General features: G+C 50.2%; 2 protein-coding genes across 2 annotated transcripts in view; both read right to left on the bottom strand.

Moving 5' to 3' along the window:
• Window positions 1–17555: 17555 nt before the first annotated feature.
• On the bottom strand, window positions 17556–30261 carry Fgfrl1 (fibroblast growth factor receptor like 1). Its single transcript, XM_045130319.1, has 6 exons — window positions 29938–30261; window positions 20903–21175; window positions 19754–19834; window positions 19361–19645; window positions 18932–19285; window positions 17556–18707 (listed from the first exon to the last, which is right to left on the bottom strand). Exons 1-6 carry the CDS (start codon window positions 30002–30004, stop codon window positions 18283–18285), a joined length of 1485 nt encoding a protein of 494 aa, XP_044986254.1. The 5' UTR covers window positions 30005–30261; the 3' UTR covers window positions 17556–18282.
• Window positions 30262–54543: 24282 nt separating this feature from the next.
• The window catches only part of Idua (alpha-L-iduronidase), a 16064-nt gene continuing 9659 nt past the window's right edge, over window positions 54544–60948 (bottom strand). The window contains exons 3-14 of the mRNA XM_004656052.2: window positions 59094–59179; window positions 58855–58962; window positions 58469–58564; window positions 58170–58372; window positions 57909–58088; window positions 57602–57818; window positions 57086–57295; window positions 56886–57007; window positions 56675–56800; window positions 56520–56596; window positions 56056–56156; window positions 54544–55939 (exon numbers count right to left, since the gene is read on the bottom strand). Of these exons, the coding sequence (XP_004656109.1) occupies window positions 55833–55939; window positions 56056–56156; window positions 56520–56596; window positions 56675–56800; window positions 56886–57007; window positions 57086–57295; window positions 57602–57818; window positions 57909–58088; window positions 58170–58372; window positions 58469–58564; window positions 58855–58962; window positions 59094–59179 (1633 nt within the window). The 3' untranslated portion in view covers window positions 54544–55832. The remainder of the gene's footprint in view (window positions 55940–56055; window positions 56157–56519; window positions 56597–56674; window positions 56801–56885; window positions 57008–57085; window positions 57296–57601; window positions 57819–57908; window positions 58089–58169; window positions 58373–58468; window positions 58565–58854; window positions 58963–59093; window positions 59180–60948) is intronic.

Below are 60948 nucleotides of genomic sequence, written 5' to 3'. Positions count from 1 at the left end.
GAAGAAAAGTCAGGTCTGCAAGGGGGTCAGAAATTTGAAAGATAAAAACAAGAATTCCCCATTTGGCTGGATGTGGTGGCTCATGCCTATAATCCTACCATTCAGGATGCTTAGGTAAGAGGATCCCCGTGAGTTCAAAGCCAACCTGGGCTACAGACTGAATATTAAGTTCATTCGGGCAAGAGAGATACCCCACCTCCAAAAAAAAGAATTCCCTGTTTGTTGTGCTCACTCATGTGGTTCTTTTCAGTGGGCACATGTGGTTCCCTCTCTTTGGTGCTCAAGTGGTTTCCCTCATAGGTATTCATATGGTTTTCCTTAGTTGGCACACATGATTCCCCACCTGTGGGTGCTTATGTAGATACAGAGGAGTCACCTGGGAAGCCCTTGCTGAACTTGAAACATACATGTCTTCAGGAAGAAATTCCAACCCTGATGACCAGTGGGCACAGAAAACAAAGCTCTGGTTTGGCTGGTCCACTCATTGCCCACCATTGCCCAAGTTCAAGGCCAGGGAAAAGACAGGTGCACCACACTTGTGGTTTGGGAAGGAGGGAGCTGTGGGAAGCTGTGGTCATATGGGCTTCTGGAGGAGGATGTCCTGCTCATAAAAGGGCCAGTATAGTACCCACTGGGTGCTCTTGAGCCTCTCATGAGGTGTTGCATTATTTTAACCCAAGTGCTGACACTGTGATGTGTGAGTTCAACTCTCACCAAATGCTACCAGTGACAGGGGGAATATTTCTGTCAGGCAACTTTTGAGAACAACTGGATGTGCTATCTGATGTGTCAGGGGACACTGCTGGCCCCTTCCAGGTGTTTTTACATAGTTTTTCTGTCTTTCTTTTTTATGAAAGAGAGCGAGAGCAAAAGTGAGAGAGAATTGGCATACCAGGGCCTCCAGCCACTACAGTCAAACTCCAGAGGTGTGCGCCACCTTGTGCACATGCATAACCTTGCACATGTGTCACCTTGTGCATCTGGCTTATGTGGGACCTGGAGGATCAAACATGAAGCCTGAGCTCAGAACACACATAAATGCTGGTCAGTGTGTGCCTATAGTCCCAGCACTCATGTAGTAGAGATTTCCTAATCCTTAGGTCTCACTGTCTAGCTGGACTGATTGAATTGGTGACTCTAGGTTCAGTGAAAGATACGGTAACAACAAATAATGTAAAGAGTGATATAAGGAGCTGGAGGGGTGGCTTAGCGATTAAGGCATTTGCCTGCAAAGCCAAAGGACCCAGGTTCAGTTCTCCAGGACCCACATTAGCCAGATGTACAAGGGGACGCATGCATCTGGAGTTTGCAGTGACTGGAGGCCTTGGCACACCCATTCTCTCTCTCTCTCCCCCCCCCTTCTCTATCAAATAAATTTAAAAAAATAAAAAACTTTTTAAAAAGAGTGATATAAGGAGACACTGAACTCTACCTCTGGCCTACACACACACACACACACACACAAACACACTTTTGCCCTTATACATATGAACATGCATACACACATGCATGTACAACATATACACATACACACATACACAAAAACTCTAATCAATCAGGGCTGGAGTGTGGCTTGTGGTTAAGCATGTGTATTGTATTACATGCCCATACACACACAAAAAAATGATTTTTTTAATTGTAAAAAAAAACCTTATATATTACCGAATTAATTTCAACGGAAACATCAGGAAGCAACTTTGGGCACTGTTGTAGGGCACTTTCCCAAGATCTGCTCTGCTCCTGGCTTGTTTATTAGTGCGTTGGCTCACCTTGATCCTGCCATGATAATCAACCCTAGGCTTTCTTCTCACCTAGTGTCAGCTGGAGCTTGAGGCTTGAGCCACCACCAGGGACAGTGACGGCAGCTCCAGCAGTGCTCAAGGTGGGCATGAGTCAATGAACATCCATGGATGGAGTTAGATCAATCCACAGATTCCATGAGAAGCTGCTGGCAAGACAAGGCCCTCACTTCAGGGTAATAGTGCTTCATTTTCTAAAAGCAATTCACCAACCACCATAATCTTTTTAGAAAAGTTGTTTTCAGAAGGGCCTGTGAGACCACAGGGACACCATACATGGTGATAGAATCATCCTTCAAAGTACAGTTCTGGCACCTGCTGAGCAGAGCACACCAGCTCCACCATAGCACCTGGCCAGAATCACATCAGCCTGCAGAGCGCACTGGGCATACCGTGTCCTCACATGTCCAGCCAGGAGCCAGAATCCCAGAAACCTTCAGGACACTTGGAAGGGGTTCTGGCAGCCTGGGGTTGGGGCAAGAGGCCTATCACGCTGCCCTGTGTCTGCTGGCAGAGGAGTGTTCTCCCTGAAAAGGGGGAAGGGAAGTGTGCAGTGCTCAGAGGAGGTAGAAGGAATTTGGTAATTGGAGTTAGGGACCTTTAGAAACCTCAGGAATCCATTTTCAGGAAATGTCTTTTCTCTCATCTTAGAAACACTAAGAAATGTGGCCTTGAGCTTCAATAAGCCTTTTACAGGTTGGGCTGAGCTGGGTTTGGAGAGGATTTGAGCTTCAGGACTGACTTTGTGTCAGGGAGAAACTTGGGGGTACATCTAGGGTGCTAGAAGCATCAAGGGATATTCACAAGGACTTTCAGACACCAGGGAGGAAGGGATCAGGCTTGGTTAAGCTAGATAGCCACTGTGATAAACAGCACAGGATAGGGCCAGGAAAGCCCACAGAGGACACAGGGATAAGATGAGGGCACCCAGAGGGGCTGCCCACTCTTAGACTACATTTCTGACCCTCCCATGCCCCCATCTCCTCTGACTCAGCTGACTTGCCTAGCTGTGGCCCAGACCTGGGACTGAAAGGAGCCCTGGGCTGGGTGGGGGTGGAGGTGAGTCAGAGAACTGCCCACACATGGGTTGCATCACCTCTATGACTCTCACTGTAGGGTCCAGCATGTCCAGGAACCTCCACCACAGCTGAGTGGGGTGGGGGAGGGGAACAAGTGGGAAGTGTGAGTCATCCTTAGGTCCAAAGCTCACTGGAAGAACCCCAAACCCAGGCTCTAGGGTATAAGAGCTGGTAGCCTAAAGTTATAGGTGTGCCTATGTTGGGGCCACAGAAGAGGACACTGTGGCTCTGCTCACATACAGCCTTCAGACCACATACCACCTATCCCACGGAGGGCTTTCTTGACTCCCTTTTCTGTCCCTGTGTAGACCCCACAGGATGTGGGCTTACCCCTCCGGACACGCCACATCAGTACCTTGACCTGTGGCCACCTAGGAAACAGCCTGCTCTGTCCTGGCGTCCATTGTCCAGAGACCAGTGGTGTATACATGGAGAGGGGCCCAGGCTGAGGGAGGCTGGAAGGCGATAGAAAGAGCACCTGGCCCTGGGCCAGGAGGCTATGGCCTTTGTTGGTGGCTTGCTTAGTTCTTCCTGGCCTCCTGGCCCCAGGGAACTTCATCCTGATGCCTGGCCTAGGCTGCAGGAAGTGAGCACAAAAGATGCTTTTCTCCAGGGACTCTATGGATGCACACCCAGTGAGGTGCATGTGTGGGAAGGCTGGTGCTGGGCTGGCCTCAGCCATGGCTGCATCACAGACCTGCTTCCTGCTGAGATGACCCTCCCACCCTGCCTACTTTTAATGCTTCTGGTTTCTCTGTTTTTACATCTCAGACTGACATTTGGCAGAAAAGCGATTCGCCGCAGGACTTTTCCCAGCCAAGACCTCTGTGAGGACAGACTGGCTGATGATTTGAGAGCCCGGTGTGGAGCACTGGAGAAGGCCCCTCTGTTGAAGTTTGTTTTCACTGCAAAACTGAGCTGTGGAATTCCGCCTGGGCCCTTCTTGTTGGCTGTGGTTGGGGCAGAGGGAGTGAGGTAGCCCTGGTGTGCGTCTGCACACACTCACTGCAGGAAACACGAGAAGGGGCATCAAGTTCTCCTGTTGTGAAGAGGCACAAAGCCATGCCTCCTGGAGGGAGGCCCTGTTCACACGACCCCTAGGGCGGGTTACCTAGGAGGCCCCTCCATGCCCTTCCTCCACCCTGGGAAGAGGGCAAGAAACACAGTAACTTCTAAAATTCTCAGCGTCACTGCTCTCAGAGGAGTCTGCCCTGAGTTGCCAGAGCCCAAGCTATGAACAGCTTGTTGGCCTCCTGTCTGACCACCACGCAGCAGGCAGGCATCTCCACACCCTGGGTCTGAGCTGCTCAAGAAACCTTTATTGGGGCTGAGGAGACGGCCCAGTGAGTTGAAGGTTACTGCACAAGCCTGGTGAACAAAGTTCAGATCCCCAGAACCCACATAAAGCTGTATGCAAGGGGCACTCACACATCTGGAATCCCAAGCCCATGGTGATGGGAAATGGACTCCCAAAGAATCCCAAAGTTCTCAGGCCAACTAGAGTGACCATGTCTCAAACAAGATGGAAGATAAGGCCTGCCACAGATTGTCCTCTGACCTCCTCACATGTACCATGGCACATGTATAATGTGTATATGTACACTCTTGCCCATACACAAAGAAAAAAACTCTTGTCACCTCAGTCCTAGGAACCATCAATATGCCATCTTCTATGGGTAGCAGGACATGCCTCTGGGAAAAGTTGGAGTCTGGTCCTTGGGAGTGCTTCTAGGTGTTTGGAGTGTGCACAGGAGCCTTCTGTGCACCTGGGGGTCTGGAAATTCCAGTTTAGCCATTGGGCACTTAAGTTACTAGGTGTACCCATGCTGCACCAAAGAATGCTCTCTGCCTTCCAGAGAAAACAAGGCATCTTTGGCAGACCCTGTGCTGGTAGGCATGGGCCCTGAGCTCCAGTGGGGGAGGGCCTTAGCTTAACAGGTACATACTTGAAGATCCCAGAAGCCCCAATCCAGCAGGAAGCTGTATGGCACATCCTTGAGACCCTTCTTCCCAGGGATACCAAGAAAATCAAGCCTGCCCACCATTGCCTAGTGTAGCTTACCCTGTCTGGATCCCCATGGTTACAGCAGTGCTAGGGCGTCCTGAGCTCTCCTGTGGTTGATGAAGAATACACAGCCTCATACTGGGCCCGCTCATCCATGCCTGGACATACACAGCAGTATGCTGGCGCACACACACCTGTGCACAGGCTCACTTGTTTCTAGACTCATGTACACAGACACATGACTACCTGGGTGTACACTGTTACCAATACACATGCATGTGTATACACACACACGCCACACCCTGCCCCCAACAACAGCAGCATCAAGTGACAGTCTTACACAAAAACAGTATGGAGCTCTAAAACTGAAGCCTGGGTCTACACCTGGCTTTTTGGCCTATGACTGGCTGGGAACATCCTGAGGTCATGGATGAGGAGGGTACACTATGTGTACTAGACACAGAGTGGCACTTTGGAAATGTGGACCTGGTGAGGCTCACTCAGAGGGTGAGTTCCTGATCTGGTCATGGCACTGCTGCCATACCTGAGTTGCTCTAGAGCACATGGGTGACCTCCCAGCACAGACGACTCTCTCTCAGTGACCGCCTGGCCATACCCTTCCAGCTGAGCCAGGCATCCACCCTGGGCAGGTCCGGCAAGGGAGGCCACGTCTGCCTGGTGAGCACGTACTGGGAAGTTGATCCTGTGGCAACTGTTACATAGCTCAGAGCCAGCACTCCAGGGAGCTGTTTCCAGTGGAAACTGTAGCACAAGCCCAGAACTGTTCATGCTGCTTCACCCACAGACGCCCCCACATCTGAGGCTGGCGCCCCGACAGGAGCCAGGTGGGGCCAGCTTTCTCCAGCCAGGCAGGGAGTCCCTGGTGACTATTCCCTACACACGCAGGAGCCTCACAGATCCAGCTGCAAGAGGGGGAGGCAGAGAGGGAGGTCAAGGTCCAAGGCAGGAGGGGTACCCTCCCAGGAGGTGACCTGAAGGTCCTTCCAGGCTCACACCAGGGGCAGTGTAGCCCCCAGTCAAGCTTCTGGGCAAGCTGATGGAAACCCTGGTGTGCAGTGGGAGTAGTGTCTCCTGGCTCTGGCAATGGTTGCCACATCAGTGATGCCCAGTCTCTCAGCAAGGTCAAGAACTGCTGCTGCTGCCAGGAGTCATCTCCGTGGAAGCTGCACACCCTTCTCTGGCTGCTGAGATCTTCTGTGGGGGTAGAGGCCTGTCCTACTAGGCTGGCAGACCTGTGGCTACTTGTCCTCCTGAGAGCAGCCGCTCCACCCTGCTGCTACTGGAGAAGCAAAGCTCAGGACAAAAGCCGTTGACTTCAGCCCTCCATCAGCCAAGCTTCTGGAAGGCAAAAGGCCTCCGGCGTTTGCTGTGTTTGTGGTGAAAATCGAGTACATGGTGGTCCTTTGAAGCCCCAGCTGCTGGCACTGGGCAGAATATCACAGGAGGCCCTTGGAGAATGCAGGGTGGGGTTGGCTTGCCCGGCCCCAAGCTTCCCCAGCTAAGCTCTGTCCTGACCCAAGGCCCCTCACCTGAGCAACCTTCAGAAACTTATGCCCTGAAGGAAGGAGGGGTCTCATCACAGTTCATCTCCCTGCACACTAGGGTGAGTCTGTTCTCATGCCCCAACATGGGTCCAATAACCTGCGATGCCATTTTCTGATAATTAAAAAAAGCACTATGTCCTTCAGGACCATTGTACCCACTAGCTACTTGAGACATGAGGTCTCAAAGTACCTAAGGACACACATTATGCTTAGGTGCTGTGAGTAGAGAGCGTTCTGTCAAATAATGCAGGGCCTCAACCATCTAGTCATCACACTAGCTACTAGGTGACCACTGGTGACAGCTCTTGGAGTTGCTATGCATGTGAGGCCTCCTACAGGGGTTGGCAGGTGGCCCTGTGGGGAAAGAAGTGTAAGCTGCCAAGCAGAGTCTTTCCAGAAGTTTTAAATTCTGTTTTTGGAGGGAAAGCTGAGCATTCCCTGCCACACCAGGGCCTCCAGGAGACCTGGCCACTATTCATAGCCCTGTTCAGGCCAAGGGATGATGCCTTCCTTAAAGGTCTGAAATGAGACATGCCCCTTTATACTGAGTGTGGCACCCTGGCCCATCCTGCCAGGCAGTGATGGGGGACATCAGCATCAGCTGCTGAGCCTGTACCCTGGCCAGCTCAGTTTTGTTCTGATAGCTTTCCTAAGTAAATCGTGGTGCCTGGGCAGAGGGCCTCGCTTGGGAGCACCAACAATCTGCCCTTGGCAAGTTGGTGCTCATTTGCAAAGCTCAAGTTTGGGGTGTGTGTGCATATTGCAGAGACACTGGTTGACCAGTCTTTGGTCCTAGGGCACATCCAGGTGCTCCTCCACATGCTAGCTACACTCCAGGTGGGGCTAGGGTGGAGACTAGCCAGGAAGATGGCAGCCCATGGAACCCAGCCATTTCAGGAACCAGGGAGGGACCAGGTGGACTGGAGCTACCACTCAAAATAGAGATGGACCCTTTCTTCCCAGGTGGCGATGGGGCTATTGCCCTGTCCTGCCCACAGACTGGACGACTGCCTTCTCAGCAGCTGCTGGCACCACAGCCCAAGGCCACAGAACTGTGGGCAAGTCTGTGCAGCCCCTTGGTGAGTAATGGTTGGCAGGATAGGTACATGTGCACTCATATGCACATACGTGTCTGGAGGGCTCAAGGTATTCAGGCCTTGGTGCACTTGCTCTCTATTGTGGTTGGAGATACAGGGTCAAAGACCTTAGGGAGCCCATGCCCTTCCCCTGGTCCAGGGAACATGTGGGTTCACAGCACCTGTGACCCCTGTCCCAGCTACCCTGATGGCCAAAGTTGAGATCCCCTGACTGGGCTCCCCAAGCCACTGACAACCCCTTTGTTCCCTGGGAGGAGGACCTAGGGCCCAGGAGTCCCACTCTGATCTATGTGACACACTTCTGGATGCCAGCCCCCATACACACACCTGAGACCAAACCTACCAAAAATGATAGTCCTTCTGGCCCTTTCCAGGGTCTTCCCATTTCCACATGGGCTTCAGGACCCAGGACTTCTCAGAGACCAGCACAAATGGTAAGGTCTAAGTCCTCAGGGTGGGTGACCTGAGAGCTTTTTTGCTGCAGGTGAGGCAGATCCTCTTGGGTTTCCAGGCCTCAGTAGGAATCCGTAGCTGCCCGGATCAAAGCTAGCTGAAGGCAGTGTCAAGCAAGCATGAAGTCCAAGCCCAGGTGATAAACATGAAGCCAGGACACGACTTGCAGTTCAGCTGTGTCCCAAGACAAGAAATAGCAAGTGGCATCTTGGCTGCCTGGCTGTTGCCATAGACCTGCTCCCCAGGAAGCTCTGATTAGTAACCTTGGGGGTTTGGGTCCAGAGCACCATTACATGGGCCTGGTCTAAAAAAGGCCTGCTGAGGTCTTCCATCCCAACACCTCCTGCCCAGGCCACATGGGTGTGAGGGAAGAGACAGCAGTATCCCAGGGAAACTCCCCCGCCCACACACACACATACATACATATATACATGGTCATCATACATGTGTGCATGTTCATCAGAAGCCAGAGGTGGGGCTCTGATGTGGTCCTGGGGCCAGGGGCCTCATACCCCACCCAAAATTGGCCCTCTTAGGCTGGGCCCCTCCGTGAGAGCACAGTCTGCTGCCTATAGCCACTTCTGTGGAAGATGCATCACAGTAAGTGAGGACTACTTGGTCACAGTGGGGATGCTTGTGGGTGACAGGATCCATGACTACTGTGTTGGGTTCCTGTCCCTATAGACCCCTGACTAGTCTCCACCCACCTCTGGCAGAAAAGATCCAGGTCTGTCATAGGGGAAGAAGACAGGATTAGGGGCTGGAGGCCCAAGCAGATGGGGCATACTCCACTTGGGGAGCAGGTATGGCAGGACCCCATGCAGATCTAGCCACAGTGCATACAGAATGCAGACTGGAGACCCAGCCCCCTTGTCCTGCAGATCCAGCAAGGCCAAAGGCCCCATGGGGGGCCCTCCATGGGACTTAGGTGAATGGCAGGCCGGACGGGAGGTGGACCCATGCAGTGGCCACCCTCATCATTGGCCCGTCGTTAGCAAGGAATTGGCATTGGCGACACATCCACCCAGGCTACTGCACTGCCCTTCCAGATTCTCAAATCCTTTGTGCCTATCCTAGAGCTTCCCTGGGTTCACTGCACTAGGGATGCCAGTTAGGACTGAGTTGGGCAGGGAAACGGACAGCAGCCTGCCCCTGAGCCTCCCCATAGCAGGGCTTTACAGCTCCTAGGCTGGGCTGGGCCCTGGCGGCCCAGGCCTGCCGGCGGGCGAGGACTGCTGGCTGCTGCTCCTCTCATTTCCTCTTGGCCCACAGGCTCGACTGCCTTGGGAACAAAGGGTGGATTGTGCCTCCTTCTGGCCTGTGCGCCAGCCCTGGTCCTGAGACGCTCCCGAGTCCAGCCGCTGCCCCTGCAGGGGCCTGTGGTTCTAGCCAAGCATGGCTCCCTGGCCAACTGTTGCGGGCTCCAAAAGCCGGGCGCCTCAAGCACCAGCCCCGGGCGCCTCCACAGTTCCGGGAGAGTGGCCTGGAAGTCCAGTTGTCTGTCCAGTGCTTAGCCCCCAGCTAACTGCTGAAGGATGTTGAGCCCAGTCTTCCCACCCCCACCTAGCTAGGGCTGTCCATGTCCTACACCCCTTCCCTGCCCTTCTGCACTGCTCAACCAGGAGCAACGCCCCCTATTGTCCATCCATGGTTAGGCATCCTTGGCCTGGAAAACTGAGGGTTCTCTGTGCTTAGTGCTGGTTTTGGGGGATTGAGGCAAGCCAAAAGGAGGCTGAGGCTCTGCTCCCAAGGCCAGAGTGCCTGTAGCCCCACAAATGCGACTAATATCATAGGCCCAGATATGTTGGCCCAGCGTGGGTCCAACAGTTCCTTCTCTGACTCAGCATTGTGCCAACCCACGGGGAAATACTATCCTACTTGCCAGGCAGACCTGGGGTCAATGCTATGGGTCCCTAGAGCAGACAGACCAGTATCTAGCTGGCCAGACACAGACTTGTGGCACATCTGAGAAGGGACAGAAATGGCAATCCAGGGCAAGAGACAGCAAAAATCTCCAGGCTGTGTGTGCTGGCTCTCAGTGCCAATGCCAGGCAGGAGAGGCATTGATGCCACAGCCAGAGATGGGCACACTCAGCCTGGCAGAGAAGCTTTGACTTGACTTCCACGGACAAGAGACACCCTTGCCCTTGGTACAGGGAAATCTAGGCCTTACCAGACCCTGCAAAAAACACCTGAATGTCCACCTTGGGGCCTCATCCTATAGCCTGAGCCCCTAGTGCTGTCCCTCTCCTGGCTGCTCTCCCCTGCCTGCCGTTGGTTTGGCTCCAGCTGTTTCTGTGAAAGGGGCTTTGTGGACCATGGAATGGAGCCGGTGCCGATTGTCTTGGAGGGGTTCCAGGAAGGAATGGCAGAGGATGGCTTTTAGAAGAAAGGAAAAAGCTGTGACCAGACAAGGAATTTGCCTCTTCTGAGCTGGTACTGCCTGGACCACACCCCTTACCAGGCCTGGGCTCACCTCCTGTCCCCTAGTCACCACTGGCTCCTGTCAGTCCCTGTCCCAAATCATGGTGGCTGGGTGATTTCCTAGGGCCTTACAATACTGGGCCCAAAGCACTGGGCTTGTGCACCCTGGGTTGGAGAACTGCCCCAGGTACTGGTAACGCCAGCCTATACCCCTCACTCCTGCCAAGCTACACATCAGAGGCAAAGTCCGGGCAACACCCAGACTTCGGAACAGTGGTCAGCTTCCGAGTTGGCCCCATCTGTGATGCAGGGCTAGACGCTGGGCGTTATGTGGTCAGGGAGCTCAGGAGGGTTGGTGACAAAGCCCCTGTCTCTAAGGAGACCTTGTAGTAGTTTGAACAGATGGCCCCCAATATATTCAGTGTTTTATTAGTTTGTGAATATCCCAAGTGGCAGTAAGAGATTTTAGTCTGGGGGTTGGAGAGATTGCTCAGTGGTTAAAGGTACTTGCTTAGAAATCCTGACAACCTAGGTTCAACTCCCCAGTACCCACGTAAAGCCAGATGCACAGTAGCATGTGCATCTGGAGTTGGTTTGCAGAGGTATGCACCCTGGTATTCCCATACTCATTCTCTCTCTGTCTTCCCCTTTCCCTCCCTCTCTCTCTCTCTCTCAAATAAATAAAATATCCAGGAGAATGGAGAGATAACTCAGCAGTTAAAGCGTTTCCCTGCCAAGTATAATGACCCAGGTTCGATTTCCCAGTGCCCACATAAAACCAGATGCACAAAGTGTTGTGTGCATATACAGTTCGTTTGCAGCAGATAGAGGAGGCCCTGGTGGGCCCATTTCCCAACCCCCTTGCAAATGAATAAATAAATAATTTTAAAAGTATTTTTTAAAGCCAGGCGTGGTGGTACACCCCTTTAATCCCAGCACTCAGAAGGCAGAAGTAGGAGAATCACTGAGACTTCAAGACCACCCTGAGACTACATAGTGAATTCCAGGTCAGCCTGACCTAGACTAAGACCCTACCTCAGAAAACATATGTGTGTGTGTGTAGTATTACATATTATTATATTCTATATTATATATATCTCAGAGGTCCAGCCTGAACAGTAGGAAAGACCATCTGTCCCTCAACACTGGGTCCCGCCTAAGGCCAAGTGGTCCCAAAGTTCCTGGAGGCACAACACCCCCACCCTATGTCACCAGGGCACTGCTGATTGGAGGATTTGGGGATGAGAAAGGGATAGGGGCTTCTTGAACTATCTGCTGAGACAATCTGGGCATGGGTGGATGTCACTGGAGACATAGAAGCCTTGTCCCCAGCTGGCTAAGTTCCTTGGCAAACCAGCCAGATGCCTTGCCCCTGTCTTCCCAACCTCAGTCTGCAAAGTGGAAAGGGTTGTGTGCATGGACTTGTCTAAGTGGCCCAAAGCTTTCCAGGCAGGCCAAGGTGAGGCCCACCATCTAGAGCAAAAACCTGCTCCTCAGAAGGCCTGGAGCCTGGCTCTCTGCCTAGGACCCTCACTGGCTCTCTGCTGATACACTCCCAAGTAGGAGCCTGGACCCTGGGGTGACTCCAGAGAAAGATGGAGACTTGAAATCTCCAGTCCTGATGCAGAGACTGTGACATCCCTATTGGGCCCTGTCCAGCTGTCCAGGATAATTTCCTAGAGGGAGGGGCTTGTATTACTAATACCTATATAGGGCTGGTCATGCCCCTGCCTGGATTCACTGCAACCCTTATCCCCCAGCCCCATTTCCCTGCATCAGCCCTGAGGGAAGCTGCAGCCTACAGAACAGCAGGAATCAAGGGTTCAGCCAGACCCAACTCTGGAACCCAGAGTAAGTCCTACCTCCTCTACTGCCAGCTGTTAGCAGCTGTCACCACCTGCTGGCCCAGGGCCAGATGCCTGGCAGCTGTCGCAACAGGGAGTGGGGTGCAGTGTGCAGCTGCCTCGGGGCATGGGAGCCTCATCCCCCTTATTCACCAACACTGCCCCTACCTGAGGCTGCTGGATACCAAGCCTCCCTAGGCAAGGAAGCATAGGACCCGGGGGTGGACACATAACTTCTCCCACTACATAAACCCAGTGCTGTCAGTCTCTGAGCCCAGAGAAGCATTGCAGGGGTGGGATCCATGGGATGAGGGTGCAGAGCCCTACCAGCTGTCAGGAGCAGGGGCTCCACACTTTCAGATGCATGTGTTCTCAGCCAGTACCTCCTGGACACTCCAGCAAATGTGCTGGCCATGGAGCCCAATGCCACATGCTGCCTAGTCTCCACACCAGACAAATTTCAGAGTTGAGATTCGCAAAAAGAACAAGCCCTGCTCTAAGGCAGCTGGTTAGTTCGGTCCAGTGTGTTCACTATCCTGTGGGAGCCAGTGCTGAACTTATGGTGGGAGAGCACCTGCCTCGCACTCCTGGGCAGCCCCAGTAGGGCCTTTGAAGCTCCTTTCTTACCCCTGGACATGTGAAGAGCCAGGCAGGCCTTGGGAGTGGAGGCATAAAAGCATAGCATAGGGTTACACTGAGCCAGGAACACCAGTATTGGGGTTGCAGATGCCTAACAGAGTGACCAAGCTGTCACAGGATGCATGTTGGCCTGGATGCTCAACAGGCACATTTGGGGGTAGCCCACGAAGTGTCCCGTGAACCGTCTTCATAGCACCTAGATCCTGGAGCTCAGGACCGCTCTCAGATCCCTTCACCTTACTCCTCAGTCCCCAGTCCTGCTTCGGAAAATGGGAGACTACGGTCTTCCTTGGCATCCTCAGAAGCAGACTGGCTGTTGGATCCCTCTAAGAGAATGAAAAGACAATTAACTGGCCAATTTCCATGTCCCTGTCATTGTGACCAGGAGTATCATAGTGAGAACTCTCCTGCAGGCATCACAATAGCATTGGGGAGGGCTGGCAGTGATTGTAAGCTTAGCCCCACAGCCAGAGCCCCAGAAGGAGCCAGGGCCAGGCTACGCTGGACACCACCAGATCCCATGATCTCCAGACCTCAGAGGCTACATCCTTCTAGCTCCTTAAGCCTGGTGGGTACAAGGTGCTCTCTCCACCCACCACAGGCCTCCAGACTCAGTCTAGTCTGAGGTCCAAGATGATGGGATTGGAGAAGTCAGCCCAGACATCAAGCACAGACAGTATCCCCTCAGGTATGGAGGGGGCTATGTGCCAAGTCCACCATTCCAACACTACCTTGGGGACAAGGCAATGTCCTTCTATTCCTGGTGGATGCCAGTGTCCTTTCTTCCTCTGTGGGGCTCTGGGCCTAGGTGAGGAGGAAGAGGCCTCATAGGGACTGTTGACATCACTGGTGATCTGGTGGAAAGGGCAGCACTGACAATCCTCTGGGCTCTGATATATGAGGATATGCCCAAGGAGCCTCCATAAAGTCAGATCCCTGTGGAGAGCAAGGGCTGAACAACCAAGGACCTGAACCTAGCTAGGCAACGACCCTGACTAGACAAGGGCTGGTTAGGAGGGGTGCACAAGTGGGGTCCTGCCCAGATCTAGAGGAACAGAGCCCCAGTCCACTGTGGGGTGATGTCAGTCACTCCGTGCTGTACAGGGTCTATGAGGGTCCTCAAGATGGTCTGCAGGCTGAAAAGGACAGCCCAGTGAAGGGTCACTCATCTCCAGGTAAAAGTTATACAGCCTCAGGCCAGTCAGTGTCAGCTCCTGCTTCAAATAGGCCCTGACTCCAGTTTGCTGGAGTCCCATTGAGCATCAGACTGGGGCCACAAATTATTCTTTCCCTGAGAACCCCTGCCCATCAGAGCAGGCTGCCCCAACCCAACTCCACCATTGCATCCTGAAGTGCTGGCTCAGCTGGCAGAGGACACAAATGATGACCAGCCAGGGCCTGGGTCAGCCCTAGGGCAGGAATAATGCCCCCCCCCCTTTCCTCAGAGACAGACCTGTGAGTCCCAGGTTTAAACTGGCAGCTCTGGGGCCCTAGGGCATCACAGACATATATCTAGATCTCCATATGGCTGGGCACCGACGCACCCCACTGCTGCTCTGCATCTCCAAGCACACAGGTCCCTTGAGGATTCTGCCAGCCCCTCCTAGGCTGAGTGGCCTGTGTTTTCATTGTGAAAGCTGAACTGAGCCCCTGGTCTGCTAGGACTCAGAAGCTACTTGTGTCAGGTACTAGCACATACCATGAGGGGGCTGCACCCTATCATAGACCAACCCCAGGATCCCAGCTCCCCACACATTTAAATGCCCTAGGATGTCCTTGACTCTGTCCCTGAGCCCTTCAGCAAACCAGGCTGCGTGCAGCCTGGCCCCTACCTGCTGTCCTAGCCAAGTGTGGTGCTGTGAAGGTGCCCTGCCCTGTGCACCTCTTCAATGCCACAGGTCTCTGTGTCCCTGTCCTGGGCCCAGGACAAGGCTCTGATCTCTGGCCAGGCCCTCTAACCACAGGGGTGGGGCCAGTATATGTCCTTGTCATCTCTGCTTTGTACCACCACCCTACCCTAGGAATCACCCCCTCCCCCCGCCCCAAGGACAGCTGCAGGGCAGCTCTCGGACACCCTTTGAAGCTGTGAGGGGGGGGGGTCACACAGGAGGGTGTCAGAGCCTGGGCCGACCTTTCATGTTTGTCGGCCTTCCCAGTGAACCAGCTTATCACTTCCCAGACAGGTCAGAAGGATCGGGCTGGGTTCCCTGATGCAGCCATCATACAGCCACCACCTGCCGAGCCTCGCCCAAGACACCAGGTCTCCTCCTGCATTGTTAGCTCATCACAAGCCATGCAGCCTGGCCTTGTGCAGGGGTCACCCTGAGGACATAGCACAGACCCCGTTTTCTGACTGTTCAACTGGAACTCCCAGCCAAAGAGAGCTGGGCACACAAATATGTGCCCTGCCCCCATCCTGATAGCCTGGTGCTGCTCAGTGACCTTACCATGGTGGCCAAGGGCACTCTGGAGCCCAGCATTGTCCACGTGTGGGGCGGCAGTGGGTCAGGGATGGCTGCCTTGAGCTCCTCCTCATTCTGGACCCACAACCCCAGCCCTGCGGCAATCTTGCCAACAGTATCTAGCAGCACCCCAGCACATGCCCACCCCTTCTAGGCCTGGGACGTGGGAACAGGTACCTGGGTGAGCCAAGTATAAGAATGTGGGTGCTGGGGAGGGGGGTAGCCAGGTGTGGTAGCGCATGCCTTTAATCTCAGCATTTGGGAAGAAGAGGTGGGAGGATCATTGTTAAGTCTGAGGTCACCCTGAGACTACATAGTGAATTCCACGTCAGCCTGGGCTACAGTGAGACCCTACCTTGAAAAACAAAAGACAACAAAAAAGAATGTGTGAATGTGCGGGTGGACAGAGAGCAGCCTCCTAGCCAGTAAGAGCAAAGTCCAACATACTATCCTTTGGACACTGCCCAGCAGGCTGCCCTCAGCCATAGTATTCTCTCCTGCCTGGGCCCAGCCTCCTGCCTCCCTCACAAGCTCAAAGCACACGGTCATCTCTACTACCTCCCCCCCACACCCACCCAATCACCCAGTAGTCTCTTACACATGTAGGGCATGATCTTGTGATTGGAAATATGTGGGTGCTAATGCAACTGGGACAGAGTGCAATGGCCAGTGTGTACCTCTACAGGGACAAAAGCCAAGGGCATCCACAGGGAATCTTGCCAGGGCCAAGCTACAGAAGAGACAGGAATGGGGGGACTCTGAGCTATGGACATGAGCTTATAGTAGGGTTGAGGGCCACTGTGCAAGGGGGGCTAAGGCCCTTGTGGTGACAAGACCTACTGCCTCGTCCTGAGGTCCCTTGCCCAGCATGGTACCTAGGAATATGAATAAATGCATACCCACAATGCTCTCTCTTTGCAGGCCCCAACTCTGCTCCTATCCTGCCCATGAGGCAGCACCTGCCTGGATGGAAGGCAGGGTATAAGCAGCTGCCTCTTGCTTCCCAGAAAGTGGCTATAGACCTTAGGCCAAGAAAGGCAGGGGCTCAGAGTCATAGTCTGACCTCCCCCAGAGGTTGGGTGCTCAGGACAACTCTCCCAGCTCCCTCAGGAGAAGCAACACCCCTGCACAGGCCTGCCTGGGGGTCTCCTCATCCCACCCACCCCCACTGTACACCAACACTGAAATCCAACCAGGTGTCCTGCTGGACCAGCTCTCTTGTCCAGGGAACATCTGTCCATCACCAGCTGTGGGTCTGGAGTGCCACTGTGCCTTGGTCACTGCAGCTGGGCTTTCTCAGACCCAGTCAGTTGGCCCTTTCACTGACAGGATCACCCCAGCATGGCTTCCCCAGGGGCCAACCCATGTCCTTGGGAGCAGAAGTCCAACCTGAAGAGACCGGAGAGACCAGAGGACCGGAGTTAGCCTGTGCTGCATGGGATGGTACTAGCAGGGGAAAACAGCTCTGGACCCCAAGGAGCCCATTAGAAGAGACCCCTCCTGTGATGTTCCAAGTAGCTTTGTCACCCACGGGGGCCAGGCAAGGCAATTGTTCAAGGAAAGCCATTTAAATCATGCTGGCCATGCAGGACCCTACACACCGAGACCATATTCTTGCTGTACTATACATAAGGGGTCTTTTCTTCTTCTGCAATAATGAGATAAAAATCAAGGCCTCATACATGCTATGCTGGTGCTCCACCACAGAGCTACACCCCCAGTCCTCTGTGCCTTAATCGGCTGGGAACAGATAATCTAGCCTCCAAAATGGCCAGGTGACTCAGAATGAAAAGAACCACTGCCACACCACCATAGGGCAGTAGGACACTCAGATGGACAGAGCCTTGAGCCATCCCAGTTCCAAGTAGCCATCCTGCTAACACTGCAGAAGACAGAACTGGACAAAGCAGATGCCCAGCAATGCTCAGGAGCACAAACAGGATGAAAGAAAGACCACTCCTACCATCTACACCGCCAGCTTCAACCACTCCAGGTTCACCACGAGGCTCCAGAGGACAAACTTAAGGAACCACAGAGGCTTCCCCAGAGGTGGGCACAGGCACAGCATCAGCAGGTGCAAACACACAAGCTGGCACAGGTGTGCAGAGGTATACAAAACAGGTCCATGTATATATACTGGGAAACACAACAGACCAAATGCAGGGGGGAAAAAAAACAAACACCAGAATGAGGAAAAGAGGCATTTTCTTGTTTAACAAAATAAATTAAATATATGAGGCTTCAGCTCAAACTCTATATAAAATTAGAGACCAGGGCCACCATGGGCAGGGGATAGTGGATACCTGGCCCACAAGGGGGTGAGGACACTCAGTGTGGCCACAAAGCCAGGCAAGAAACCATGGTCCTTGTGGCCCAGCCCTCCTTCCATCATCATTAATATTATCTTCACTTCTGAAATATAAATACCGAGGCCTTTCTTGCTGGCAGCCAGAGTGCAGCTCCAGCCTCTGGGTCTGGCTGCACTGCTCTACCCCAGCCAGGGTGCTGGTACACGCCTTGACACCCAGCATAGGCAGAGACAAACGTAGCCATCAAGACCAGGCAGGGACACAGGTGGGCAGGATGGGGAAGTGGCCATGGCCACCATAACCAGGAGATTCCTTCAACTAGCCATTGCTACATGTCACTGCAAAGTCACACAACAAATCTTCCTGAAGACTTCTCAGGCTGTGTGTGTGTGTGTGTGTGTGTGTGTGTGTGTGTGTGTGTGTGTGTGTGTCAGTCTAGATGTCTGTCTGTCTGGCAGTATGTCCATCTATACGGCTAAATATGTGAGTGCCTCCCACAGGCACTCCAGCTCTCCCTCCATCATTCTCTATACCCCTTGCTCCCAGCCTGTCTTCTTAGATTCCATATGCCCACTTCACGGCATGGCACTCAGGGCGTGGCTGTGTCTAGCATTGGTAGTGGACATGCTGGTGCTGGTGGACTTTGCCCTCCACGTGGGAGTGTGTGTGCGAGTGTGTGTGCGTGTGTGTGTGCACATCTGTGTACAGCTTAGGGTACAGCTTGGGACCAGGAGCTGATCCTGAGCCCAGGAGGTGCTGAGGAGCAACAGGGGGACCATGCTCTTCACAGAGTCCCACAGCCAGCACAGGCAGGTCCTTGTCCCCACTGCGGTCACGCACTCCTGGAGGGCGGTGCCCAGGCACGGGGAGTGCAGAGGCAGGAGCACATGGCTTCTTCTTGGCCTGGCAGAGCCACAGTAGCACAGTACCCAGAATGAAGACAGCACCAGCTGGGATGCCAATGACCACAGGCCATGGCAGGCTTGTGGTCGAGGACGAAGAGGCCACAGGAGGCCCCGGCGGTTTGGGGTCTGCAAGAGAGACCAAGGAAAAGGAGTGGGGAAGAGATGAGTCAACCAGCCCATATGTGGACTTTGTAGACAGTACTCCTGGGTTCTGTGAGGTAGGACAGACCCACAAAAAAAGGGGAAGGAGCATCCCCCCACACCTGCCAGCTGGGACACTGGGCTACCCCAGGAGAGCCCAGACCAGTGGTGGGAACAGAGAAGAGGCATGAGACGGGCCGCCCACCCACCTGGTAACACAGTGAGGAAGGCGCTACGGAAACTGTAGCCCATGGTGTTGGCACCCAGGCAGATGTACATGCCCGCATCATCCTGGCGGGCACGAGAGATGAGCAGCTTGTTGAGGTAGGAGCCATCAGGCCGTGACCACACATCACCCGTGGGCAGCACCACAAACTTCTGGCCGCCCACATCGATGGTGGAGTTGTGGCGGCCCTCGGAGCCGTACTCCACCCGCTTCAGCCACTGGATCACAGGCTTCACATCACTCCGCACCTTGCACTGGAAAGATGTTGTCCCCCCAAAGTCCACTGTTGTGTTCACAGGGTGTGTCCCTGTGAGCACGGGCTTGGAACGGGTCCGCTCTGTAGCAGAGATAAGAGTGTCAGCACAACTTCTGACCCCAGAGGACCCCTCCCAGTCCCCAGTCCACCACTCACGGATCACATCCACTTTGTAGGTGGCGTTGATGGCGCCCGCCCTGTTCGATACGCGGCACGTGTACTTGCCACTGTCCTCGGGCCGTAGGTTCTTCAAGCTCAGGGTCCACTTCTTCTTCCTGTGCTCACTGGCCTCTGGGCGCATCAAAGCCTGGTCGTCCTTCATCCATGTGATGTCGGGCCGAGGATGCCCACTGGCCACACACTTGAGTCGCACAGAGCTTCCCACAGGCCGTGCAATAACCCGGCGCCTCATCTTGGAGGGCTGTGTGAAGCGGGGCCGAGCTGTGGGGCAGGGTGGCATCAAGGTCAGTGGGAAAGAATCTGTAGGGCACCAAGAGTATGGTAACTTCCCTGTCCCAGACACACAGAGACCCCCTAACCCATGCTTACCCCACTGCTGGCTGGCTGGGTCCTCCTGGCCCCCGGAGGAGCCACTGGGCCCTGGGCTCTCCTTCCCTGGGTTGATATCATCTGTAAAAAAAAAGAGGTCCATGGGCAACCACGTAAGAGATTCAAGGGAGCTCCTCACCAAGGCCTAGCATGTCATAGCAAAGACAGCTCTAGAACCCAAATGGAGGCCATGGACACACCCATGTCAGGATCCAAGGACAGCTGGGCAAGGGCCGCCTGCCAGCACCCTCCCTTGGTGCAGGTGACCCTAATAGGAATGGTGGAACTGGAGGACTGCCCCCCACCCTGGCTCCGGGGGGTCTGCAAGGCCCAGGAGAGGAGGGGGTCAGGCCCAGGCAGCAGCTGCAGTAACCCTAGCCCACATCAAGGGGCCGAGGGCTTGGTGCAGAGACATGGCTCACATACCGCCTGGTCATCGTCCCTTTTCAAAGGAGGGGGAACAGCCGCAATATTCCCATTCCACAACCCAGAAAAGGCCTCGGGCCTGAACTGGACAGTGGGGCTGGGGGGCAGGGCATGATAAGGAATGTCCCCTCTGCTGCTGTGTAACAACCGCCTCTTCCACCAAGACTGGGGACAAAAAGGACCTGGCTGTCCTGGACCACTACCCTAGACTTCCACTGTAAAGTGAGCCAAGCTCCGAGGCCTCACACTGGGGAGCTCAGCAAAAAGGGTAGGACACGCCTGGTACCAACACATAGAGGGCACGTCACCAGAAACACCTGCCTATTCCCTAGGGCCTGGGCCCCCGGGACAGAACAGAACAGAGAGACCATTCGCTTCCCAGCGGCCCCTCTGAACTCCGAAACCTGAGCCTCAAAGTCGTGGCCGACGCCAAGGCGTGCCCTGCCAAGTCCTTGGACAGCCCCACCCCACCCCGCCCTGCCTGGCAGCTCTTCTATGGGACCACTGCCTGAGGCCCCTATGCCTACTCCTGATGCCAGGAAAGAAGGGCCCAATGCTGGTCAGGTGTAGCAGGGGTCCTAAACTGTTCTAGTGTCAAGGCTGGGGGATGTGGACAAGCAGGACCTCCTGGGCCCGTGCACATCCTGGTTGGTATGGCATAGGCTGAGAGAGCTGGGTGGGGGATCTTGTGCTCAGCCACACCTCTGACCCACACCTACTCACCCATCACAATGAGGGTGTAGTTGACACTGAGACTGCCGAAGCCATTGGTGGCCTTGCACACATACACGCCCGCATCCTCAGCCTCCACCTCCTTCACCTTCAGCCCCTGGGGCAGCACACGGAAGCGGCTCCAGCCACTGTGGATGGTGCGGCCATCCTTGGTCCACATGGTCAGCGGTGGCGGGTCCCCCTCCACTGGGCACTGCAACCGCACTGTGCGACCCAGCCGAGCTACTTGCCGTGGGACCACCTTGTCTGCCATTCTTGGGGGACCTGTGGAAGCCAGAGGACTTCGTTGGAAGGCAGCCATGAGGGGAACAAAAGCTAGGCATAGGCACTGGGGCCCCTCACCTAGACTCTGCTCAGAACCTACCTCTGTCAGGCAGAGGAGGCCACATCCACCACATCCCACTATGTCATCCTCCCCAAGCATCTCTTTGGTGGGTCCCCACAAACAGCAACCCAGGACCTGCCCTGGGAAGGTCGATAAAGAGCCCAGAAGGGGAAGAAAACAGCCTGGCTCATTAATGTATTTAAAAGCACAAACCAAATTGGGCATGGTAGTGCACACCTTTAATCCCAGCACTCAGTAGGCAGAAGTAGGAAGATCACCATGAATTCTAGGCTAGCCTGAGGCTATACAGTGAATTCCAGGTCAGCCTGCCTTGCTAAACCAAAAAACAAATAAACAAAAACCACAAATCAGCTGGGTAGAGTGGCACACATCTTTAATTTCAGCACTTGAGAGGCAGAAGTAGGAGAATTACCATGAGTTTGAGGCCAGCCTGGGACTACAGAGTGAATATAGGTCAGTCTAGGCTAGAGACCGTAGGCTTCAATCCACCAATAATGGCAAATCAAGAATACAGGGTCATCTCTTGGCCTTACCAGAAGAAACCTGACTCCTGATCAGAAATGATGGGGCCAGACTGGAGAGATGGTTTAGTGGTTAAGGCACGTGCCCCCGAAGCCTAAGGACCCATGTTCAATTCCTCAGGACCCATGTAAGCCAGGTGAACACGGCAAGGCATGTGTCTGGAGTTCATTTGCAGTGGCTGGAAGCCCTGGTGCACCCATTTTCTCTATATGTTTCTTCCTCTGTATCTCTCTCAAATAAATAAATAAATAAATTTTAAAAGAAAGAAAGAATGGAGCCTTAAGGACAGCAAGACAACGGGATGCTCCTGGCTGATTCCCTAACCCTATACACACACAGCCTCACAGGATGGCTCATGCTCCCACTAGGTCCTGTCCCACCCTCAGCTCACTTACTCCGTGCCATTCCCCACACTTCACCCATTATTATCCCAGGTCAGCCAGGCCCAGGCAAGAGACAGTGCACACCTGTCCCACAGATGAACAGCCACCCAAGCTGGACAACCAGGTGTGTCTGCACTCACTGCTACATATGCCTGCTAGTGAGTGAGGGTACCCCACAGATACAAGTGTGTTCCTGTGTGTACACACACGTATAAGCCTGCCAGTTTGTATGCTATGTCTGAATTCATAAAGGCATCTGCCCAGGGCTGCCAGCTGACCCCAAGGGTTCATGCTCTGTCAGGTAGCTAGACCTTACGGGGGCACAACCCCAAGGTTGTAGGGTCAGACAGAAAGTATCTAGAGAGGACTGTAGCTTGGGAAGTCACCAGGGAAACACACAGTTCCTATATGGCTCCTAGGCCACCTAAGGAGGTGATTTGGTGCTGGGAACCTGCCCCCCTGCATGATGCCCATAGGAGGCACCTATGATAGAGGTCTAGGTCCTACAAGGCTCCCCACTCCTAGGAAGAAACTAATTCCTGGGTCTCATGCTCCTGGCCAGAAGAAACACTCTCACCCTTGCCATCCCACACATGGCTGCCTCCTCCCTAGCCCTGGCCCAGCCAAGGTGCCTCTGCATTGCAGTGCAGGCACAGGGACCAGGCCTGGTGGACAGCAAGTGACCACCTGGCAGGGAAGGCGTGTCTGGAACACACAGAGCCTTAGGCATCAGACTGGCGCTGGGCTACAGAGCAGAGGCACTTGCAAGGAGAAAGATCCAGCGGGGTGGGAACTCCAGATACTCCACCAAGGATGGTTTCTGGGGTCACCTCTGAACAGAGAGGCAGTCACAGATCACCAGCAGCCTCCTAGGACACACCTGACCAGGCTGTTAGTGAGGATATTCCACACAGCACCTTTTCTAGTCCTATGGTCAGGATCATCATCCGGGACAGAGTTCTCAAGGCTGGCTGGGTGAGGGGTCGAGAGATGCAGGGCCGGCACTACTGCTGTCACAGGGCCTGAGGGCACATGTCTTCCATGACCAGCCAGTGTCTCCTCAGTGTGCAATTACCCAGCCCAGGGGGCAAACTGCTGGGGGTGTCCTCAGAAAATGTTTTCTGACCTCATAGGGTCCCTGACCACCCCTCAGGGCTTACTTTAGGGTACTGAGGCAGAAGGAGCTGCCAGCCAAGGTAGGGAGGGGTCCAGGTCTCCTAGTGGGATTTCAAGAACATCAACCTTGCTTGTGGGGGCAGGCTGTGGGAGAAAGGCTCCTCTCAGCCCTCTACTCTCACTTGCACCCACATCCTACCACCCTTCCACCTGAGACCTTTTCTGACTCACATTTCCTCCCCACTACTTGGGTCCCCTCATCCCTACCTTGGGCCCCAAGCTGGGACCCAGGCAGCTGAGGTCCTAACAGCAACTTCCTCCTCCTCACCTACCTCCCTGGTTCCCCCTAGAAAGGGGAAAAGAGCATAGTTGGGAAGGAGACCGCCAGCCTGCCTCTTTTTAAATCTCTGCTTCCTTCATGGACCACCCAGGGTGGCAAAAATCCAAGCAGTTGTCCCAAGACCCTCAGCACCTAGCTCACAGTGGGAGGGGCTGCTGGGCTCACAGACACATGGGCCCTCTAAGACACACCCCAATCTCCCCAAGTCCCTGCCCCATTCCCAAGCAAACTCTGCCCACCACCTGTCACTGTCTGAAACCCCACCATTCGCAAGGCCTCCCGGGCTGCAGGTTGATGACAAAGTATACGAGGCTCTGCCCAGCCCTGCAGCCCCAGCCAGCCTGGTACTGAGGGCCTCCCGGACAGACCCACTACACACACAAATACACACATGTTACTCAGCTGCCTGGAGGGGGTCTGGGGATTGCCCAAGGGCCAGGCTGACCCATCACCCCACACCAAACAGGAGGATCTCCAGGGCAGAGAAGCCCAGCTTTCCTCCAGAGTCACCTCCTCAAGTCAGTGGAAAAGAAGCCTGTAGAAAAGCATAGGAGCAAGGGACACTTCCATGATCACTGCTGAGCAAAGGGACAGCAGAGTGACTGCCAGATGGCCGGAAGCTTGGCCCTCAGGACTGGCCTGTACACACTGCTAGGGGACAGGCTGGCGGCAAGCTGGCCAGAGGAGCCAGCCTTATCCTAAAACAAACAGTACCCCGTCAGCCCTGCCCCCACCCACGCTCCACTGCACCCCACTGCTGAGCTGGGCCTCCAGGCGTGCTACAGAGATACACAGGAGGGCCCCCCAACAGGAAGTCAGGCCCCCAGACTCCTGGAAATTTTAGCTACCACATGGCTGCCTCAGCTCCATATTTAATCCAAGAAACGCCAGCCCTCTTTGTTCCACCTGGACAGGCTATTCACTCTACGCAGCCCGTGTATAAACTGAGGTAAGAGCTGGGCTTCACCAGCAGGGGGGGACACTCCTTCCCCACTCTGCTTAAAGGAAAGCTGGGGAAAGGGGGGCTACAATTCTGGGCAGACAGAGGCCAGGGCCTGTTGCATACTTGGACCAGCAGGATCCCTCTACCCAGACTACCCAGGCCAGCCCTAAGTAGACCCAGCACAAGCTAAGTACAAATGACTGGGGACAAGCAGACTGGGTAAACTGAGGATGGACATGTTCTTGCTTCCCTGGTGGGTAAGATGGTGGGCCCAAAGCTGTGGAGCCTCCTTCTCTCCTCCTCCTGTGTTGGCCTCTCTTGATAGTGCCTGCCTCCAGTGCCAGGTATTGATGGGACACTGCCCTAGAACATAACCCACCTATGAGACCCACTCTTCACAGGGAAGTTAAAAGCAGCCCCCCCACACACACACACGTATGCATGCAAACACACAGTCTCAAGAGACCAGCTAAGACCTTAATCCCACTTTCTAGAGCTGCCCAGCAGTGCTCAGGACATGGAGGCTCCAAGCCCCAGAGAGGGCTGCACTGGGCAACACTGGTCTCTCCATGGCCTGTAAGGCCAGGCCAGCCATGTCCCTACTTTTGTAGGCCCTACACATCCCCAAGTGGGGTCAGGACTGAACATCAACCCAAGGGAAGGTGACTTGGTAGAGAATGTGCAGTTTGTATGGAAAGCTCTTCCCCTGGAAAGAAAATGTGGCCAGTGTCAGGGTCCAGATGCCCTGCCTAGGACAGAGCGGCCCAGAGGGCCAAGTCCACGTGGAGCCCTTACAGTTGAGCAGGTATGGCTGAAAACTGGGGGTCCCAGCCTGCTGACCTGTGCTCTCTTCCTGGAAGGGCTGGTCTAGGTACAGGCTGGCAGCTGACCCTGAACACGGGAGAAGTGTGATGTCTGAGAAGCACATGGCCAGTTCCCGCCCTGTTTGGTCCTGATGAGACCTTCCCAGCCCTAGGAATTTCAGGGCTGGGAGGAATTCTATGGCTAATGGTAGGCCTAGATATGGCATGAGGTCAGCCAGGAGCCATGACTGGGATGCAAAGTGAGTGAGTAGGGGACTCAGAAGACAGTGTTGATAAGCTCAAAGGGGTAGAACTAGGTCCTGTCTGGCCTTCTGGGCACTCTACCACAGAGACACCCAACCCAGATGTGGTCTTAAGGTGCCTGTCCAATAGTAATGCACCTACCAGGTGCTGAGGTGAGGTAGACACCCACCCACCCACCTTCAGATGGCCCAGTACAGGGATGGATTAAAATGAGATTATAGAGCCCCTCTTCCCCTCACCCCCTCAGAACCAAGGCCAAGGAAATAGCAGGAATGTTCCCTAGGAAGTAGGGCACTGGTGGAAGTCACAGGGCCCAACTGGCCATGAGGTGTTGGGGGTCAAGCTTTATCCCACCTCTGAGGCCCAGGCCCTCAAGGGCATGTGAAACCACACATGGATGGCCCAAGGTACACAGGCCCAGGGCTTATAACAGACTGACAGCACCTGGGAGCAAAATCCACAGGATGTGCAGTGTGGAATGAGTAGGATCAACAGGCAGGTGACTGCCCCAGAAAACTGACCATCTAAGCCCCCAAAATGGACACTGTGCTCCCGCAAGCTGGCTGGTGTGGGGCTCTGAAAGCACTCCTGGTGCTTCCAAATCTGCACCCTCTGGGAAGCCCACCGATGGCACATCAGTGGCCTGCTGGCTCCTGGATATTTCTCGACCCTCCAAGGCCACACACAGCAGTGCTAGCTAGTGTCACCAGTCCAGGCCATCATGCTGGAGGGAGCCACATGTACACTACCCAGGATCTACCCAGGGGGCTCCCCTGGACAACAGTCCTTCTTCTCACAAACACCAGCCCAATGGGCCATAACTAGAGTTATGCCCTATCACAGCTACCCTATGGACCCTAATTCTGGCAGCCCCTTGCACCTTGAAAGTGCCAACAAGGCTATTTCCTGGGCCCTGGGCACCTGCAGCAGGGGTCAAGTGTTAAGCCCTCTATACAGGGGCAAGGGAAGTTGGACATCCCAATGCAAGCTGCCCAGACACACCAGCCAACAGCTCCCAACTGACTGCTCAAGAACAAAGCTGAGAGTATGAAAGTTTCCCAGGTCCCTAGAGCCCACAGAGCACAGCTCTGTACACAGGAGTCCTACTGTCTGGATCCAGTATGTGGCATGGAGCCCCAGCCCAGCCCCAGATGGACTCCAGGGGAAGAGCGCAGTCCTGGAGGTCCTGAACAAAGAACTCAAGCACCCTGTGTGAAGCCCTCCTTCCCTATCCTTCAGCCTTGTGCCCAGACCAGGGCAGCATTATAGCTCCCTCCCCAGCTACTGCTAGAAGTCCTATCACTCACTCTGCAAACCCTGGGCAGCTTGTATAAATCACCCAAGAAGTGAACTCCTGGTGGAGAGAGGGGGTATGCTTCCTGCTCAGCGGGAAGCTCTTGATTCAAACAGCTGCCAGGCTTGGAGGCATGTCCTGGCCATCTCTCCTAGGCCTGCCCAGCCTGACTCCATCAACCTTCTCCAGCATGAGGCTGTGGACCTTCTAAAGGAAAAAACCCTCTACTCTCCTCTACTTTGAGGTATATTCAGAAGCACATGATGACCACTGGCAAAAAGAGTAGGTGACAGGCAAAACAAGACATCCATGGCGTCTGAGAACAGTGACCAGGGCACACCTTCCCCTCTATACACTGGAGCTGTTACCTGGCCACACTTGTGCTGGAGTCAACAGACAGGCCACAGTGGGGTAGAGAAGGCCAGCATGGTCCAGGATTCAGGCCAAAGGGCTTCAGGGAAGGTCACTGGCTAGCAGGGGGAGCATAGCCCACTGCCCTCAGTGCTACCAGTAAAGACTGAGCCAGGGCCAGGCAGGCCGGAGGCTGGAGGCCTCAGCTGGGGAAAAACCAACATTTCCCTAGTGAGGGCCACGGCTCAGGGCAGGCCAGCTGAAAGGCAACTCAGAGCCCAGAAGCCCATTGATCCAACACAAAGGAGAAAGGAGCCTGTGGTTGGGATTTCCAGGCCCAGCCAAAGGCGACTTTGTTCACAACTCCCTCCCTACCCCCAGGGGGACAGTGATTTATTTTCCCTTCCAGGAGTGGGGCCCCAGACGTGAATGGGAGCCTGGCCCACATCCCCACCTCACGGAGCCTGGGCCAGGCTCCCCCACATCTACCTCACTCCAGTCACACGCTGGTCAGCCATTGTCTGTGGAGGGAGGTGGTCTCCTACAGCCTGGCCCAAGGGTAAGGTCAGTACCACACACATGCCCAGGTAACACTTCCACCTCATACACCCTCATTCTCCCTCCCTACACAGTATCCAAGAATGAGACCATGTTGGCCCTGCAGTACCAGGCAGCCATGGCAGGCACTCTAACCATGAATCAGGGTAGGCTTCCCGGACACAGTGACTGGGTTTGGGTGACAGGAGAAAGACCCTCCTAAGCTGGTTCCTCAGAAATGGATCACTGGGCCATTTTTGTAAAATTCTTATAAAAACAATTTCATTCTGCATCTCTCACATTCCCACTATGAGAAAGAAAGTAGAATAATGAAAGCCAAATCCTATCTTTTTTTCAAATTTGGAGGAAGAAAAAAATGTCTAAGGCAAATCCACTAACATTGTGAAACTTTGGACAAAGGGGAACGTTTAAAATATAATCCGAATCTAGAGATGCACTGATTCCAGAAACTGCGACACCCCAGGGAAATGGCTTTCAAAACAGCCCAAATGTTACACGTGGTTCTCAGGCCCAACTCAAGGTCCAGATTGGCTCTGCTCACCGGAGAACCACTGCAGAAGGAATGCATTTGGAATAACTTTGCCCCTCCAGGCCAGGCCAGGAAACACGTTCTTCTCCCTCAACCACAGGGCCCTTGCCCTTGGAAGGCACCTCCGGTGCTGGCCAGGGCCTTCACCAGCATAGCAGGGGCTAGATACAAGGCTCAGTCCCAAGGCTGCGGCCAAGGGGGACAAGGGCAGAAGGGGCGGCCTTTTTAGGGACCTCAGCAAAAAGACAGCATGTTGTCTGCCTACTGTCACCCATCAGTCAGTCTCAAGGTCCAGCCAGTGACCATGGCAGGACAAAGGCCTCCAGAGCCTGAATGGCCAGAGAACAGGCAGGTGCAGGGATGGGGGCGTCCAAACAGATAAAACAGGAATCAAAGCCTGGGTCACTAGCGGTGAGGGGACTCGCCCAGCATGGCCCAAGTGCCCGCATGCCCAGGACGCTGCCCAACCCAGCTGTGCCTGGACAGCCCCCACCCTCCAGCCAGCCAGTCCCTGGCGGGCGGGGGGGGGGGGGCATGGTGGCATAAGGCCCACCTGGGCCGCCGCCCGCCGCCCAACACTGAACGTGGCCATATAAGGCCAGGTTGGGCTTGGTGCGCATGCTGGGTGGCGGGGGAGGGCATGCGAACTTTCAGAGGACTGGTGGACAGGGAGAAAGGACAATCCTGAGTGGTCAATGCTCTAAAGTGCCCGCCTGGTCATGGGTCCTGCTTAACCACAGGAAGGCCAGCACAGTACTCCCATGACCCTGGAACATGGCGGGCAGAAGTCTGCAGACATGTACCACCCATCAACTATGGATGTCTCTTGCTGAAGCTGGGTCCAGGGACAGGGCTGCCCACTGGACAGCAGATAGGTGAGGCAGTACCTAGGCTGCAGTGTGATATATGCTAACAAAACAGTGCATGGTTCTGAGGACTGTGGTCTTCAGGTGTCTGCCTTCTCAGAGACCAACCCTTGCTGGACAGTGAGGCCCCATGCTTTGGGGACTCCAGCCTCTACTCTGCACTGCTTCCCTGGGATAGGGAAGCCTAGGGCCCAGAGTTGGGTCAGTTGGGGACTAGGTCAGGGTGACCAAGATATCACCAATGTCTGCCACCATGGGGGGGGGGTCTCTTCAAGTTCCCAGGGATCTGATTGGATTCACTATAGCAACAGACTTCCCATTCTCCAAAAATTCACAGGGTGACTACTGTACTCCATACAGGTATGCACCTAAAACTATGTGTGGGCAAGACTATGTGTCATGAGGGAGGGGGTGGGGCAAGAGCACACCTGGCCAAGCTAAGTGAGCCTGGGGCCCTTTAGGTGAGTTGAGCAGGAGGGTGCGCTGGGGGTACCCGTGTGTGAGCTGGTTAGCCCCATGAGTGAACTGGAGGCATGGGAAGGCAGTGACCGCAGGTACGGTGGGGGGAGCTCCATGGGTGGGGGCCTGGTGAGGTGGGGCAGGCAGGGAGAGGCGGCGCGTGCCAGGCAGGCACTGTGGCAGGGTTCAGGGCTGGCGGGAAAGGGGCGGTGCTGCGGAGGCAAGGGCGCCAGACTGGGCGTCGGGACTCACCTCGCGCGGCGGTGGCCCCCAGCAGCAGCGGCGGCAGCAACAGCAGCAGCGCAGGGCACCGCATCATCTCGCTGCCGATCAGACCTGGGGTTAGGGGTGCGGTCACTGGGAGCGGAACTGGACGCGGTTCAGGGCGCAGGCAGGCCTACGGGAGCCCCGGGTCTCGGCCACAGAGCCGGGGTCCGGGCCCCCCTCGGCGCCGCGCTCCAGGCGAGGGAAGCCCAGCGCTAGTAGGAGCTGTGCGTATCAAAGGCAGACAAAGGGTTTACACTAATTACCAGCCGCCCCCGCCGCCCCCTCTCCAAACACCGTCTGGATTCCTGGCGCTTGTAACTCGGGCCCTGCCCGCAGGACACACAACACCGAGCGGCCCCGCAGATAATCGCCTGCGCCATTAGCGGACAAATTTGCGCTGGGGGGGGGGCCAACGTGGGGCTGGGGCGGGGGCGGGGCGCGGGGCAGGGCCGCGGGCCGGGCAGGAGCCGCGGCGGCGCGAGCCCGGCCCCCGCCCCGCGATCGTGGCCCTGCCCTCCCCACCCCGCACCCTGACCCTCCGCAGCCCGTCCGGCGGGGGTCGCGGGCGTTCGGCGGGGGCTCACCTCAGCGGGTCTCGGCGAGCGGGTGCGCGGCGGGCGGCGGGGTCAGGGCCGGGCCCGCGGGCGGCACGCCGCGGTCATCGTCGCCCGGGGCGCCGCATCCCGCCCCCCGCGCCCCCGGGCCCGGCCTGGGCGGGGCGGCGCTACCTGGGCGCGGGCGGCTTAGGGCAGGCCTGGGGCGCGGGGCACGCCGTCCAGGCGGGTAGGCGGCAGGACCGAACGCGGGCCGGAGCGCGGGGCGGCAGGGCGAGGGGCCCGGGGCGCCGCGCCGCGAGGCGTCCTTCCCTGCGGGGCTTTGTCAACTCTCCCGGAGCGAGCGCCGAGCCACCGTGCGCTCCGCCCCGCACAACTTCAGGCCAATCCGAGCGCACCGGCCCGCCCCAGGCCCCGCCCCACCTCGAAACTTTGCTCCAATCTGTGCGCGCACCCGCCAGGCTCGCGGCTTAACCCTAGCGCTGCGGCGGCCCCGCGGGCGGGCGGCTCCCCGGGGCGCGCCCCTCCGCCCCGCCCCGCCGCGCCCCCGGCCCGCCCCGCCGCGCCCCCTGAGGGCTGGGAGCGCGCAGCCTCCCTAGGCTAGAGAGCTGCTGGTGGCTGTTGAGCCCATCGCACACCTGCATGGCCCAGCACCCTGCTCCGAGGTTCCCGGCGCCCACAGCTGGCCCTTGCGGCCCTTTCTCCAGCACCATTCCCAGCCTGGACTGCGTCCCCGGGGGCCCAGGAGAACTGGACCGCGGCGGACCACTCTGGCTTTGAGGCCCAAGTCCCATGGAGCTTTTGCGAGCAGAGGGGCGCCCCCACTGCTCTGGTACTGGGCAGGGTCAGGTCTCTGGTGTTGAGGTTCAAAGAGGTCCCGCCTCAGGCATCTAGCTTTATCTAGGGACCTTATGAGGTCTCAGCCCCCCTGGAAGCTTCTCCGCACCTCACCTGCTATGTGATAGTAATCACATGACATGAATAATAACAACCTCCCCCCTTTTGTCCTCGCCACCTGGCAGTTGTCTTGCTGTCCCCTGCACCTCTGAAGCAGGCAGAGAAGACAGGTGACTTGGTTTGGTGAGGGCACACCTACTGGCTTGCAGGTCTACCCACCTCCCTCCAGCAGAGGCCTGACCTGAATGATCTCACAGTCCGCCCCCCCCCCACACACACCTTTATCCACCAAAGCCAAGATGCATCACACTGTGATTCCCCGCATTTCCTCAACACAAAATCCTTAACCTATGATGGCCGGAAGCCTGGGGTCTACCCAGCATGCCCCCAGAATGCCATAACCAAGGGATCCCTGCGGAGGAGCGGGGTGTGGTGGCTCAGGCCTTTCATCCCAGCACTCGGGAGACAGAGGTAGGAGAATCGCTTCTAACTTCGAGGCCATCCTGAGACTACAGAGTGAATTCCAGGTCAGCCTGGACTAGAAAAAGACCCTACATCGAAATTTTTAAATAATTATAATAAAAGAAATCCTGCCGGATCCTTCTCTGGGCTCAGAGGCTCCTCCTCGAAAAAGCCTTCCAGGGAAGCGAACAGGAGATGCCCAGCAAAGCATCGTTTCCAGCCTCAAACTGTCTTTGGACTAATGTGCACACTCCCAGAGGTGGGTGGAGGTGATCCCATCATACCTGCTCTGCCCCTGAGTGAAGGGAAGGCTCAGAGGCCCACCAAGTAGTTCTGCTACCTCCAAGTCATCTCAGAAGCAGTCCACAAACACCTCCTCTAGGCCACCTAATGACTTGGGCTGGCATTGGGGTCACAGAGACAAAATGGGCAGATGGATGAAGTGGTACTGGCTAGTGGAATGAAAACTGATTCCACAGACAGGTTTGTCGAGGAAAAGCCATTGAAGCGTGAAGAGCTACGACAGGTGTATGGCTGCCATGGGCAAATGTATGTCAAGGTGGCTTTGAAGTGTACAGAGGTCAAAAGTGGGAGAGAGGGTTAGAAAAAGATGGGCAACTAGGAAGGAGTCATGGCAGGTGACGCAACTGGGAGAGACTTGTCCAAAGAGGGAAGTATGCCAGGAGCGGGAAAGACTGACCGTCACGACCCCTCCCCTGCTTCCTGCCCACTGGTCTTTAGTTCCCTTTTCCCCGCCCCCAGCTTATGGTCCCCTGACCCTCTCTGTCACCTGCCGGGCCACCGCCCCCTGCACCTGTTCCGGGTGCCCCGCCCAGGCGCTCAGCCCCTGCGACCCCGCCCCAACGAGGGAACGCTGCCCCCTGGCGGGAATGGCCGGTCTAGCGGCTTCCGAGGGAGCCCACAGGCCCCGCCTCACCACGTCGTGCCCACCCCCTCTCTGCGGGAAACCGACGGTTGCCCGTCCTCGCAGGCTGCGCTCCAGGTCGCCGTGCTTTGGGACCCAAAATCAGAGTGTCTCGGTGCAAGCCCTGCCCCTTTAAACGTGAAACTTGGGCTTTGGCTTCTTCACACCCTATCTGCAATCCGACCCTATGGCATCGCAGTGGGGGCACACAAGTTTCAGTGTTTCACCTGCCTGCACAGGTAAGCCCCCTCATGGCCCCTAATTCTCTCTTCCTCATGTGACCCTCATTCTTCAGGGGCCTGCTGGGCCTTGGTAGGACGAGGCTCTGTAAAGAGCTAGAGACGTGGCTGAGCAAGGGAGACAGCCAAGCTCCCTGTGAGGATGGCCCCTTTAGATTCCGAAGCTGAGGAGAAAGTGCATATGCCCCAGAGATCAGCTGAGAACTAAGATACAACAAGAACCAGATTTACACTCGCACCTGCAACAGCAGAATAACCAGGGACAGAGGACAAAGCAGGAAAGGGCAGGAGAAACTCCGTGGGAGGACCCAAGGCTCTAGGTGAGACAGGTGCGGAGGTCCACAGCCCAAGACAGGCTTTGAAGTTCAAAGGACAGCAGCTAGAGTAGCAAGAGGAGCTTGCCTACGCCTACGTTGCAGGGTGGGTGTAAGGAGGATGGGTGGAGGGGGACCACCCGACCAAGCACTTCTGATCGATCCTAACAACAACGTGTAGAAAACAAGACATTGGGTTTTACTCAGCTTCTAAGTAACACAGTCACATCCCAAAACCTCCAGCAGGTTTGGAAGTACTGAGCACAAACCTGGTTGAATAAAAACAATCCAATGGGCTAAGGAGATTGCTTAGTGGTTAAGGTGCTTACCTGCAAAGTCTAATGACCTGGGTTTGATTCCTCAGTACCCATGTAAAACCAGGTGCCATGTGTCTAGAGCTTTTTGCTTGAGGCCCTGGCACGCTCATTCATGAGTGAGTTTGCTCACTGGCTCGCTCACACTCTGTCTCTCATTCTTTCTCTGTCTCTGTCTTACCTCTCTGCAAATAAGTAAATACAAATATTTTTTAATTTTTTGTTCATTTTTATTTATTTCTTTGAGAGTGACAGATAGAGAAAGAGAGAGAGAGAAAGAATGGGCGCGCCAGGGCTTCCAGCCACTGCAAATGAACTCCACATGTGTGCGCCCCCTTGTACATCTGGCTAATGTGGGTCCTGGAGAATTAAGCCTCGAACCGGGGTCCTTAGGCTTCACAGGCAAGCGCTTAACCACTGAGCCTTCTGTCCAGCCCACAAATATTTTTAAAAAACCAATTTGGGGCTGGGCATGGTGGTGCATGCCTTTAATCCCAGCACTTGGGAGGCAGAAGTCGGAGGATTGCCATGAGTTCAAGGCTACCCTGAGACTACATAGTGAATTCCACGTCAGCCTGAGCTGGAGTGAGACCCTATCTTGAAAAACAAAAACAAAAACAAAACAATTTGAGGCTGGGGAGGTGGCTCAGCAGTTAAGGTGCTTGCCTGCAAAACGTAACAACCTAGGTTTGCTTACCTGATACCCACATAAGCCAGATGCACAAAGTGGAGTCCATTTGCAGTGGCTGGAGCCCCTGATGTGCCTATACTCACTCTTTCTCTCTCTTCTCTGTTTCTCTGTCTCTCTCCTCGGTATTTCTCTACTCACAAATAAATAAATAAAATAGTAAAAAAAAAAAAAAAATTGACCCCAGCATGGTGGTGCATGCCTTTAATCCCAGCATGAGTTCAAGGCCGTCCTGAGACTACATAGTGAATTCCAGGTCAGCCTGAGCTAGAGCAAGACCCTACCTCGGGGTGGGGGTGGGGGCTTGAACAGGAGTGAAATATTATAACTCTGATGGTGGCACGATGAGGGGGCCATCAATAAAAACTGGAACTAAGGCTGGTTTACAGATTAAGGTGCTTGTTTGTGAAGCCAAAGGACCCAGGTTCGATTCTCCAGGTCCCACATAAGCCAGGTGCACAAGGTGGCGCATGCATCTGGAGTTTCTTTGTAGCAGCTGGAGGCCCTGGTGTACCTATTCTCTCCCTCCCTCCCTCTCTCTTTCTCTCTCTCAAATAAATAGAAACAAGCAGCAGAGTAGAAGGTAGAAACATCACACACTTTCTGCAACTATTTCCTGTATTCCAGATGATGCAGGCATGGGGGTATACACTTACCATGCCAGCACTTGAGAGGCTGAGGCAGGGGGATCATGAGTTCTAGGCCATCCTGGACTGCAGAGTGAGACTCTGCTGCTGGTGGTGGCATTGGGGGCAGGGAGAGTTGCAGGAAAGATTGATAGGTTACATACAGACCTGGGGAGAAATGCAGCTGCAAACTGAACTGCTAGTTGTGAAAATTAATTGCCCGAGGAATTAATTTTAACTAAAATTCATTAATTTTTTTTTAAAAAAGTGGAATATGGTGCTCAACAGCAGGAGACGCCAGTGAAATCTGAGTCCTCAAAAGAGATGAGGAGAGGCAGGAAAACAGAAATACTTTGATAAAAAAATATCCATGATTTTTCCTTGGTGACTAAAAAAAAAAATCCAAAACCATAAGTTTAACTTATTTAAGCCCATAAAACAGGAAGAAAACCACAGCATCAGTGTGAGGCTTGCTCTGAGAACAGCGTGAATGCAGTTTGAAACAACACAGAAATGGCACCAAGAAAAAAATCCCATCAAGCTAGTGTTCTTTGCTGGGGGGGGGGGTGGAGGTGGGAGTCTTTTTAATAAACAAAAGGGAAAGGGGAAGGCAAAAGTTAAAAGAAGCCAGCCAAGCATGGTGGTACCGTCTTTAATCCCAGCCCTCAGGAGACAGAGGTAGGAGGATTGCTGTGAGTTTAAGGCCAGCCTAGAACTACAGCATGAGCTCTAGGTTAGCCTCGACTAGAATTAGACCCTACCTTGAACAAAAACAAAGTTAAAAAGAAGTTATCACCAGAAGGTCTGTACTGAAAATATTCTAAACGATATCCTTTGGGCAGATGAAGACATGACAGATACCTGAGTCTACACAGGACAGATCAGCAGCACCGTGGTGGCTGCTTGAGTAACTGTGAGTAATGCTTGTCTCCTTTTGTTGTGTATAGAATATGTATGGTGTGAATGTGTGCAGATATGCATACCTCATCCACATGTGTGTGGAAGCCAAAAGTGACCTTTTATTCATTTTTTATTAACAACTTCTATAATTATAGACAATAAATCATGTTAATTCCCTCCCTCCTTCCTCCTTCACAACTCCAGTCTCCATCATATCCCCTCCCCTCTCAATCGGTCTTCTATTTTGATGTCATCATCTTTTCCTATTATGACTGTCTTGTGTAGGTAGTTTTTTGTCTGCAAGAGTGCATTGTAAGGAGCCCTACCCTTCTTTTGGCTTTTACATTCTTTCTGTCACCTCTTCTGTAATGGATCCTAAGCCTCAGAAGGTATGACAGAGATGTGTCAGTGCTGAGGATTCCTCTGTCACTTCTTCTTAGCCCTATAGTACCTTTTGAGTCACTGCCATCTGAAAAAAGAAGCTTCTCTGACCAAAAATATGAGTAGCATTAATATATGGGTATGAGGGCTGGGGAAATGGCTTAGCAGTTACGGTGTTTGACTGCAAAGCCTAAGGACCCTGGTTCAATTCCTCAGTAAGCCAGATTCACAAGGGGGCACATGCTTCTGGAGTTCATTTGCAGTGGCTGGAGGCCCTGGTGCACACATTTTTTTTCTCTTTGACTCTTCCTCTGTCTCTCTCTCTCTCAAATAAATAAATAAAACATTATATATATACATATATATAATCAGGCGTGGTGGTGCACACCTTTAATCCCAGTACTCAGGAGGCAGAGGTAGTAGGATTGCCATGAATTCAAGACCACTCTGAGATGACATAGTGAATTCTAAGTCAGCCTGAGCTAGAGTGAAACCTACCTCAAAAAACCAAAATAAATAAATATATATGTATGTATGTATGTATGTGTGTATGTATGAATGAACATTAAGATAAGTGTTCACCAGTTTGGTGAGCATAATATATACATTTAGCCAGATACCAGCAGATGTTACATCTCTAGGGCTCATGACTGTCCCTGTCATAAATTTTTAGTATCAGGCATGTTTTCCCTCCAGTGGAGCAGGCCTCCAGTCCAATTAGAGAGTACTTTGTTTTCCCCATAACAGACATGCTACTATCACACCCATTGGCTCAAATGGCTGGCCAAACTTAAAGCTTGAAGTGTCCACTGTTGTTTATCTCCACTGGTAACTTTTCTGTCTGTCATGGAGCTCATGCAGCATAGCTTTTTCCAGCTTTCTGTCAGCAGGTCTGCACGGAGGAGGTTTTCAGCTCAGCCTCAGCAGGATTTCTTAGTGACTTTATAGTCCAAGCATGTGAAGTCTTCAGCAATAGAATAGATCTTACCATCTATTATTCCTGGTGGGAAACCAAGAGCCTCAGCAATAGCCTCTAATGTTTTGGGCAGCATTAGGGACCTTCCCAGCCAACAACTCACTGGAAGTATCCCATCCCTGGCACTGAAAATTTTCTAGTAACAATCTATGGTTTCTGGGTACACCATTGTACAAAAAAGGAGGCTTCCATATGACTTATTCATACCCTCTTAGATTTTGATTAACTGTCCCCACCTTTTCTTTACTCAAGCTCTTCCCCTGACCTCACTTAGATCTTTCCACCCTCATTACTCTATTCTTCTACTTACATATATACAATACCATCCCCTTACTGGTCTGTACTACTGAGTTGTTTTTTTGTTTTTTAAGGTAGGGTCTCATTTTAGCACTGGCTGACCTGGAATTCACTACATAGTCTCAGGGTGGCCTCAAACTTACAGCAATCCTCTGCCTCCGGAGTGCTGTGATTAAAGGCTTGCCACCACGCCCTGCTTGCTACAGAGTTTTGTTTATTTTTTTCCAACTCATATATACAAGTTCAAACATTTGTAGCTAGGATCCACATATGAGAGAAAACCTGTGGTGCTTAGATTTCTGGGCCTGTGTTACCTCACCAAGTATAATCCTTTCCAGGCCCATCCATTTCCCTGAAATTTTCATACTTTCATCTTTCTTTACTGCTGAATGAAACTCGATTGTATAAATATACCACATCTTCATTATCCACTCATCAGTTGAGGGACATTTAGGCTGGTTCCACTTTCAAGTTTATTGTGAATAGAGTAGCAGTAAACAGGGATGTGCAAGTGTCTCTAAGGTAGTGAGACAAGTCCTTAGGATAATGCTTAGGAGTGGTATAGCTGGGTCATATGGTAAATCTATTTTCAGCTGTGCCAGGAACCTCCACACTGATTTCCACAATATCTATACCAGATTACATTCTCACCAACAGTGTAGAAGGGTTCCTCTTTTTCCATATCCTTGCCAGTATTTATTGTCATTTGTTTTCTTGATGATAGCCATTCTGACAGGAGATGGAATCTCAAAGTTGTTTTAATTTGTATTTCCCTAATAGCTAAGGATGTTGTGAAGTTGGTACTTGAGAGTGCGGTGAGATTAACCTGATCATGTGGAACTTTTGTTTTGGAGGAATGAACATGGACTGAAGATGCCTTCTGGAGTGGTAAGCCAAGTTTTATGGACTATTCTTATGAAGCTTAAGAATGCTAAGTACAGACAATATTGAACTTTGAGGTTTAGCTTATGAGCTTTTTAAGGAGAAGAAAAGACTGCAGAGTACTTTGTTGAAACTGGGCTACTGGAATAAGGGCTGGCTGTGTTCTGCTGCCCAGGCCCAGAGAGTTTAATCAAAGTTAAATTTGTAATGGATTGATGTGCTTGGCTAAAGATAATTGGACTGAGAGATTTAAGATTTTTTTTTAATTTTTATTTATTTATTTGAGAGCGACAGACACAGAGAGAAAGACAGATAGAGGGAGAGAGAGAAAATGGGCGCGCCAGGGCTTCCAGCCTCTGCAAACGAACTCCAGACGCATGCGCCCCCTTGTGCATCTGGCTAATGTGGGACCTGGGGAACCGAGCCTCGAACCGGGGTCCTTAGGCTTCACAGGCAAGCGCTTAACCGCTAAGCCATCTCTCCAGCCCTGAGATTTAAAATTTTTAAGCTAGAAAACTTCAAGCAAGTTAAAATTACAGGCATTAGGACTGATCTTAGGTTCCTGAACATGCTGTTGTCAAACACATGAGCAACCTTAAGGAAGATGGACCAGGGCTGGAGAAATGGCTTAGCGGTTAAGCGCTTGCCTGTGAAGCCTAAGGACCCCGGTTCAAGGCTCGGTTCCCCAGGTCCCACGTTAGCCAGATGCACAAGGGGGCGCACGCGTCTGGAGTTCGTTTGCAGTGGCTGGAAGCCCTGGCGCGCCCATTCTATCTCTCTCGCTCTGTCTTTCTCCCTGTGTCTGTCGCTCTCAAATAAATAAATAAATAAATAATGAACAAAAACTATATATTTAAAAAAAAAAAAAAAAAAAAAGGAAGATGGACCAACTGCTTTACATTAAAACAATGGAAAGAGCCAGGCGTGATGGCGCACACCTTTAATCCCAGCACTTGGGAGGCAGAGGTAGGAGGATCGCCATGAGTTCAAGGCCACCCTGAGACTACAGAGTTAATTCCAGGTCAGCCTGGACCAGAGTGAGACCCTACCTCAAAAAAACCAAAAAAAAAAAAAAAAAAAACAATGGAAAGGATGCCTGAGGAAAGACTATCATAAAAATGCAAACTCTTTTGGAAAGAGTTGACTGGAAAAGGAACCTACTTTTCAAGATTACATTTTATTTCATCCCTAAATTAAGAATATGGCTGGGCAGGAGAGATGGTTTAGTGGTTAAGCGCTTGCCTGTGAAGCCTAAGGACCCCAGTTCGAGGCTCGGTTCCCCAGGTCCCACGTTAGCCAGATGCACAAGGGGGCGCACGCGTCTGGAGTTCGTTTGCAGAGGCTGGAAGCCCTGGCGCGCCCATTCTCTCTCTCTCCCTCTATCTGTCTTTCTCTCTGTGTCTGTCACTCTCAAATAAATAAATAAAAAATTAAAAAAAAAAAGAATATGGCTGTATCCTGCACACCTGGTACTGGTTTCAAAAGCATGAAAAATGCATGGAATGGTCATAAATTGCACATGGTTCCAGGAGCTGATGTAGAGATGCGACATGAGGCAGGGCCTGATGCCCTGATAGGCTAAAAGAGCCATTGGAAGATGGACCATGGTTTACATGAAGACCTGAAGATGTTTTGGATATACCAGGACTATGCAAGGGCTACCATAGAGCACATTGTTGGCCTAGGATGGAACTGTTCCCTGACTACTCTGCCCAGCTGGAGGGGTGGAACTGGAAAATCTGGAGACTGTCAGTCTCTGGTTGTATTAAACTTAAACTTTAGAAGTTTGATGTTTGTTTGATGGTGGTTAAGTTTGCAATGTTTTAGTCTCTCCTTGCTATGCATTATACCAGTTGAAAATGTTTCCTCTGTGCCTTTATATGTTGGAAGTATTTAACTTATTTGATTTTATAGGACATACTATCTTAAATTGGTCAAGACTGTGGGGACCTTTGAAATTGAACTGAGTACAATTTACAATGTGTGACAGTTATGAATCTGTTGGGGGCAAGGGGCAAAATGTGGTTAGTTTAAGTAGATGTGGTAGTTTGCATGTGCAGCCACCTGGCTGGAGGTAGTGTCACTGGGTGGATCTTAAGGTGTGGTAGTGGGTTTGAGATTTCAATCTAAAAATATACGAAGTGTGCCTAGCTGAGATTCCTGAAGTGTGCTGTGTGAGGTTCCTGAAGTGTGCTGTGCTGTGTGGCTTTTGGCTTTTAGGCTTGTGCTTCTCTCTGTGTGTTTGGTCCTATGAAAGCTGGCCAGCTTCTTCTACCATTATGGAACTTCTCCTGGATCTGTAAGCTTCAATATATCCCTTCCTCCATAACTGTGCCTAAGTCTAGAAGTTCATCTCAGCAAACCTGAAGCTGTCTGCTACAGATGCAGGACACTGTTTTAGATGTTTATATTCCATCTGTATTTCTTCTTTTGAGAACTCTATTTAATTCCATAGCCCATTTTTAATTGGGTTGTTTGATTTCCTATTATTTAGTTTTTTGAGTTCTTTGTATATCCTGGATATTAATTCTCAGTCATATGTATAGCTAGCAAAGATTTCTCCCATTCTGTAGGTTGCCTCTTTGCTCTATTCACGGTATCCTTTGCTATACAAAAGCTTTGTAATTTCATGAGGTGCTAGTGGTTGATCGGTGGTTTTATTTCCTGAGCAACTGGGATTATATTCAGAAAGTCATTGCCTATGCCAGTATGTTGAAGAGTTTCCCCTAACTTATCCTCTAGCAGTTTCAGAATTTGGGGTCTGATATTATGGTCTTTGATCCATATGGAGTTAATTCTTATGCATGGAGAGAGATAAGGTTCTATTTTTATCCTATAGATATCCAGTTTTCCTAGCACCATTTGTTGAAGATGCTGTTTATTTTCCAATAAGTATTTTTGGCATTTTTGTTGAGGATCAGGTGGCTATAGCTGCCCAGATTTACATCTGGGTTCTCTGTTCTGTTGCATTGATCTACATATCTGTTTTTGTTCCAGTAACATGCTGTTTTTGTTACTATGGCTGTGTCATATAGGTTAAAATCAGGTACAGTGATACCACCAACCTTATTTGTTTCCTCAAACTTGGCTATTCGAGGGTTTTGTGCTTCCAAATGAATTTTAGGATTTTTTTTTCTATTTCTGTGAAGAATACCATTGCAATTTTAATAGGAATTGCATTAAATGTATAGATTGCTTTTGGTAAGATTAACATTTCACAATATTGATTCATCCAATCCAAGAACATGGGATATCTTTCCATTTCTTAGTGTCTTCTGTAATTTCTCTCTTGAGTGATTTAAAGTTTTCATTGGAGAGGTCCTTCACTTCCTTATGTTTATTTCAAGGTACTTTGCTTTTTTCTTTTTTTGAGGCAATTGTGAATGAGAACATATTTATTGTTAGTATATAAGAAGGCTACTGATTTCTGTGTTTATTTTGTATCCTATTTCATGGCTATAGGTATTTACCAGCTCTAATAGTTTGCTGGTAGAGTATTTAAGGTCCTCTATGTATAGAATCATATCATCTGCAAATAATCATAGTTTGGTCTCTTCCTTTTTAATATGTATCCCTTTGATGTGTGTTTCTTGCCTTATTGATATGGCTAAGACTTCCAGTACTATATTAAATAAAAGTGAAGACAGTAGACACCCTTGTCTTATTCCTGATTTTAGTGGAAAAGCTTCAACAAGTTTTTTCCCATTTAGTATTATGTTGTCTGTAGGTTTGTCATAAATAGCCTTTACCATGTTGAGATAATGGCCCTTCTATTCCCAGGTTCTGTAGGACTTTTGTTTTTCAGTGGGGGTGGAGGTTCAAAGTAAGGTTTCACTGTTGTCCCGGCTGACCTGGAATTTACTGTGTAGTCTCAGTGAAGCTTCAAACTCATGTTGATCTACCTCTGCCTCCCAAGTGCTGAGATTAAAGGTGTGTGCCACCATGCCTGGCTCTGTAGGACTTTTATCGTGAAGGGATGTTGGATTTTGTCAAATGCCTTTTCTGCATCTATTGAGATGATCATGTGATTTTTGTCCTTCAGTCCATTTACATATTGTATTACATTTATCAATTTGCATATGTTGAAACATCCCTGCATCTATGGGATAAAGCCTACTTGGTTGGGGTGAATGATCTTTCTGATATATTCTCGCTTTCTGTTTGCCAATATTTTGTTGAGAATTTTTGCATCTATGCTCATGAGGGAGATTGGTCTGTTATTTTCTTACTTTTTTTGTGTGGTTTTTTGAGGTAGGGTCTTGTTCTAGCTCAGGCTGCCCTGGAATTCACTATGTAGTCTCAGGGTGGCCTTGAACTCATGGTGATCCTCCTACCTCTGCCTTTCAAGTGCTGGGATTAAAGGTGTGCACCATCACACCCAGCTTCTATGGCTTCATTTAATCCAGATGCTTCTCTGTTTATTTTTGCAGAGATGACCTGTCAATTAATGAGAGTGGGGTGATGAAGTCACCCAATACAACTGTTTGGTATTATCTGTCATCTTAATTCTAATAGGGTTTTTTTTTTTTTATGAAATTGGGAGCTTGAGCAGGGCATAGTGGCACACACCTTTAATCCCAGCACTCGGGAGGCAGAGATAGGTGGATTGCCGTGAGTTCGAGGCCACCCTGAGACTTCATAGTGAATTCCATGTCAGCACAGACTAGAGTGAAACCCTACCTCGAAAAACAAAAAAGGGAACAAGGAACGGGGAAGGGGGAAGGGGGAGCTTGGTTTCTTGGCTCATTTGCTTGAAACACCATTTTCCAACCTTTCACCCTAAGATAGAGTCTTTTATGAACAGGTGGCTTTCTTGGCAGTAACAAATATAAGGATCCTGCTTTTTAACCCAGTCTCTAAACATGTGTCTTTGGTTGGGGAATTGAGGCTGTTGATTTATTATTATTATTATTATTATTATTATTATTGTTATTGAAAGGTATCTATTCTTGCCATTCTTCTGGTTTTGTAGTTCTTCTGGTCTTTTCTTTACTCTCTTGTATTAACTTACTTGAGTATGGTGTGTTTTTTGTTTGTTTCCTGCTTGCTTGTGCGTGCTTTTCTCTCTCTTCCACATGAAGAATCCTTTCAAGTACTTTCTGTAGAGCTGGTTTAATGCCTTTAGCTTGTTTTGTTATGGAATGTCCTTATTTCTCTATCAATTTATATAGGTAGCTTTGCAAGATAAAGTAATCTTGGTCCACAGTTGTTATCTTTCAGAACTTGGAATACATCATTCTAAGCTCTTCTGGCTTTTAAAGTTTGTGTTGAGTAATCTGCAGTTATTCTGATGGGCTTTCCTTTGCAGGTAACTTGATTTTTTTCTCTAACTGCTTTCAATATGTTTTCTTTGGTTTGTGTCTTTTGTAGCTTAATTATAATATGGTGGTGAGAGGTTCTTTCCTGATTATGTCTGTTTGATGTTCTATATGCTTCCTGTATCTATACTGGCATCACTTTCCATACTTGGGGTAAGTTTTCTTCTATGATTTTGTTGAAAATACACATTTTAGCTGGGTGTGGTGACATACACCTTTAATACCAGCCCTTAGGAGGCAGAGGTAGAAGGATTACTATGAGTTTGAGGCCACCCTGAGACTACATAATGAATTCCAGGGCAGCCTGAGCTAGAGTGAGACCCTACCTTGAAAAACCAAAAAAATAAAATAAAAGAAAATGTTTTGCCTTGGAGTGAAACTCTTCTCCTTCTACTATGCCCTGTATTCTTAGGTTTGATCTCTTCATAGTGTCCTGAATGGCTTGACATTCCCATTTATGCCTTCCTATTATTTTCTCTTTCTTTTTGTTGGCCTGTATTAGATCTGCCACCTGTCCTTCTAGTTTAGGTACTCTGTCCTTGCCTTGATCCAGTCTACTGATGTGACTTTTTACAGAATTTTCTATTTGACTCACTCTTTTTCATTTATAATATTTCTGATTGGTATCTTTCATTATTACTTTTTCTTTATTCATGTTTTATATTGGCCTCCTTATTTCATTAAGTTGGTTTCCTTTAGGAGTTTGTTTCCTTCTTTGATGCCTCTGATTTCTTCTTTAATTTCTTTCTTTTTTTTTTTTTCTTTTCAAGTTTTTTTATTAACAACTTCCATAATTATTTAAAAAAAAAAAAAACATGGTAATGCTCTCCCTCACCCCACTTTCACCTTTAAAACTCTATTCTCCATCATATCCCCTCTCTTTTATTTTGATGCCATGATTTTTCCTCCTATTATGGTGGTTTTGTCTAGGTAGTGTCAGGCACTGTGAGGTCATGGATATCCAGGCCATTTTGTGTCTGGGGGAGCACATTGTAAGGAGTCCTACCCTTCCTTTGGCTCTTACATTCTTTCAGCCATGTCTTCCACAATAACCCTGAGCCTTGGAATGTATGATAGAGATATTGCAGTACTGAGCAGTCCTGTCACTTCTTCCCAGCACCATGATGCCTTCGGAGTCATCCCAAGATCAATGCCATCTGAAAACAGAAGATTCTCTACCAAAAGTGAGAGTAGAATTAATAGAAAGGTATGAACATTAACAGAAGTGCTTACTGGGCAGTTTGATAAGCATAGTATATACATTTAGCCAGACGGCAGCAGACATTACATCCCTAGGGCTCATGACTACCCCTGTTTTAAGTTTTCAGTATCAGGGATGTATTCCCTCCCATGTTGAGATATGTTTCTTCTATTCCCAGTCTCTAGGACTTTTCTCATGAAGGGATGTGGACTTTGTCAAATGCTTTTTCTGCATCTAATGAGATGTTTATGTGATTTTTATCCTTCAGTCCATTTATATAATGTATTGCATTTATCGATTTGCATATGTTGAACCATCCCTGCATCTCTGGTTAAAGCCTACTTGGTCAGGGTGAATGATCTTTCTGATATATTCTTGTATTCTGTTTGCCAGTATTTTAGTGAGAATTTTTGCATCTATGTTCATGAGGGAGATTGGTCTGTAATTTTCTTTTTTAGTTCTATCTTTGCCTGGTTTTGGTATCGGGGTGATGCTAGTTTTGTAGAAGGAGTTTGGTAAGATTTCTTCTTTTTCTATTTTATGGAAAAGCTTAAGATGCAATAGTGTTAGTTCTTCCCTGAATGTCTGGTAAAATTCACCAGTGAATCCATCTGGGCCTGGACTTTTTTTAGTTGGGAGATTTTTTTGATAACTGCTCGGATCTCCATACTTGTAATGTAGAGATTTTTGTATCTTGAGTTGATTTGATTCTTGGATTTTCTAATTATCTGCTGTGTTCTTAGCTGTGTAAACCCAACTTTATATATCTTCAGGATGGGAGTTTGAGGTGCCATGTGTAGCCTTGAACACCAAGAAAACAGTAGAAGTGACCCTAGGTGTTGAGTTTGCCTGCTACTCAAGTATTCGGGTATACTGGGTGGAGCAATTTATTGGCAAATTCTAAAATTCAACTGAGTATATACACATTTTATCGAAACCAGAAAAGAGTAGTTATGCAGTAGTGATGACTAAAACAAACAGATAATCTAATAAAGCTAAAGTCCCCAAGGGTGTATGATTTCCCACATCCTTAATCCTGTCAACTAGGAAGTTAATTCTGAGTGCCCACTTGATCACTTTGTGTTGTGCTGTGGATCTGGTGTTCTGATCGGCTGTGCTGGTTGCTGTGCATCCAGGGGCTGAATGAGTTATCTGATGGATGGGAGATGGGAGGCTGTGCAAGATGGCTGGAATTACAGGGGTGCTGCTCAGCTGGTCCTGTTTGTGTTTGCCTTCAGTGGCTGCACAGCTGGCCCATTGTTTTCCCCTTCCAGGTTTCTTGACGTTGTGAGGAGGCTGATGTGAGTGGAAAATACCCTCACCTGGTTTCTGCTCCTGCAGCTCTGCTCTGGCAGTGTGGGTAGGCACACAAACTGGGCTGCTGGCACCTCAGCAGGATTCTGGCTGGTTTCTTCCTTTGTGGAAGATCTTAGTCACTCCTGCTTCTCTGCTATGGTTGATAATAACTGATACACCTTCACTTTTTGGTAGAAGAGTATGTTTTGCTGATTTTCCCTAGGGTGCTCTGGCATGGCTGCTATGCTACCATCTTACCTGGAAGTGCCCCCCTCCTTTTTTTTTTTTTGTAGGGTCTCACTCTAGCCCAGGCTGACCTAGAATTCACTATGTAGCCTCAGGGTGGCCTCGAACTCATGGTGATCTACCTACTCTGCCTCCCAAGTGCTAGGACTAAAGGCATGTGCCACCACACCTGGCTTTTGCCCTACCCAGCTTTTTACATTGATTCTGGGAAGTCAAACTTGGTGGTCTCCAGCCCAAGAGGCCCTCATACTTAAGTGGCAAGTGTTCTTAATACTGAGCCATCTCTTTAGCCCAAGAATGCTTGTCTTATTTAAATCCCTTTAAAAGACAGCTATTTAAACTGGGCAGGGTGACAAATGCCTGTAATTCGTAGGAAGCTGAGGCAGAAGGATTGCAAGTTTGAGGCCAGCCTGGACTACATAATGAGACCCTATTTTTTTTTTTCAAGATAGAATCTTACTCTAGCCCAGGGTGACCTGGAACTCACTCTGTAGTTCCAGGCTGGCCTCAAACTCACAGAGATCCTCCTACCTCTGCCTCCTAAATTCTGGGGAATTGAACCACAGCTGTTAGGTCTTGTAAGAAAGTGTCCTTTACCACTGAGCAATCTTTTCCAGTCTGGTAGTTTTATTTCTTTTCTTTTCTTTTCTTTTTTTTTTTTTTTTTTTTTGGTTTTTCAAGGTAGGGTCTCACTCTGGTCCAGGCTGACCTGGAATTAACTCTGTCATCTCAGGGTGACCTTGAACTCATGGCAATCCTCCTACCTCTGCCTCCCGAGTGCTGGGATTAAAGGCGTGCGCCACCACGCCCGGCTCTGGTAGTTTTATTTCTAATGACCTCAACCTGGAAACAGAATGGCAAACTCGCTACTCTGTACCACACAATGGGGCTCTGCTTGTTGACAGAAGAGGGCAGTGCCAAAACAAGTATCAAATGGGTCCATGGAGAGATGGTTAGCAGTTAAGGCATTTGCCTGCAAAGCCAGAGGACCCAGGTTTAATTCCCCAGGACCCACATAAGCCAGATGCACAAGGTGGCACATGTGTCTGGAGTTTGTTTGCAATGACTGGAGGCCCCAGTGTGCCCTTTCTCTCTGTATATATCTGCTTCTTTCTCTTTCTCAAATAAATAAAATAAAATATTTTTAAAAGACGTCCATTAATGTGTTGTTATTATTATTTATTTGAGGGAAAGAGGCAGATAGAGTGGGCACACCTGGGCCTCTAGCCACTGCAAATGAACTCCAAATGCATGCACCATCTTGTGTAGCTGGCTTTATGTGGGTACTGGGAAATTGAACTTGGGTCCTTTGGCTTTACCAGCAAACACCTTAACCACTAAGCTATCTCTCCAGCCCTCTATTAATTTTTTCTTTTGGAATCAAGGTCTCAATATGTTGGCCAAGTGGGCCTTGAATTCCTGGGCTGAGACAATCCTCCTGCCTCTGTCTCTCAAGTAGTGTGACTACAGGTGCAGCCACCCACACCTGGCCACTAAAATTCCATTTGTCCTTCATGACAGAAAGCAGGCCAGAGGGCTCCGGGGACAAGGTGGTAGGGGTTAAAAGGAATGGGAATGAAATGGGCAAGAGAGAAGAGAAACATTTACAGTCTAGCACAAGGCTAGGTCTAGGTACAAACATGCTGCAGTTACCTCATTGTACACTTTAATGGCATTTGACATGTGTCCCAGAGTACCTTGATAAAGTGGTTACCTATAAAATAAGAGACAGCCAGGCGTGGTGACACACACCTTTAATACCAGCATTTGGGAGGCAGAGATAGGAAGATCGCTGAGTTGGAGGCCAGCCTGGGACTACAGAGTAAATTCCAGGGCAGCCTGAGCTAGAGGGAGACCTAACCTCAAAAAACAATATCAATAACAAAGAGAGAGAGAGACCTGGTTATGGTTGCTCCCATCTGTAATCCCAGAACTTGGAGGGGGATCAGGAGTTTACCTTTAGCAGTCTTGGCTACATGGTGAGATCAAGACTAGCCTGGGTCACATGAGACCATCTAAATAAATAAACAAAAAGGACAAGCCAAGCTAGCTTCTAGAACAAACAGAGAAGCTGAAGAGGTAGCAGGTCACTAACCTGTACATGATGGAGGGGGATTATTTTGCTTTTGTTTTGTTTTGTTTTCAAGGTAGGGTTTCACTGTAGCTCAGGCTGACCTAGAATTTACTACATAGTCTCAGGGTGGCAAAAACTCATGGCGATCCTCCTACCTTTGCTTCCAAGTGCTGGGTTTAAAGGTGTGTGTCACCATGCCTGGCTGTCTCTTATTTTATAGGTAACCACTTTATCAAGGTACTCTGGGACACATGTCAAATGCCATTAAAGTGTGCAATGAGATAACTGCAGCATGTTTGTATCTACACCTAGCCTTGTGTAGACTGCAAATGTTTCTCTTCTCTCTTTCCCATTTCATCCCCATTCATTTTACCCCCTATCACCTTGTGCCTGGAGCCCCCTCTGGCTCATACCCATGTATTAACGCTTCTCTCAGTTTGGTTAGAGAAGCTTCTCTTTTCAGATGGCGGTGACCTTGGGATGACTCAAAAGGTCTCCCATATGGAAATGTCTGACCTGTCCCTACTACAGCTACCAGCCAGAGTACTGCTTGGGGCTGCTTCTGCTGCTCATGGGGCAGTAACCTGGGCATGGGCAAAAGTGGTTGACAGTACTGACACCATGGCCCAGGGGTGCATCAGCACTGCCCACTTTCATGTAGCACCTTATCTGGAGGAATTGCTATCCAACAAGCTGGACACTAAGGCCCAAAGAACAAGGGCTCTGTGTGGTCATAAAGGTCCAGCAAATGGAACTTGGCCTCCCAGGTCTGCTGCTGTGAGAGTGAAGACTAAGAAGATACTAGGATGTTAGAGAAACTAGAAACAGAGTACACTGAGGAAGTCCAAGAAACAAGTGTGACACCCCTGGGGGGGGCGGACACGTGGGATGCAAATGGCAAGGCTATGGTGTCCAAGCACACTGGAACTCATATTGCACTACCACATGCCCCGGTGCTGGGCCTGGGTCTATAAGATTTCATGTTTTCCCTGCTGGGTTTTGATCTTGCTTTGGTCTTTATCCTTCCTTATTATTCTCCTGTTCCTCCCTTTTGAAATGGGGAATGTTCATACTGTATGTAACTTTTTGGTTTTGGTTTTTTGAGGTAGGATTTCACTCTAGCTCAGACTGAGCTGGAAATCATGGTGATCCTCCCACCTCTGCCTCCCAAGTGCTGAGATTAAAGGCATGTGCCACCATACCTGGCTTGTATTTTTTTTTTAATATTACAGAGACTTGCAGTTAAGATTTTACCTTGTCTCTGTGGTGATTCAAATGTAAAATGCCACCCCCTGCCCATGAACTCATGTTTCAATGCTTAATGTCTGCTTGGTGTGCTGTTCAGGGTTGTGGTGCTTTTAGGAGGGAGAAGAAGTGTATCACTGGGGACAGGCCTTGGGTTTTATAGTCAAGCCCTGTTTGCTACACTCAGCTAGCATGTCCTTTCTACTTCCTCCTATTTATGTGAAGATGTGGTGCCTGACTGTCTATTCCTGCCATACTTTCCCTGCCATGATAAAACTATAAGCCAGAAATAAACCCCTTCCTTCCATAAGCTGCTTCTGGTCAGGTGTTTTGTCCCAGCATCGAGAAAGTAATTGATAGTCTCAGAGAAAGCTTTGATTTAGTCCTTTTTTTTTTTTTTTTTAGCAATTTTTTTGTCCTAAGTTTTATCTTTAAGTTTATCCAGGGCTCTTGGATAATAAACTGAACATCATGGTATTTTAAAATGAAAGAACACAACTCAGATTCACTTGGGAATAGAAGAATCTCTTTAAAATGTTTATTCTTTCTTTAAATGCTTACATTTCTACAAACATTTCATTTCCCTTTTCTTTTCGGTTTTTGAGGTAGGTTCTCACTATGTCCCAGGCTTACCTGGAATTCACTACGTAGTCTCAGGCTGGCCTCAAACTCATAATGATCTTCCTACCTCAGCCTCCTGAGTGCTGGGATTAAAAGTGTATGCCACCATGCCTTTCAATTTTTTTTTTTGACTGCATTTACTATAGTTGGATTAATAACTCTGGCAAATGCAAATATACCCCTGTCATAGGCTAACAAATTTCTTTTCTTAAAAATTCTAGTTGTATCAAAGGTATCGTTTCATTGTTTATGTAAAATGTTTTTTTGTTGTTGTTGTATGGGGGGTTTTTTGCTTGTAGTAAAATTCACCTTTCTTTTGGGATTATATGTCTCTAAATTGTAACACATGTATAGATTTGTGTACCAATCAATGCAATTTTGTTACAGAACAGTTTCATAATTTCCCCAAGTTACCTCATGCTGCCCCTTTCTACTCAATCCTTGTTAACTCTGAACATTCACAATCCTTCACCACTATAATTTGATCTTGCCTGGCAGGACATGTAAGTGGACAGTATGTTCCATTTTAGGGGGGTTTTCTGTTTGTTTGTTTTTTTACCCAGCACAATGCCTGTCATCTATATGTATGTCAGTTGTTCATTACCTTTTCAATCTTTATTTTAGTTTGAGGTGGTATTCCTGTATAGTCCAGACTAAGCTCAAACTAAAGATCCTTTGCCTCAGCCTATCATGTGCTGAGATTTTATAGAAGTGTGTTACCATGCTTGGCTCCTTTTTAACTTTATACTGTCACTATGTAGTCTAGCTGTTACCAGTAGAACAGTCAATTTGAGGGATTGCTAGAATTCGTTATAACTTTTTATTTGTGTTAATACAATTTATCACTTGTTTATTGACAAAAAAATTAACCATTCCAATTTTTATTTGATATTTCTAGAAAAATGCCAAATGCAAAACTATGACTATGGTTATTTTAGTAATATTTAAGATTGTGTTCTGGCATACAACTCTAGAATATGTCTAAATATAATTTTTTTGTTGTTACTATAAAGATCAAAATACATTTCAGAGCAAATCACCTCACCTGAACACAGGAATTACTTGTAGTAGAGAAGCTCTACTGGGTCCATTTTATTTTCAAGTAGGTCTGTTTCTCCTCTGTGTACCTCAGCTTTTTGCAGAATTTCTGCTGTACTTTAATTCTGTTGACATTCTTCTGTATTTTAAAATTACTTTGTACTATATAATAATTGTGTGAACATCATTATAAATGTTAAATACCATTTTGTGATACTTTTGTGGGAAAGGTATCAGCTAGAATTTTAACTCTACAAGAGACTAAATAATTCTAAATCTCATAATTGACTTTATAACCCAGGCCACTAGTTAATTCACCTGTCCCTGAAGTTTTAATACATATGTGTGTGTGTGTGTGTGTGTGTGTGTGTATATAAACTTTGATATTGATGGCTTTTAAGATATTTCCAGGTCTAAAATTCTATAATTTTATATACTTTCTGACAATAGAAATGGAGGACAATTTTGTGCTTTAAAAAAAAAAATACTATTGCCGGGCGTGGTGGCGCACGCCTTTAATCCCAGCACTCGGGAGGCAGAGGTAGGAGGATTGCTGTGAGTTCGAGGCCACCCTGAGACTACAGAGTGAATTTCAGGTCAGCCTGGAATACAGTGAGACCCTACCTCAGGGAAAAAAAAAATACTATTACTTGGGTACTATGTGGAAGACAAAATTTTTCAAAAGCAAATATTGTTTCTTCCACTGCTTAGTTATGTTCCAGTGCTTAGTTATCTCATTTGACTTAAGAATGGACATTTATTGTGAAAATACTTCTCTTTGAGAAACAGTTTACATGTGATTGAAGTACTTTTGTTATTTTTGCTTAGGTTGTAATTTTGGAGGGGAGCGTTAGGGGTGGGAGGACAGGGTAAGGTTTTTTTTCCTACTATGTTTGATATTTGGAACATTTTGATTGAAACTGTTTAAATTTTATGTGTGCCTTGTAAGATTGTTGTAAACATTTTTGTGAGCATTTTGAAATATTTGCTTGGGAGGAAAATGTTTTGTAAAAGTAATGGTTGTTATTTATGTTATTTATTCCTGTTAAGTAGCACAGAATGACTTCTAAACGTTCCTAGGAGTTAGGTATGGTGGCAGATAGCCCTTGGGAGGTAGAAGCTACATAAGACCCTGTCTCAAAACAACAAAAAACAAACATTCCTAGAAGATATTCTGTTTGCATGATATGTCTGAATTTTCAGGAAAATGAAATCTTTTAGAATAACAGATATTGCAAAATAAAGGATAGAAGTCATTAAAAAAATAAAATCACACACACATATATATACATACACTTTTTTAGGAGTTGGAGAGATGGCTCTGTGCTTATGGCATTTGCCTGCAATGCCTAATTACCTGGGTATGATTCCCCAGTACCCACGTAAAGCCAGATGTGCAAAGTGGTGTGTACATCTGGAATTTGTTTGCAGCTACCACAGTCCCTGCATGCCCATTCTCTCTTCTATCTCTCTCTGCTTGCAAATAAGTAAATAATAAATTAATAAATAAAAATATTTTTATTATCTGGGCATGGTGGCATGCTTTTAATTCCAACCCTCAAGAGGCAGAGGTAGGAGGATTGCTGTGAGTTCGAGGCCACCCTGAGAACACAGAGTGAATTCCAGGTCAGCCTGGGCTACAGTGAGACCCTACCTCAGAAAACAACAACAAAATATATTTTTTTAATTTATTCATGAGGAGAGCATGTGAATGTGTGTGTGTGTATGGGTACACCAGGGCCTCTTGCCACTGCAAATGAATTCCAGACAATGTGCCACTTGGTGCATGTGGCTTTACTTGGGTACTAGGGAATTAAACCCAGGCCAGCAGACTTTGCAAACAAACATCTTTAACTACTGAACCAACTCCTCAGCTACTGATGTAGACTTCTGAACAGTGTTTAAGTCTGTAAGGCTTTGGAGAGTCTTGGAGATGAACTAAATATACTTGGTATTATGAGATGCCCATGAACCTCTGTGGACTAGGAGTTGAATGCTATGGTTTGAATGTGAAATATGTCCCCACAGGTTCATGTGTCAAATGCTTGGTTCTAGCTGGTGGCATTATTTGGCAGGAGGAGGGCTTAGATGGAGAAAGTAGATCATTGTAGTCATGCTTCTGAAGGTTACATTTGGTGTCTGGCCCTCTCTTTGCTCTGCTTCCTGTCTGCTAAGAGGTGAAAGCTTCCTTCACATGCTCCCACCACCATGATGTTCTGCTCAGGTATACAGGGTCAAACGTCCATGACCTGAACCCTAAGAAACTGTGAGCCAAAATAAATCTTTCCTCCCTTAAGTTGTTTCTTCCAGGCACTCTGTCACAGAGACAAGGAAAGTAATTAAGGGATAGAGAGATGGCTCAGCCATTAAGGTGCTTGCCTGCAAAAGCCAAACAACCTGATTCAATTCCCTAGTACCCATGTAAATCCAGATGCACAAAGTGATGCATGCATCTGGCATTTGTTTGCAGTGGCTAGAGGCTCTGGTGTGCCCATCTATATATTCTCTCTCCCTGCAAATAATATTTTAAATATTTTTTCTTTTTCTTTAATATAAATGAACTCCAGACACATGTGCCACCTTGGGCACCTGGTTTACATGGGTCCTAGGAAATCAAACCTGCGTCCTTTGGCTTTGCAGGGAAGTACCTTAACTGCTAAGCCATCTCTCCAGCCCTTAAAAAAATTTATATATATATATATATATATATATATATATATATATATATATATATATATATATAACAAAAGAAGCTGTGAGTTCAAGGCCACCCTTAGACTATATAGTGAATTCCAGGTCAGCCTTGGCTAGAGCAAGACCTTACCTTGAAAAACCAAAAAGAAAAAAATAGAAAGAAGGAAGGAAGGTACCATCATAATAGGAGGAAAAGATCATGACATCAAAATAAAAGACTGACTGAGAGGGGGAAGGGATATGATGGAAAGTGGAGTTTCCAAGGGGAAAATGAGAGGATGGAGGGAATTACCATGGGATATTGTTTACAATCATGGAAGTTGTCAATTAAAAAAAAAAAAAAGAAGGAAGGAAGGAAAAGTAGCTAATATGTAACCCAAGCTTGACTTTCCAGCAGGCAGTATTCAAAAGGCTGATGGTTTATTAGCCAGACCCAGACAGACAAAAGCAAGTAGCTTGGGGACAAGAGGGCCTGGAGAAGATGAAAGTATGTCGGTTCCCAAAATAGGCAGCAAGCATCCCACATCTTCAAAATGGCTGTGTTCATCCACTGGAGAATCTCACAAACCAGGGGCATAAGGTACCAGCCTTTCTGCTACCACAGTGCCCAATTGTGGGTCCAGGTGAGTGGCATGGCAGCAGGGACAATGTGAACTCCCCTGGTTCTTGGTACAACTAGAAACCCGAACTTCAATGACAAGATGAAGCCACCCCATCAGTGAAGCCAGAGGGTATGGATACATCAGCACTCTGGAGCCACCTGGCCTGGTGGGAACCACCTCTACTGTCCACGGACACTCAACACATGTGAGCTTTCTATTTGGAACAAGTACCCGTGTCCTCCTACATAGCCAAAGGACAACAGCCTCCAGGGAAGTGCCTTAGGTCTCTGTGCCTCAATTCTCAGCTGGTCCAAGGATAGCCCAGGGGCCACTGGAGAGAGAGATGATGATGAACTGGGGATCCTGCTCCCAGGATCTAACTCACAGGATCCATGGGCAGTCCTTGTCCATGGTCAGAAGATCTCTGTTCTTTGTCATTTCTGCATATTGTTATCTGGATCCTTCAGGACTCTATTACCTGCTCTGTCTGCCCTAGGGTACAGTTTTGACCACCTGGGAGCTTCCCTGCCTGCAGCTTACACCCCTGTAAACAGTTACTTAAGTATTATCAGAATGTCTGTCTTGTTTCCTCTTAGGCCCAGATATGAAGCCAGGATGTCAATGGGTGGGTAGACATAGAACAAAATGGACATTTTTGTTTGTTTGTTTGCTTCTTTGTTTTGTTTTTGTTTTTGTTTTTTTGGTTTGTTTGTTCTGCTGTTGGTGCTGCTGCTGACCACTCTGGGCTGGGCAAGGACTCCCCATACCATTCTCCATGTGGCAGAGTACAGGGGCTCTTCCCTTGAGTGGCAAGGGAGTGTTGGAAACCTTCCCTGGCTGAGCTCCTGGTCCTGAGCAGACAAGATGTTCCAAGTCTACCAAGCAGAGCCCTACAGTCCTCCAGCCACTTCTCTCTGCTTCTCTCTTGGTGTTGGCCATCACATGTACCCACTGCTCATCCATAGAGGTTCGCCCCAAATCTGAGGCAGAAAAAGTCACTTTAAAGGGACTAGGGTAATGACAAAAGAAGCTGACCGCCACAAAGTGGTCCAATCAGCACCTGCTCACAGACCACCAGGAGCCATGGCCCTCATGAAGCAGAGACCTCTAAGTACATCACAGGGTCTGAGAAGGGACCTGGTCGGCCCCAGTAGTCCAGAGCTCGCACCCGGTAGAAACCAGAGGTCACAGCTGTGTCTGTAGACAAAAAATAAATGTGTTCTGGAGTCCCATAAACCCCCAGACCATCCCACCCTGTATGCCTAGGCCCACCAGTACATTTGCCAAACCAGAGCAATGGGTGTTAGGCGCACCTGGGCTGAACACAAAGAGATTAAAAGTAGACGGCTTCCTGCTGATTGGGGTGTACACCTCACCATCTAGGGAGAACTGGATCTCATATGTCCACAGGCACCTGGGAAGTCAAGGTCAGGACCGAAGGTGAGGCCAGGTGGACCTTGAAGACCTGGATGGTAGGGTAGATCCACAGCCCCTTTTCCTTCACAGCTCTCAGTGTCTTTGAGTACTCTTAAAAATGGCAGGCCAGTGAGGGGACTGCACTGGAGACTCACTGTAGCTTTAAAATCCCTGGTAGGTGTCCCCACCTCACACTGGAGTTGATCTATGCTGGTGTGTGCAGTGTGTATGTGTAGGAATGGGGAGGGGAACACAGGTGTATGGTCAGTGGAGAAGGGAAGCTAGATGCATGGTGAGGGACATAGGACACTGTAGTCAAAAATGCTGGTATGATGGTGGGGAGCCATCCACACTCACTCACTTGGAGCCCACATGCTCATCTGACCAGACCAGAACTAGTTGCCCTCGGGTCAAGGGTAGCACACGGAGATGGCTGACCTGCGGAAAGGGAGTAGCCATGGAAAGGATAAGAGGTAAGCCAAGCAGCCTCAGGTGAGGTAAGACACTGCCACTTGCCTGGCCTGGCGGCTTCAATGGGCGAGCACACACATGTATCAGCAGGAGTGACGGTAGGGGAAGATTCCTGTGGAGAGTCAGGTGGCCCCCCACAGGGAAGGGCTGTGGTGCCTCAGCCACTGGATCCTGAAATAAAGAAGGGGTATATGGTTGGCAAACCTCCTCAGGACCTAAGAACCCTCCACACCCAGCTTCCTCCTGGCCTACAAACCTCTGCCTTACGCATGCGCTGGAACTGCTCTGCAGAGGGGAATACAGGCCGGCCCAAGAGCTGCCATTCCCTGTAGGGGCTGCAGAGTCGATTGTCCAGGTAGCGTACCACATAGACAAGCCCTGTGGAGCCAGACACTGAGGTTTGCCTCACTGGGCCTGCCCCTACTGGGCCCTCAACCTCTCTCGGACCCTACTCACCCAGGCCACGGGGCACCCCATAGAGGTGCAGGGTCACAGGGATACTGTGGTTGGGGTGTGCACGGATGTCATCACTAGTGTAGACCAACACTGTGGCACGCCAGGCCTCAGAGCCTTCAGGGTTGTGGGTGCTGGCCAGGACACCCACTGTGTGGCTGCTGTCCAACACGGCCCCAGCCCTTGACACCTCTGCCCAGAGCTGTTCTTCATCTACAGAACCAAGAAGGGGGACTGGGCTGTTGCCTCCTGGGACAGCTGCCCCTCTGCTGGACCAGCACCTGGGTCCCTAACATTTTACAGAGGATGCCATAGTCTGGGTGGTCCTGTCACACTGCTCAGCTGACAGAGACTGAGAAACCTAGGCCTGGCATGCCCATGCTCCCCCGTACCTTAGGGACTCTGCATGAATCTCATCACCCAGGTACTCAGCCAGTCCTCGCCCACCCAAGGGCATGTCTGGATGCTGTGATTTCTCATTCTGACCCAGAAACAGGCAGAATAAGGGTCACTACTCACCCAACAGGGCCAGCAACCCCATGGCAGTGAGAACCGGTTTTCGCAACAGCTGCACGTGGGGTGGGTGGGTATTGTTGACCTGGAAGCGGGCAGTCAGTGTTCGCTGTGAGAAGGGGTATGGGTGGTAGCTCAGAAAGGCATTGTCATTGCTCAGGAGTGTGTAGTTGATGGAGGAGCTGGTGTTGGCGACCAGCAGGTTCTGGTGCTGTGTGATGACCTGTAGGCGTGGAGGGAGGGGCTGAAACCTGGGCCACTAGCTGCTACACTTCACCTCCCGAGGCTGGACAGCAAGAGCTGTTTGTCTCACCTTCACCACCAGGGCTGCATAGGTTACATCAGCTCTCCAAGGCTGTGGCAGGGACCAGCCCACCAGTGGATCCGCCTCGTCGTTGTAAATGGGGATATTCTTGAACTTGGGGAAGAGCTGCTGGATCTGTTCTACCACCTCAACCTCCTGCTCCAAGATAGACATGGAGCTGCCTGCACCCTGTGACCAAAGTGCACTTAGTCTCAGCTCAAAGGCAGCCAGGGAATAGGGATGCGGGTACAGGGACACAGCAGCACACACCTTCTTGTGCAGGGAGATGTAGTCTAGCCGTACGCCCACCTCACCCGTGAAGAAGTTGATTCCATTGGCACAGTGTTCCAGGAGGCTCCAGCACAGTGGTGACCTCGGAAGGGGGTAGAAGGAGTCCCCAGGACCACCCAACCTTAGGGCAGAGCTGGCAGCATGCAGCCCCTCAGAGCAGGCATCATAGTAGTTCAGAAAACCTGGAATGGAAGGATCCTGAAGGCTGGAAAGAGAGGAGGATGGGAAGGGATACCACACTCACCCTGCTCAGCAAGACCCGGCAAGGCACTGATCACCTTGGATAGTCATGGACACGTTGTCAAAGTCGTGGTGGTCTGGTTCATTCCATGTCTCAAAGTTCCACTTGGAAACATGTGTCAGCCCATACCTACCTACAGAATGTCTCTGCTGTTGCATGGTAGGGGCTCCACCCTCAGGTCAGGGGTGATTCCCAGAGATGGGCCACAGGGCTAGAGGTTTCCATGTAATTGAGGTGTCTGGCTCCAGGCAATCTCCCTCCCACATCAAGCAAGCTCCCTTCCCCAGTCAGGCAGCCCTAGCTAGTGTGTGTGTGGGGGGGGGGGTCCACAACAGAAAGGACCACCTAGTGGTCTATGTGACAGTATAGGAGCCTTCCCAGCACAGTCCACCACAGCCCCCAGGCTTGCTCCTTCCTGCACACCAATGTATCTCCTGGCCAGGAGAGAGATCAGGTTCTTCCACTCAAACACCTGTTGCTTGTCCTCAAAGTCCATGAAGTGCCCAGAGGGGCTGCCCATCAGCTCAAATCCTGGAACACAGGAAGGTAGCTGCTCCACTGCCCAAAACTCGTGTCCCACCCAGCCTGGGCTCCACCTTACCAGCACTTCAGCCAGTGCAGAACAACTGCCACCTGCCAGGACCCAGAGGGCCAATACTTACCTGGGAGAAGCTGGTTCTCCTTGAGGAGGTCCAGGAATGCATCCAGGTGGGTGAAGTTGTAGCTCAGGCCCTGCCCAGATGAGCCCCTGCCAAGAAAGGTCAGTGATGGAGAGCAGCAGTGCACCTCCAAACCCTGTGGCCACATTCAAACTGCAGGGAGGAGAGCAGGCACCCAGGGGATCTGGGCTTTGACATGGCTTTCCCTTTAAAAAAGACTAGAAAAAAAAGTTTTTAAAATGAACCAAAAAAAAGGCTGGAGAGATGGCTTAGCAGTTAAGCACTTGCCTGTGAAGCCTAAGGACCCTGGTTCAAGGCTTGATTCCCCAGGACCCACGTTAGTCAGATGCACAAGGGGGCGCACACGTCTGGAGTTCATTTGCAGTGGCTGGAAGCCCTGGCATGCCCATTCTCTCTCTCTCTCTCTCTCTCTCTCTCTCTCTGTCACTCTCAAATAAATAAATAAATAAAAATGAACAACAACAAGAAAAAAAAAGACTAGCACTGTGGGAGCCTTTCACAGTGGAGGACGAACAAGGGCATGTGCATAGGAACATCACTAAGCCTTAAAGAGACTGGGGTCCTGGGAGTATGGAAGCATTGTGTTACAGTCAGCTCCTAGTTGCTGGGACAAATGTCAAACCAGAAGCAGCTTATGAGCAGGAAGAATTTCAGGTTTACAAATTCCAGGGGAACACCATCAATAGTGGAAGAAGCTGACTCATTTCCATAGGTCATAGCAGAGAGACATCACCAAACAGCCAGAGCTCCAACTGCTCTCCACACACCTTAGGGCTGGACTTCAAGATCTGCCCCCAGTGACACATTTCTTCCCCAGTAGGGCTCCACCCACTGGTAACTCAAGATTCAAGCCTGAGTCTATAGGACCACACATTTAGACCACTACAACTGTCACAGTATGAATGAGTCTATGTTCATGGAACCTTCAAGAGATTGAAGAGTTGGAGTGAGACTCAGATTAGCCATGACACTCAGGTAGGAGGGGGTAGGTAGGTCCTGCAGGAAAGGTACAACAGGACAGAGGTGAGCTGGGGTGAAAAGGAAGTAAGGCATTCTGAAGACACCTACCTGGGTGCAAGGGGTTGTGAGACAAGCCAGAGCCCACTGGGCACTCTACCCTGATTTGGCACTCCTAAATAACAAGGCTTCAAACCTGACCCAACAGTACCTTTCCCTCCCTCCTATACTGAGAAGCAACCTGAGTGGGCAGGAAAAGGAGATGAGAGCCTCCACCCTATAGACTGAGTTATTTTCCTTTCCATGGGGCTCATAATCTGAGAGGGACAAGTGTTATCAGATAACTGTTCTATCTTTTACTAAGACATCAGATGATGTAGGGGCTGGAGAGATGGTTCAGTGGGTAAGCATTTACTTACTGCACAAGCATGAAGTCCTGAGTTTGTTCCTCAGAACCCACATAAAAAGCCAGATGCAGGAGGGAATTAACATGGGATTTTTTTTTATAATCATGGAAATACTAATAAAAATTAAAAAAAAAAAAGGCAGATGCAACCACCTATGCCTACAGCCCCGTGCTGAGGGGGACAAAGGTGGGAGAACCACTGGAGCTTGTTGGTCAACACGTCTAACCGAAAAATGTTGAGCTCCAGGGCTAGGGAGACGTCTCAGGTAAGTAAAATGGAAGGCCAGTAGAGAACACCTAATGTTCTCCTCTGGGTGCACACACATGTACACGGGGTGTGCACATCTGCTGGGTCTGTGGCTAGCAGTTCTGGGGAGGGGTGGAGAGCAGCACCCAAAGCACAGCCTGGTGCGTTCCTGCAGCAGCCAGTGAGTATGCAGGCACAGGTGATTGAGGACTTTGTCAAGGAATGTC

Source organism: Jaculus jaculus, chromosome 11 (assembly GCF_020740685.1).
Source record: "Jaculus jaculus isolate mJacJac1 chromosome 11, mJacJac1.mat.Y.cur, whole genome shotgun sequence".
In the NCBI taxonomy this organism is placed as follows: Eukaryota; Metazoa; Chordata; class Mammalia; order Rodentia; family Dipodidae; genus Jaculus; species Jaculus jaculus.
This window is presented reverse-complemented; position numbering and strand designations above follow the sequence as displayed.

Excerpts from the sequence above, each read along its gene's own strand:
- Fgfrl1 (XM_045130319.1), bottom strand. The coding sequence starts at position 30,004 with ATGATGCGGTGCCCTGCGCTGCTGCTGTTGCTGCCGCCGCTGCTGCTG. Across the intron at positions 19,835-20,902 it reads CTACACCCTCATTGTGATGG|ATGATATCAACCCAGGGAAG; the intron begins GTGAGTAGGTGT and ends TTTTTTTTACAG. Across the intron at positions 19,646-19,753 it reads CCCAGCCAGCCAGCAGTGGG|CTCGGCCCCGCTTCACACAG; the intron begins GTAAGCATGGGT and ends CCTGCCCCACAG.